The 70,546-nt window shown below is 44.8% G+C and overlaps 6 protein-coding genes and 1 long non-coding RNA gene across 7 annotated transcripts; 4 read left to right on the forward strand and 3 right to left on the reverse strand.

Annotated features, from left to right (window-relative positions):
• The first annotated feature begins 11,693 nt into the window (after positions 1-11,693).
• LOC120693278 lies at positions 11,694-12,262 on the forward strand. The gene has a single exon (XM_039976701.1). It carries the CDS (start codon positions 11,721-11,723, stop codon positions 12,240-12,242), a length of 522 nt encoding a protein of 173 aa, XP_039832635.1. The 5' UTR covers positions 11,694-11,720; the 3' UTR covers positions 12,243-12,262.
• An 876-nt stretch (positions 12,263-13,138) lies between these two features.
• Positions 13,139-14,712, forward strand: LOC120693277. The gene is made up of 4 exons (XM_039976699.1): positions 13,139-13,529; positions 13,629-13,701; positions 13,835-14,444; positions 14,573-14,712. Exons 1-4 carry the CDS (start codon positions 13,170-13,172, stop codon positions 14,595-14,597), a joined length of 1,068 nt encoding a protein of 355 aa, XP_039832633.1. The 5' UTR covers positions 13,139-13,169; the 3' UTR covers positions 14,598-14,712.
• Positions 14,713-16,967: 2,255 nt separating this feature from the next.
• On the reverse strand, positions 16,968-19,789 carry LOC120691725 (mitochondrial succinate-fumarate transporter 1-like). The gene is made up of 2 exons (XM_039974894.1): positions 19,226-19,789; positions 16,968-17,835 (listed from the first exon to the last, which is right to left on the reverse strand). Exons 1-2 carry the CDS (start codon positions 19,760-19,762, stop codon positions 17,302-17,304), a joined length of 1,071 nt encoding a protein of 356 aa, XP_039830828.1. The 5' UTR covers positions 19,763-19,789; the 3' UTR covers positions 16,968-17,301.
• Positions 19,790-22,540: 2,751 nt separating this feature from the next.
• On the forward strand, positions 22,541-23,484 carry LOC120693138. Its single transcript, XR_005682866.1, has 2 exons — positions 22,541-22,862; positions 23,028-23,484. It is a non-coding gene; the product is annotated as an uncharacterized LOC120693138 (long non-coding RNA).
• A 2,223-nt stretch (positions 23,485-25,707) lies between these two features.
• On the reverse strand, positions 25,708-27,725 carry LOC120692046 (probable protein phosphatase 2C 32). The gene is made up of 3 exons (XM_039975250.1): positions 27,116-27,725; positions 26,594-26,929; positions 25,708-26,391 (listed from the first exon to the last, which is right to left on the reverse strand). The coding sequence occupies exons 1-3, from the start codon at positions 27,599-27,601 to the stop codon at positions 26,044-26,046; spliced, it is 1,170 nt and encodes a 389-aa protein (XP_039831184.1). The 5' UTR covers positions 27,602-27,725; the 3' UTR covers positions 25,708-26,043.
• A 32,541-nt stretch (positions 27,726-60,266) lies between these two features.
• Positions 60,267-61,074, forward strand: LOC120693339 (pathogenesis-related protein 1-like). The gene has a single exon (XM_039976759.1). It carries the CDS (start codon positions 60,320-60,322, stop codon positions 60,827-60,829), a length of 510 nt encoding a protein of 169 aa, XP_039832693.1. The 5' UTR covers positions 60,267-60,319; the 3' UTR covers positions 60,830-61,074.
• A 5,031-nt stretch (positions 61,075-66,105) lies between these two features.
• On the reverse strand, positions 66,106-68,346 carry LOC120687544 (zinc finger MYM-type protein 1-like). The gene is made up of 3 exons (XM_039969556.1): positions 67,238-68,346; positions 67,008-67,155; positions 66,106-66,943 (listed from the first exon to the last, which is right to left on the reverse strand). The coding sequence occupies exons 1-3, from the start codon at positions 68,273-68,275 to the stop codon at positions 66,279-66,281; spliced, it is 1,851 nt and encodes a 616-aa protein (XP_039825490.1). The 5' UTR covers positions 68,276-68,346; the 3' UTR covers positions 66,106-66,278.
• Positions 68,347-70,546: the final 2,200 nt, after the last annotated feature.

The following is a 70,546-nucleotide window of genomic DNA, read 5'->3' on the forward strand; positions in this document are numbered from 1 at the left end:
TACTGAACCACCCCTCAATTTGAACAACAATGTGCAGTCAGCGACAATGATTGGAAGAAGGAACATTCTCTGTGTGGCAATCAGAGGGGGGCACAATTCTGCCGATCCATTCTGTAACGTGGGACGGCTGCATTGGTCCTCGCGATCATACATGAGTACCTTCTTGTGCCAATCCGCATAGCGTTGGTGTGCACACACTGGCACGATGCATGCCGGGGTACATGCCGGACATGAGGCCGGGGCTCATGTACATCGCCTTATACGCGGATCTCGAAGGCTCGGGCTCTGCTAGATAACGGTCGAGTTATTACGGGCATATCCACCCCGAATAGTATCCAAACACCGGGGCTAAGGGTGCCGAGAGAACCATTTGCTCCTGATCTAGACTTTTCTTCTCTTTTTCCCTTCAGCCACTTGCTGCAGGGGCTCTGTTGAAGCGTGCGATCAACCTCCCCATGCTCATCGTGTAGGATAAGACCCGCCATGATTCTCGTTGAATGGTGTGGCCGTCCAGCAAAAGCAGCACTGGATCGCCCGAGATTCAATCCCCATCCATGCCACTTGCAACATGGCCCCTGCATGACAGCATGAGGGAGGGAGAATTATGGCTGTAACAATTTTCGCCTCTTTATTAAATAAACAAATTCATTTAGTCTCTCAGCTTTGTTATCCTTGCACGCTATCGCGCGACCTACGCTCAAGCTTGTCAGGCTAGATACCGTCCTAATTCGGGGGTGGTGCTTCCTTCGTGATAACGTGGCCTTGTTTAGCTGTTTACGTGTAAAAATTTTGTAAAGGAATCTTGCTAATTTGAAGTACTAAATGAAGTCTACATACAAATTTTTTTGCACAGATGGGTTATAAATCGCGAGACGAATCTAATGATGCTAATTAATCTATGATTAATCCATAATTAGTGGATAATTACTATAGTATTACTATTACAAATCATAGATTAAGTATGCTCATTAGATTCGTCTCGCGATTTACAGCACATCCATGCAAAAATTTTTATAAATAGACTTTATTTACTACTCCATACATATGTCAAAACATTCGATTTGATATTTTTTTGCGTTTACAGGATTTACAAGTAAAAATCTAAATAGGGCCGTAATCTACTCCCTCCCCCGTCTTGCTAGGAACTGGGAAAGGTGCGGGGCCCATGAGCCGCAAACACTCCCCTGGTCAAGATCCTTTTCGGCATCGCTTTCTGGACGAGCTGCCTCCGTCCCAGGACAAGAAGCCGGAGCCGCGAAAAGGCGCTCCATTAATTACTACTCCTGGCTAACCCAGGGCAGCCAGGCACAGCTGGTTTGATTAAAGAAGCAGCCCTGGTGGTTTCCCCCGGTGTCCGGGCAAGTGAAGCGCATGGCGCGCGCCCACGACGCCGGGCCAGGTTCTCGGCACGACCCCGGCCGAGCCAGGATACGGTGAACTGGACGCCGCGGTGTCCAGGGCAGGCGGACCGCATGACGGCCGGTGCCAGCCAGTAGTCCTCTCCACGACGGAGGGAGAATTTCACGGTCCGGTCAGATTCCCTTCCCGGGAGTCGGCACGCACGCGGGGACACCACCCCTGCGCGGCGCCCCGCACGCACGCGGGACGCGCCGCGCCGACCGCTCCGGACATGCCTGCCGGCGCGGTGCGGGTGGACGAGGCCGGGCGGCGTCAGGGAGTTCCGCCGCTGGCCGAGTGGCTGGAGGCGTTGTCGCGGCGGGGTGTCGTGGGATGGCGCGACACCGGCGGGCAGGGCAACGTGGGGGTGGGGGGGACGAGGCAGCCCGACACACCGGGCCCCGGGTGCCGGCCGCGCGGCCGGAGCCGCGAGAGGAACCACCGGGGGCGGTGTCGCGAGACCACGCGGTCACGCCATGCGTTCCCACTGTGGTGGTGCCGTTGCGTTGCCCACGACGCCCGTCTCTATGGGCTGTGCCCCCGCGCCCGGGCCTCTTGTCTCGCGCCGCCCAGTCGCCGGCGCGCCAGTTTTGGCGCCGGCGCGCCGGTGCTGGCTGACTGGCGCCGTGGGACGGCATGTGCCGCCGCAAACGAAACGCAACGCCACCGCGCGCCGTGGCGAATCGACCGGGGCGACACCCGGACCACACACAACAAGCTTCCCCTTTGGGTGGATCCAGGGGCGTAGACAGGGGGCGGGCAAGGGCCTGGCCCGCCTATGGCTCCCAAATTTACATTGAAAATTTAAATTTTGATTAAATTTTTATATAAATTAGTATGATTGGCCTCATAATAATAAAAAAATAAATTCATGGCTCCGCCCCTGGGTGGATCGGAGCACCGGATTTTTTTAGTGGCTCCAGCACGGCTGGCTAGTGGCTACACATCCTGGCGTATAAAGGCGGATGCTGCCGTCACGTGCGCGGCTCGGGTTAAGCTGAAAGCAAGATCCCTCTCGTGCCGTGTTTGGGCGGCCTCGGCGGTCGGCGTTGCTGTGCTCCACCCATGTCCTGATCACGACGCGCAAATGTCACCATCAGCTTCGCCTAGCGCTGCACAGAAAATGCATTAGCTTGTCGAGTGCTTTACCGAGTGCGACCCTTGGAGGAGGGAGGGAGGGTACGGTGGCTGTGAGGCTGTGACTACTGACTAGTTGGTTCGTTGCTTTGCTTCCACTCGGCAGTAAGGTCACATGGCCCGCACAGTTTTACCAAAGGCGCCGTGACCACAGGTCCACGGCGCATCAGAAAATGGTATGCCGACCCGACCTCTATACAGGTTTTTTTCCTTCACTTGACGGCTGACTGGCCTCGACTCCAACACGGTCCTGGTTTCGTCCGCAAACGTTGAATGAGAACACGGTCCTGAATTGCTCCACGTAGGAAAACTGATCCTGAGCATGGGGGAACACAAATGCGTGCTCAGGGCGAGGTGTGCCGGAGCATGTAGGCCCGGAAACACCTTGGCAGGATCTAGGCAAGCACGGCCAGAGCGCCAGACAGCTCTCGCCGCCTCGCGCGCCGGCAGCCCGTCCCGGTCTCGAGAGAGCGCGCGGCATCCGTCGGCGCAAGTTGGGGCGACGCAGCCGGACTCGCGGTCCGCGATCCGCGAACCCTGTGACGGCCGACCTTTTTCCAGGGAGGGAGCTGCGCATACGCTGGCCGCCAAAAGGGCCGGGGCGTGGCCTGGGGTGGGCTACTTGGCGAACCAATCGAACGGGGGGCCGGTGCAAAGTGCAGGGCGGGCGAGATGCACGCACCCGGCCGGGGGCAGCCGCAAAGCCGCCTGGTCCAGCGCTGCCGGCCGGCCGGCCTGCTGCGCCTAGCCTTCACGCATCATCAGCCCGCAACCGCCGAGTTCTTTAATCGCCGGCCGTGGCGTCCGATTCGTCGCCGCCGCCGTCGCTTTGCCCGGTGATGAACCCCAGGTCACGTCACCACAATTTTTGTGGAGCGATTAGGCTAGGCCAGTGGCAGCGGGGCCCCTGCAACATGCGATTGGAGTACTCCAATTTCTTTCCTTTTTCTATTTCGTCCATGTGTGCTGCTCCAGCTCGAAATGGATTAGTGATTGGTCACTCAGTGTCAGTGGTGGTGGTGGTGGTACTGGCCCGTATGGCATCCGACGACGTACTAGGCCATGCCTGAGCCTGACTGAATGAATCCCGTCGTTGGGTTTAAAAGCCGGAGGTCGGCGGCGCCTTTTCCTGACGGCAACTGTCACGGTCACGGTCACGCTTAAAAGATATTTTTCTGTGCCATGAGATGTGCAGATAGAGATGCAGATATCGCATCAGCCATGCATGTTGTGATGTTGCGCGCATCAACTTGACAGTTTTTAAGTAATTCTCAGATCGATTGCAGAGTTCGCGCATCTATGTGCAAGTTCTAGCTAGCCGACTGTAATGAAGGGGTCGAGAAAGACTTAACTGCTCCAAGTTGACAAACCGCAGAGTCCACAATGGGAAGATTGGAAGGGAAAGGGTGACGCACTGACGCGGTCGCTGCTCTTTCCTCAACGTAACGGAAAAACGAACATAAGCTGAATGCTCGGACGCATCTGGACTCATGGGGCATCTGGTGCACCGGCCAACCAATGAGAAGCTGGTTTTCAGTTACGATGACCGGCGCTTCTCGATCGCCGTCTACTGCATATTCAGTGAACTAGCCAGGTTCAAACATCACATGCGCAAAGATTGGTTCCAAGGTCAACCTTGGGGATCGGATACGGAGTCCGGAAAAAAAGAGTTGTTGCAGCAGACGACTTCACTATTCGCTTTTAAGTTCCATCCAGGTAAAGAAGTAGTGCTCCGTATGAAGAAAGGTCTTATAGGAAAGAGTTACAAGGGAATAGGGTCTGACAAATTATTAGTAGCACCTTCAGTCATACATCGCTGAAGATGGACTCTTAGCACTTGATTGAGTTCAAGTTGAACCGCTCATGTTGAACTAGTGTACCGTAGTTAAGTACCAACCCGTTCTAAAATATACTCATCATGTTTCAAATTAGAGTTCACTCTAGTATAGTAAGTCAAAAATTTTAATCTTTGAGCGGCTTTGTAGGAAATTTAATAGCATCTCCAATACCAAATAAATGTACTATCTGGATATATTTCATGGTGAAATCAATAAAAACTAATTTATATTGTAGATATGAAGATTTTTTTTCTATAAACCTGGTCAAAAATAGAGAAGTTTGATTTAGCATAAATTAAGTTAGAGTGCGCTAAAATTTGGAATGGAGAATGGATGTCATTTTAGTCCGGTCCTAACTCAAACTTCTTCAACTTTCACTAAATTTGTCAAAAAAATGTTAACTCCTCTAATATTACCAAATAAACTAATGCACTAACAGGACATATTTCACGTTAGATATAACAAAACTAATTTCATATTATAGTTTTGGCGCATATTTCTAGAAATTTGGTCAAACTTAAAGCAGTTTTACTGATTGACAAAATAATCAAAATGACTTGCAATTAGGATACATGGAGTACAGAAGTATGGAACCAAGCCTGATTAGGATACCAGCTTAAATAACACACAACTACACAAAAGTGAAACCTTACTCGAGAAGTTTGTCGTGTTGTGCAGTTGTGGAAACAAAAAACATATTGAAAAGAACACATCCAGCCATCCAGGATCCAGCGCAGGCCGCACTCGAAGCAAGCAAGCTTACAAGGATGGGTTTCCGCATGCAATCAGTTTTAATACTTGATGACAAAAACATTAGGGTCGATTTAGGCATTGCTTTCGCCTAAAAACAGGTCACTAATTTGACTCTGTCTCGAACTCTCTCGTCCAGCTACAGTTGAGAGAGGCGAAAGGGAGGCGATTCGTGCTCCCGCCGGCGGGGTCGCCGTTCCCCTCTGCCTCCAGCGGCCGTTGGGCCCTCGGATGTGAGTGGGAACGGAGGCGCTCGTTCCGGCGGTGTAGATTAGGTACTAGTTTGTCTAGGGTTTGGTTTCCGGCGGCGGCGGCGGCATCAAGGAATAAGGTCCTCCTGTGCTCTTCCCCGTCTTGGTGGTGCTCCGCTCCGGTGCCACCAACGTGCGCGTGGAGGAGGGGCGCCCTGCGTGGATCCCCTGTTCAGGAGTCCGTTGCCGGCGACTCGTCGCGAGGTGAGTTCGCTGGCCTTTTGTTCCAAGGATGGAGAGGCAGCTTTGGGTGGTGCGGAGGGCAGGAGAGTGGAGTTCCCGGCTCGGTTGTTCCGCGGCGGCGTTTGTGGACGGCGAGTCGGCTTCCAAGGTCACAGGGGCTTGGGGTGCGTCCCTGGCCAATGGATCTTCAGCGTTTGCTACGTCTCGTCCAAGTTTGCGGGAGTCTACTGCGGTTCTTCTAAAGCCTGCTGGCGTTGGAGCTCTGGGCGACCTTTGGCTCGCGGTGAGCGGCTTCCGGCGATGGTCGGCGGCATCGGCTGTTGGGGGATTCGGCCTACACGGGTTCCAAGGACCGGTTTGCTTTTTCTTTGTTTTCTAGGGACCTTTGTGCTTTGGGTCGGTATGGCTATTCTCTGTATCCTTGCCTTTGTACCTGTATTTGTACGTGTTGATGTATTGTATCCTTAACTGAAATACAGGTATGTTCGATCACAAAAAAAACAGGTCACTAAGAAAGCATAGTAGCTCGTACTGTAGACATGGTGGTGTCCGTGTCACTTTTGCCGCACGACCAGTCGACCAGTGAGCATTAGTCTTTCCATTTCCAGTAGCGACACGCCCTGGTGGGTTTATCGTGTAAAGTACCATGTAAAATTACGCAACGTGCAAATCCTTTCCTGACAAAGTGCTGAGACAGCTTTAGACAAACACAAGTGTTCTTTCAGTCATCAACTCTGAAAGACTGCATCACCAGAAACAGACCCCCCTCCTTGACAAATGCTGAACATGTATATGAAACAAAAACAATGAAAATAGTGTAACACCCATAAAACTAATCTGAGCATAATCATGTCATCACATGCATCATCATATAAATTTGAAACTGCATTTGGGACGATTTCCGGAATGTCCAGATTTTAATCCGGAATATCCGAGTTAGAGCTGACCCGGAGTATCCGGGTTTACTGTACTGGACACGTGTCATCCTCACAATCACTTGTTTGCCACCTCACCTCCCCGGCCCCACATGTCATTCCCACCCCCTTACTCACCAGCACACCCCCTCCCTGCTCACTCTCTCATCCTCACTCTCTCCAACCCCCCCCCTCTCTCTCTCAAGCTCAAGCCATGGGAGAGCTCTCTCCCCTCTTCCACCATTGAAGCACCTCCCCCTCGTCAGAGCCTCGCCAGAGCACGACGTCGACGGGCTGCACCATCCCCACCTCATCTCCTTGGAGCTTGAAGCTTCCCCAAGCTCTTCCTCCATCTTCCTCAAGCTCCAAGCAAGAAGAGCAAGCTCGAGCTTCACCAAGCCTTCTCCTCAACCTAATTTTTTTTGCTGAGATAGTACTTGACCCAAGTAAGCTCATCCCCATCCCCGATCCATCTCCATTGCCCTAGGTTTGAGCCATTAGAGCACCTTCACCATTGATGACCTAGAGCTCTCAAACCTCAATGCATGTTGGTTTTAGCTATCAAAATAGACTCCCTACGTTCCTACGAACCTTTAGAAACAAACCTCACCCCAAACCGAGGTCGGAAACACCGGGAACAGACTTTTCAATGTTCGTACGTCGAGCTGCCGGAAAGTCCGGGGCTACTGTAGAAAAGTCTGGGCCCGGACTATCCGGTGCTGAAACGCGGACTATCCGGGGTTGCCTGTCCGGACTAAAGTCTGGAGTGTCCGGGAACCCCTATAAAATGGTTCTTTGATAGTTATTTAATCCCATTGCTTTTAGTTATACTTGATCCCCATATGTACTATATATTTAGCCTCTTTTATCATGGTTTTGCACTAATAAATCATACTTCCCATATCATATGCATCTCATAGCAATCATTCTTGGCATATTTACTTATCAAGTATCATTGCACTCATGTAGAGACCGTGACGCCGAATCAAGAGGAGTGTGAGCACGAGTTGGAGATCGTGGGTGATGACGCTTCCATTGAAACTCAAGGCAGGCACCTATGCATTCTTTACTCTCTATTTTGGATCAATCAATTATATGTGTCTTGTTTGTGCATGAGTTACCGTACATTATCTATATGTATCGATGCTTGCTTAGAACCTAATCGATGCATTACCAACCTTGCCTAGGATAACCCCTCCTAGTTGAGTATGCTTGTTAGGCATCACGAGTTATATACTTAGCCTTGCATAGTTACAGTAGAAGTCGAGAGATGGAAAGGTCACCACCACTCGCGAGTTATAGGATATAATGTTTTATTCTACTTAGTTAGTCAATGATGAATAAAATTGAGCAACTATGAATGGTGATTCGGACTTGGGCAAGTATGGTAGAGCCATGTTGAGAGTGGAACTCAAATGGTTAGATTTGCTTGAGTTGATTAAGGACCGATGCGTAATCGCTTTGATACTTGAGCACTTTTTCCGTACGAACCACATACTTAATTATGGGAAGGTAAACCAACTAGTATTAGTCACACCTTGCCTTGATCGGATTCGGTGCGAGTCATGATGGAGTGTGATCGGCGGTTCCAGTGCACTTGCCCTTCCCGACCGTTCGCTTATAGTCGGTTGTGTTTGTGTGAAAGGTTGAGGCATGAATCAACACTTATCCTTGGCCATGGGTATGGTCGTTGGTCTTGTCCTCATGTGGGTAAAGTTGTACACCCCTGTAGGGTTTTCGATCTATTGCAATAGCCGCGCTCTCGGACATTGAGCACGCTCTTGTACTTTGACTTTAACGTAGAGTTACCGATGAAGTTCATGAAAGATTGAGCTTATGATGCATAATCACTTTATTTATGCAATTTCATTGATGGATGCTTAGAGATCATAGATGGTATGTCTTTTGCTTCTTACAACTTGATCAAAGTAGATGCTTTTATGCAAAACTAAATACCATGACCTATCCTTGCTACTAACCAAATGCATTCTCCTTGAGGTCGGGCAAGTATATACCCATATCGGATAAGTCCTGCGAGTACCCTTTGTACTCATGGTGCTATCATTAAAGTTGTTGCAGGTGATACCCAGCCGGAGGCCGTGTTTGGCTACTTCTACCCCGCGGACGGAGGTGCGGGTGAGGAGTAGATGGCCGGTGGCTACGAGAAGGGCACTGTCAGCATATAGTGTTACCTTCTATTTTGCGTTATGTATGGAGTGCGCTTTGAGTAGACTTTCCGTTGCAAACTCTGAAAAACTTATGTAATGTACCTTGAACCTCTTTTGTAATATAACTTGTGTGTTGGACGTGGCTATATAATGGTATTATTGTTGTGCTGGTGGAGTGTGTTTAAATCCTGAGCGGTGCTCATGACACATTTCAAGAACTACCGGTGTTAGTTCTTTCTAATTGAGTTGATCAATGGATGATGACTCGATTAGACGGGATTAACTTGGGCTGCTTCCTCACAAATAGTCTTATTAAAATGCCATAGCATGAACTGCCCACGCAAATTCAGTGCGATTTGCAGTGAGCGGCACACCAACGAATCATGAATCGATCTTGTGAGATGCAAGGATCGGCTATCCAGCCAGGCACCACCCAACGAAAGTATTCCCCTGTTTTTTATTTCCATCTGTCTTGACCTAGACTATCAATCTCGTAGCGTGCACGCACTGTACGGTCACTGTTTCCCATGTGAGAGAGTCAGGGAGGACTTTGGCTCGGCATCGCAGTGGCATGCTAAAAGAAACACAAGGGGGGGGGGGGGGGGGGGGGCATGCAATGGTGGCCATGGAAAAGATCTTCCAGGGCAGCACACATTCATGCATGTTCTCAGCTCCATGGAAAAGATCTTCCAGGGCAGCACACATTCAAAACTTCAAGAGTGTATGTGTGGCGCAGAAGAAGACAGCAGCGTCGACGCTGTTCCAGATATCCTAAGCAAATACTTGTACACGATGTGCTGCCATTGCTCTAGCAGCGCTCGCTCTCGCTCTGGTAGACTCCTGCCATAGTGCCATGCCACTGCCAGAGCAAGCGCTGGTCCCGACCCGCGGCCGTCCTCTTCTGGCACGAGCTCGCCCAAAGGCAGCCATAGTCTCCGATCCGCCTCCAACCTGGAAAACCTTGCGCGCCTCCTCTCGTCACATGAAAAAACCGTTGCGAGGCCGGACCCGTCCGTGGCACGCATCGCTCTCACACGTGAGGCAGTTGCGATTCCAACAGAGATCATGTGTGTCCAAACGTGCGAACGCAATGGCAGGGCCGCCGTGGGGCGAGGAAAGGAACGCATGCACAACACATGGACGGACGGGCGTCTCACGAAGGGAATTGCACGGAGACAGCAACCGGCGGCGGCAGGGCACCACCAAAGCGTACGCGCGGCTGGTGTGGCGGCGAAGGCCGATGATGCTCGGGCTCGGGCCGGTCGCGGGGGAACCGGATCCTGGGGGCTTTCCGCCAGAGTACGCAGGTAAAAGAGAGCCACTGCGTCGCAGGCTCAAAGCTCGGAATTGGATGCCGCACTGCGGCAGCCTCCAGGGGTGAAGAGGTTTTGAGCTGAAAGCACGGCGCTGCGACGCTGGCCGTGCCGTGCATGAAGCCATGAACGCAACGTCGCTGCCAGAATCTTGTCTCGGATTTGGACGTCAGTTGCCCCCCCCCCCCCCCCAACAATATGCCATGTCCATTGGCGAATCCAGCAAACACATCTAGGCCTAGTTTGGAAGCCCGTTTCCCGGCCGGGATCCCCGTCATTTCCCTGGGCCGGCAGCCCACGCGGAATCCTTCCACGCGGAGCCCGACATGTGACTTTGGAAGCCTGCTACATTGGGATTTCCGGCCCGGGTGAGTCCGATATCCCCGTGGAATCAGGCCCGGCCTACGAACATCGGGGAGAAGTCCCCCCGTCCGGCCGTCCCTCGTCTCTCGCTCGACTCCGCGAGGCGCCGAAGCGGAAGTGCCGCCGCCGCCGGCTCCGTCGCCGGCGCTTGATCTCCTCCTCCAACCTTGCGACGACAGCTTCTCCTCCGCCGGTGTCCCTGCAGTCTCCTCCTTCGCATCAGGTGATTCCCCTCTCCCCGTTCCCTCGCATCTTCTTGCCCCCAAGCTAGGGTTCCTCCTCTCCTCACATCTTTTCTTGTACATCTTGTTGAAGAAAATTCGCGGCCAGGAGCAAGAGGAGATCCTGGCGTGGGTTCAACGGAGCAGGCGATCTGATACGCACGCTCCTCTCCATTCTCCCTGATCCCTCCCAGATCGATGCTTGTAATAGGTAAAGCAAACTCTGATGTGCCATATTTTGTTGATTTCCAGTGCCTCAGTGCTTCGCATGTACCATTTGCTTTGCATCTTGATCACAATTGTCACCGAAAAACACTGCTGATTTGCCTTTGTTCACCAACTGTCCCGATCCCCTATTATACAAGTCTAGGATCTCATTAATTCTAGGCGCCTCTTTCTGTTGCTTGTGCAAAAATAATTAGACAATCGCCTGCAAAAAGGAGGTGATAAATCCATGGCTCACTGCAGCTGACCCTGATCCCTCTTGTTGTAAAAATCTTTTATCTAGAACCATCAATAAAAGAAATAAGATCTTTACTGAAGGTGTAGTTACCACCCTAGATTCTTTGAGTCAAGTGTTATGGGGTCTCTTTTTCTGCCTCAAGTGCTTGACAGTGGTCTACAGCTTGTTATACTTGTAGTTACTAAAGGTAGTTTCTGCATCCTCTCTTAGTAGATTACATTTTAAAACAGCTTGTTAGTGTTAAGCATGAGAAGTACCTGCATCCTAATGGGCACTTTAGTACAAAAATGTTCAGATGGCTTCTCAGGCTAATACGATTTGTTGTTCCAGTATTTTTGACCTATCTTGTGGTTGATGCAATCATTTTATTTTATTTTCCACCTTGTTACCTATGGTGCATCTATTGCCAAGAACAGATAAATTGAGCCATCATTTGGGGGCAATGTTTTAACAGCTTTAAGTTTAACATGAACGCAAGTCATAATTATTCTAATGGATAATGCTTTTTTTTATCTGGAAGATATCATTTGATAGATGAATTATATATATTTTTTGATCTGGTCCAAAGTAGTAGGATTATTTATTTGATAATTAATATGTCCTTGCTACATGATCATACAAGTATTGATCTATTTTTTTTAGGCATTACCTTAGCTGTTGCTGCCTTGTACCATGTTAGTAAATAATAATTTACTAAATAATATTATCTATATACTAGATCATGGACTCTTGGGAAGAGGAAGTTAGGAGATTCATGTTAGAGGAAGAAGAAGAGGATGATGAATTATTTTTTGTTCTGGTCCCCGCACTTCAATTGGGCATGTATGATGAGAAAGAGCCAGAGCACACCTCAGTTTTGACCGGTCCAAAATATGTCAAAGAAGTCTTAGAAGGTCATGAGAGGTGGTGTAAAGTGGACTTTAGGATGGAATCTGAGATTTTTAGAGCTATAGTACACTTTCTTAGAGTGGAGAATCTATTACGTGACACGCGTGGTGTTATGATTGAAGAGCAGTTTGCAATGTTTATGTTCATGCTCTCTCATAATGCGAGCACCGAGAGGCTAAAAAAGAGATTCCAACATAGTGGTGAGACTATACATAGGAAAATTACAGAGTTCTTCGATATAATTCCAGCCCTTACTCATAAGTTTCTGAAGCTTCCAGATGTATACCAAACACATGTCAAGATTGCGTCCGACCCTCGATATATGCCTTTCTTCCAGGTTAGTTATAGGTACTAGATACTTGGCCCAATCATAACTGCACAGCACATGATTCCAACACTCATTCCTTGATTTAATTTTTTTTACTGCAGAAATGCATTGGTTCTATAGATGGAACCCACATCCCTATCACCATTGCAGAAGAAAAGGCACCTCCTTACAGAAACATGAAAGGAACATTATCACAAAATGTAATGTGTGCCTGTGATTTTGATCTGAAATTCACTTTCATATCATGTGGATGGGAGGGATCTGCATCTGATGCAGGAGTTCTACGGTCTGCTCGTAATAAGGGATTTAATGTGCCGGTGGGGAAGTTCTACCTTGTTGATGCTGGATATGCAAATACACCCTCATTCATTGCTCCGTATAGAGGAGTTAGATACCACCTTAGTGAGTTCAGGAGGCATAGGTCATATGCAAACTATAAAGAATTATTCAACCATCGGCATGCACAACTGCGTAATCACATTGAAAGGGCTTTTGGAGTGCTGAAAAAGCGATTTCCAATTCTGAAAGTGGGTACATTCCATCCCATTGAAAATCAAATTAAAATTCCAGCAGCAGCAGCATTTCACAATATTATTAGAGGGTATAATGGGGATGAAGGGTGGCTGGATCACCAACCAAACAATATCGACCCATCTGATTATGTTGAGCTACCAGAGGGTGATGATGAATACCCAAATGAAGTGGAATCAATCGATGGAAACACCCTGCGAGACCAAATTGCCCATCAGATGTGGGCTGCATACAATAATTAGTTGATCTTATGTGTGGTTCTTGTAATAATGTAATCTAGTACTATTATTTTATATGAAATGTAATGTACTCTATGTGTACTGTGTAAGACATATTATATATTGTAATAATGTAATTGGATATGTTTGTACTATTTTACTTCTGTTCCAGGGAGTGTTTAACTTCATCTTAACATCTTTGTATATGACTAATGCCATTGGATATGCTTTGGGACATGCAGCCATGTCAGGTGATGTTTCAAGGGCTGCTTGGAACTCCGCATACGAGAAAGGGCTTGTTGAAATATTACATGAGTATAAGGATAACCCAAAATATAAAGGTCAGAATGGTTGGTCATCAGAAGGGTGGAGGATTATCACTGCCAAGTTCAACGAGAGCTTTCCCATAGCTCACTTCACAAAGCAACAAATTCAAGAAAAGGAAAAGGAGCTTAAAGGTAACTACAAGACACTAAGAGATGCAAAAAAGGAAAGTGGTAATGGCTGGAATGAATCTTTGTGCATGATACTTGCCGAACCAAAAATCTGGGAGAAGTTAATTAAGGTAAGCTATTTGCTATATAAAATATAGTTAATGCTGCATCTATGTTACCTATATTGTCTAAGAAAATGTTGAGAACTAATTATACTTTTTATTCAATAGAACCATCCAAAAGTAGCAAAGTTTCGCAAAAAGCCATTTCCTCTCTTTTACCAATTGGAAGCACTATATGAAGGTGAAGTTCTCTCACCTAATCTGTTACTTTCAGCACTTAATTTGCTATTTGTAGGACCTAATATGATATTTTTAGCAATTATTCTATTACTCTCAGCAGCTAATATGATATGAATTATACTTTATTTGTACAGGAAGTATTGCCACAGGGAATCTTAACTTCACTTCAATTCAGCAAAAGGATCCTCTTGATGATGCTCCTATGGCTGCTCCAAGGGTTGCTCCTATGGCTGCTCCAAGGGTTGCCCCTATGGCTGCTCCAATGGTTGCTCCTATCGCTGCTCCAACTGTTGCTCCTATGGCTGCTCCTGCTGAGAGAAGTATCTCTGAACAAAGCCTCCACAGTGATCTTAGAGACTTTGGCAATAATCCGTATGTTTCAAGTTTTGATGGCCAAGGGACCTCAAGTGCACGCAATGAACAAAATGAAGCTCATTCTGCTCCAAGTGAAGGAGGAAGTGGGAGAAAGCGTAAGCAAAGTCACATTGGATCCGCTCTTGAGGATTATGTGGAGTTTAAAAAGAGTCAAACAAGCAAAACTTTGGAAGCTTTGAATGAAAAGAAAAAGCATGCTGAGGAATTTTGTTTTGAGAAGTGTGCTGATCAAGTGGATTCTATAAATGAATTAACAAATGAGGAGAAGTCATATGCTATAGAGCTCTTTGAATCTGATACAAACAGAGAAGTGTTCATGAAGACCAAAAATCCTGAAGTTCGTCTAATTTGGCTAAAGAGAAAAATCAGGTCTGTCTCTTTGAATATACTCAATATACTTAGTTAACTTGTCTGATCAGGTCTAACAAGAAAAACAAGTAGAGTTACTAAAGATGAATAGCTAAACTGATACATGTGCCAATTTGTGTTATCTGCAGAGTGCTCAGCGGACGTGCGATATAAAAACTGAAGAAAAATCAGGTATGTTTGGCTTGCACTTGAAATTAGACTGCTAATATGCTTTTTTAGAGTAGAACTGAATGTGCAGTGAGCAGTCATGGACTGCATCATTGTTTCTGAGCAGTAAGAGCATTTTGGCTGCATTTGACTATGTTATGTTGTGTCCTCCATGTGTCATGGCTTCCTGTAAAGAACCTACACGTTAGTCAATTTTCTATTGTAGATGTGTTTGACACCATCTTTGATTAACAAATCTACTAGTTGAGTAGCTATTTCTAGTAGCACAAAGCTTCAAAGATGTGTGTTAGATTAATGTTATTTTGTTTGATTAATGTGATTGCCAGTACCTGCTGGAGTTGTCAGGAAGGGTGGTACAATTTTGCTACTGACAGTGGCTCATACTGTTTAAATTTGATATCTTTTCACTCATGTCTTGGCGTTGCATTCATGACCTTTTTTGGACTACTGGTAGCTGAGGTAGAAAGTAGTAGTCCTAGTATGGTATGACACTGAACTTCATGTGTGAGGCTTCATGTGTTTAACTGCAAGAACATATGGTATGACATGAGCAGCCGCTAAGTAGTAGATTCAGAGTGTTATAATGCTCTAAATTTGTGTGTTGTTATAGGATCCTTGTTACAGATCCTGCCTACCATACATTTTGTATATCAGCAGTATTGTTCTGTTTTTTTTTTGAGGCATTACTTTAGCTATTGTTCCTTGTACCATGTTAGTACTAAATAATATTATCTATATACTAGATCATGGACTCTTGGGATGAGGAAGCTAGCATATGTATATATGTTACTGTTCATTTAATCAGTTGAATCAGTTCAGTTGCATTTAATCAGTTGAATCAGTTCAGTTGCATTTAATCAGTTGAATGCATAACTGTTATATTTTGTATTTAAAGAAGTAATATTGTTATGCATGGTGGTGGTTTGAAGCTGTGTCATTAGTTCTTCACCGGTGCTTTGGTAATTAAAGTAAACTTACTTTGTGTTGCTTTACAGAGCGCTTGCCGGAAATGGTGCTTAGAAGGTAGAAGTTATTTTGTGCAGGAGTGGAGCAAATGGAGATTGGTGAAAGTTTGTTATTGTGTTGCTAGTGACTTTGAAATGACAGATAGTTTTGCTTGAGTTCTTCCTACTGTCTTAATTTTGTTCTAGTTCGAAAATTGTCAAATAAATAGCTCGTGACTTCAATTCTGAAGGCCACATGATTATCATGTTGCTCTGTTTATCCTCTAAAATTTTCTTAATTTTCTGAAGGCCACATGATTATCTTGGTTGGACAGTATATCTTTGCATGAATTGGACTCTCAAAACATGTGAGCTGGTTTCTATCAACAGCAATGGTCTCGTATTATGAATTATATGGTGCTGTTTATCTAGTAAACCTTGTGTTTCATGCATTTTGTGACTTTTCAAAAACAAGCTATATGTCTTTTTTTTCAAAACATACGCATCATCTCTCTCTCGTTGTCCAAAACAGCAAAACAGCAAAACAGCAGAAACAGACAGTAGTTATCTCCCCGGGAAAAAGTGTTCCAAACTGCAGCAGGGAGATTCTCCCGCTCGGGGAAATATCCCTAGGATGGAGGCGTGGAATTGATTGATCCATGAATTTCCCCGTCGGGGCTTTTCTCCACCGGGTTAAACAGCTCGTGCTGCCAAACTAAGCCCTAGAGGGGGCTCATCTCCCTTCTCATCTTCTTCCTCCTCTTCTTTTCTTCTTCTTCTCCCCCTTCTTCTTCATAATTTCTTCCTAAAAATAAAGGGAGGGCTTAGAGGGGTATCCATTGATGTTGGGGAGGTAGGGGGGCTTGATCCCCCCTAGCCCCCCCCTTTGGATCCGCCCCTGGCCATGTCCCTCCCAGGTGAGGTCATCAGAAGATCAACTTCAGCAACGGGCATATGCCACCAATTACCACTTGACGTGATGCGATCTACGGGCTAGGGAAAAAAAAGTAATGTTATTAACTATTTTACCTTTTTTAAAATTAACTTTAACACGAACTTATGCCGCCAATTACCACTTGACGCGTGATGTATGTACATTTTGCAGTATTTTCAAGAAAATGCTGCGGAGTAGCACATATGGAATGGTAATGGATCATGACCTAGTCCAGTAGTCCTCTCTTCACATTCCAACTTGGTCTTTATGTAGTTTTAGCACAAAATTGTAAGAGTCCGACCTTTTTTAAATCCAACTCTTGTGTTATCTAGACTGACCTTTACCGCCCCTGCACGTAACGTTTTTTTTCTTCTTTTGAGAAGAATGTAAGTGCGGAACAAGAAGAAGCAAAGCCCATGTTTTTAGTTTTGCTCATGGGCTGCATTATAAATTCTGGCCCAGGTACAAACAGCAATGTTCTGACGACCCAGGTCTAAACAAGACCTTTAGCTTTTTCAGATGAGCATTAGCTAGTATGATACTAATGCTGCTGTAGTTTAACAGTCATGATGGTCACCAGAACAGCAATATTCTATCCCAGTCAAAATGGGAGTTTCACAATTATTGACTTTAAAATAGTACAAGAGTTCATTGCTTCCATCATTTCCCAGCTATTAGCAATGATCAAAGGAATTTCCAGTTACTGGAACAGCTTGCACTTTCAGTTGACGAATTCCATGTCTAACCACCAATTCAAAATTATGACGACTAACCCAAAAATTTTCAGTGTAGCACTGAAGTAGGATACTGATCAAACATGAGCTGGCTGCAGGTAACTTCGCTCATAGAGGCCCATCACCTGATCAGCCACTGCCCACATTATAGCCTGTCCAGGTGGAATCCTCATAAGCCGGGGGAGCAAGCCTTTCCACAGCGCTCGCAGTCCCTCTTCGGCGTATATTGTCCGTATCGCATGGACCATGCCCGTGTACTTGATGTCACCAGTTCTCCCTTGAGCCATCAACCTAGTCTTCACAACATCGAAGGGTCCGGTGCAGACAGGCCCTGCGGTTCCTGCAAGGAACCCTGAGATCATGGATTGCCATGGAAGGAGGACCTTACCGTCTCCCTCATGCTTCTTCCATAGAACAATGTCGAATGTGTTCTTGGCTGAGAACATTGCAGCTTGGTTTGTGCCATTGCGCATAACAGTTGGTAATGCTCCAGACCACAGACCAAGTAGGCCTTCTTCCCGAACTATAGTCCTTGCACAGTGTATGGGACCTTTATATCTAAGCATGTCTGGGCTCAATCCTTTTTGCTGTTGCAATCTAATCTTTACCACCTGCATCCATGGTAAAGAAACATTACAGGTTACAAAAATTCTCCCAAGAGAATTCAAGCTTGCAAGGAGCAGAATGTCACTAGCAAAAATGAAAATTACCTGCGTCACACAGTTACAACAAAGGATAAGCAATCAAAATTTATGAAATTTGTACTTGTTCTAGATCCTGACTTTACCTCAAAGAATATGGAAATACAAACCATGAATGGCACTGGGTAATGTTTTAAAGACCATCATATTTCCAGTCAACAATATGAAAACCATTTTTTGTACAAAATAAATAAAATTTGGTTTTGCAGTAATCCCTACTCATCAGGTACTTAACCTTCCACATGGAAATGAAGTATCAGTGTATCACTGTGCCTGAATATCTACTCTCTGAAGAGGGAAAAGCCGGACAATATTTGCAGCTACTTGGGCCAAAAGGCCCAAAACTCTGTATAAGAAGTTAAGAACTAAACAGCAGAAAGCATCAAACCATTCACAATGGCACAATGCAGTTGTGAAGTTCTTTTGACCAAATTAATTACAATTCCATTCCTTGACTGAGAATTTACAAAAGCTATAAACAGGGCATGTCTACTCAGATTTTACATAAAAAAATGACATCTAATACTATCATATTGCTCCCGTTCATATGCGGTCTTTATTCTTCTTATATGGTTGCCCTGTCTTTATCATGTTAAACGCTAGCATGTTAACATGTGCTAATTTAACAACTCTACTGTTTCCATTGAACACAAAAACAGTATGACTTTACTAAGAAAACGAATTACTTTATCTTGAGTCATAGAAAAATGAGTATCGAGCTAACAGCATGATTTTACTAAGAAAAAGAATTACTTTATTTTGAGTCATAGATAAATGAGTATCGAGTTAACATTAAGAAAGAAGCAGGTGGTTTACAGCAACTTCTTGGTCAAACGTGTTTGACTGCATCAGGGTTCTAGCATTTTTTTTGAAAAATTGGTTTTAACATATTCCTCAACTGCTCAATCACCCATCTTGGTCCTGGTACTAGCAAACTACAATTTGGCTGCAAAGTGCATAGCTGTCCTTTCTTTAATTGCACATCCCAAGCTGGCTAAGATGCGTCTCTCACCATTCTGACACGAGATTAAACAACTTGGACCTTTCTTTTTCTATACTATAGTGTTGGGGAATGTATCTAGTACAAACCAAAATCTTCGTGAAAACCCGTGCAAACATTGGTAATCTACAAGTAACCTCCCGAGAGTAGTTGTTTATTCCACAAGAAGCATCTAGAGTTTAATCGATTTCTGTCTATGCGGCAAACGGTTCTTGTGCGATCCGTGCCATGCGCAACGCAGCCAAGGTAAAGAAAGTTGAATAACGATTCAGGAACAGAGGCAGAGATGCGCGATCTTGCCTCAAAGGGGGTGACGATGAGGAGCGCCTCGATGACGCCGGCGCCGAACCCGGACGCGAGGCGCCCGTGCGCGGAGACCTTGCCGGTGGCGGGGTCCTTGAAGGCGGACTGCAGCACGGCGTTGGAGCCGAGGCGCAGCGCGTACTTAAGCGTGAGGTGGGTGGCGAAGGGCGTGAGCCCCTTCCAGAGCGCGCGCACGCCCTCGGCGCGGGCGACGGTGGCGCCGCAATGCGCGATGCCCCGGTAGGCCCCCGAGCGGTCGAGCTGCAGCCGCGTCTTGACGACGTCGATCGGCTGCAAGCAGCACGCCTCCATGACGCCGCCCAGGGACCCCGCCGCCGCCTTCACGTACGGCGGGACAGGTGGCCGGCCTCCCCCGCCCCCGCCCCCGCGGGGCTCCTCGACCGGGGACGCCGCCCCGGGAGGCGACGGCGATGGAGGCGAGGGCGAGGAGGAGGCGGCGGCGGCCATTCGGGAAGCGGCGGTGGCCTCGGGCGTGGCGGACACGCGGGGTCGGGCTCCCTCACTCCCACCCATTGTCACTCCCACCCATTGTCAGTCTGTCAGCAAGGCAGCGGATCCGAAAAGCAACGGCGGAGCGGAGCCGGAGGCTATCAGCCGTGTGTTTGGTTGGGGGTTGGTAGCAGCTAGGTTGGCTTGACCCGTCTCTATAGCTGTTTAGATGGAATTCGAAGTGGGTTGGGTTGGATCTAGAAGTGAATATTCAGTTGAGGTGCAAGTCGGCTCTGTCCACTGAAATTTGGCGGACGGAGTGAACCCCTTTTCTCCCGTCCGGAGCGCCGTGAGCGTCGTGGGCGTCGGTGGGCAGCAGGCCGCGGCGAGCACCGGCGGGCAGGAGGCAGCGCACGTGCTCGACTTGGGAGGCCGCGGTGGGCGAGCTCGAGCCTCCCTCGCTCTTCCATCGCGTCGGCGAGGCCGGATCCCGTCACTCTTCCTCCCGGCGCGGGCGAGGAGGTGGCGGCGGTGGCGGGGAGGTCCGGCGGGCCCTCGTCGGGGGCGGCGAGGGCGGAGCCGCGTCGGGTGCATCGCGAGGAGGTCTGGCAGCCGGGGCGCGCGTCGACGGCTGGGGGGCGGCGAGGGCGACGAGGTCCGGCAGCGGGGGCGGTGGCGGCGAGAGCGAGGCGCTGGGGGGCAGTCCGGCAGTAGGAAGAAGAAAGGAGATGGAGAGAAAGAAGACTGACATGTGGGGCCCACTAACGGAGTGAGTGTTGTCATCCAACTCGTATTTCCAATTCCCTCAATCAAATATGTGATGGGTTGACTCCATCCCCAAAATCAGAGCTACAACTAAACAATGAATAGGTTCGCTCCGTTCTCAAATTAAGAGTTGGATCCAATCCAACCCACTGATCCCGCGATCAAAAACACGGTACGAGTATATAGGAATCGGGATCAGGTGCGCCGAGCGTCATCCTGCGTTGGCGCGATGGAGGGGCCCGCACGGCAGTGGAAGTACGCTGAACGTGGCGGAGGGAGGCCGGACCATTCTCCGGGGCCACTTGCAAGTGGGACTGGAGCCGGAGGGACAGCTCTGGCGACCCTCTGCCATTCCTTGGGAGCAGCGCGCCACCAACCCCCGTATTGGTCGTAGGAGTCGGAGCCACTGTAACAGGCAGGAGCTTTTCGAAAAAAAAACGGTGGCTGTGGCACAATTTGGATCCATGGGATATTTTTTTATCTCTCCCACAAATAGCCTAAATAATTCTATAGGAGCCAAAAAGATGGGTTATTTTGTGGCTATTTGAAAATAACCCATCCCTAAAAACTATCCCCTCAGGAGGTGATATTTGGGTTATTTTGAGTGGGGTCCACTGCAACAAGACAGAAATAGTAGAGCTGTAATAATTGGAGAAGTACATTAAATGTCAAATAATCCTTGGATCCAAACAACTCAAGGATTATTTTGGTGGAGTGCTATTTCTATGGGCTAAAGAATAGCTCAAAAAATAACTCTTGAATAGTTCTCCAAACAAAGCCTGTATTTATAATATTTAGTTGGTGAAAAAAATTGGGTTTTGATATTGTAGCATATTTTTTTGTTGCTTGACAAATAATGCCCAATTATGAACTAATTAGGCTTAAAAGATGCATCTCGTGCTAATCAGTTAGACTATGTAATTAATTTTTTTTCAACTGTATTTAATGTCTCATGCATGTGTCCGAAGATTCGATGTGACGGACACTATAGAAAATTTTTTGAGAACTAAACACTCCTTATAAAACAATAGGAGCCGGGAGGCCATAATTTCTTCCGGCATCCAGAAAATTTTTTGAGAACTAAACACTCCTTATAAAACAATAGGAGCCGGGAGGCCATAATTTCTTCCGGCATCCGTAGTCATTTTGAGGTTTTTAGTTAGGGCGGTTCCATAAAAAAATTTAAATATATTAGTGAACGAATCAATTCGATTTTATAAACAATATAATTTCTAACTTTTCGTCTTCTCAATTCAATTATCAATTGTTGTATATAAAAAATAATTAATAGCTACTTTTATGTGGGTAACAAATAAGAACATATAAGATAAAATTTTAGGATAAAATTGCTTGAGCCAAATTTTAGAACCCCAGCCTACCCTTAGATACCGCCCTAGTGCTACAGTGCATATGTTACTAGGAGGTGAAGTTGGTGGAGCTACACGAAACGAGCTCTTAAGGCTGGTTTCAGTGGTAGTGTCATCGACACAGTTATCAAGACTGGAAACTTGAGAACTGTGCCGGTGGAGTGTCATGGTGATGACACTTCTCTCATATTTCATGACACTTCTCTCTCCTCTCTCTTTATATTATTGGTATATGTTAGCAAATTTAATGTCTATGACACTTCTATAATACTTCCACTGAGATTGGCCTACTTAAATGAGGACACCAATACACCATTTGTATTAGAAGTGAAGTGCCGCAAGAAACTTTGGCCAAAATTAATCGGAACACGGTAACTATATGGCATAAACGCGCGTCAAACACTACTAGAAAACAGGCTAAAGATCCGGGTCAAAAGTACCAATTGTTGCATGAACCGGTACTAATGTGAGGCATCTGTACCGGTTGTAACAATAGCCGGTACCTTAGGCCTGCGCCGAGTGCTGGCAAGGCGTAACACAGCACAAACCGGTGCCAATGCACAAACAAAGGCACCGGTTAATTCCATGAGCCGGTACCAAATTGGCTATGCATCAATGACACCGGGTGGTAGCACGACCCGGTGCTTATGGAGCAGACATTAGCACCGGGTCATGCCATGACCCGGTGCCTATGCTAGCCCTCGACATAGGCACCGGTGCAAACGATCACCCGGTACCAAAAGCCGGCCTCTTGCTTGTCGATATTTTCAAGTCTCTGACGACTCCTCACTATTATCTCTACCTCTCTCATTTCTCCACCTCTCATCTCTCTCTTCCTTATCCTCTCTCGCTGAAGAAGCCGGGCGTGGATAGGATTCCGAGCGGCAGGGCGCCACTGCCGCGGAGCGCGAGGAGCTGCCGGGCGTGCAGGCACCTAGCCGCTGGCCGCTGCCGCCGCCGGGCGCTGCCGTGGTGCGCCGGCTGCCACCGCGGCGCAGAGCGCGCGGGCTCCGCTTGCCGCCATGCAGAAGATCTTGGAGTTCGGCACCGACGTTTGTTCTTGCTTGCTTTCCTCACGCGGCCGTTGTTTTTCTTGTTTGCTTGCTTGCTTGGAGTTCGGCACCGCCGGCCGTTGTTCTTGCTTTCCTCACGCGGCCGTTGTTCTTGCTTGCTTTCCTCTTCGTGGCAACATTAATTGGTTTAATTTGTGACTGCAGCTCCGCGCGGGAGACGGCCGTGGGAGCTAGCCCCCGTGGGGCGAGCAACTCTACCCGGCGGCAAGCAGGTCCACTCGGCGGCGAGCAACGGCCAGCGGATCCGCGTGGCTGGCGCCGCGTGGCCGGCGAGAAGCTCCGCGCAGGAGCCGGCCGTGGGAGCTAGCCCCCGTGGGGCGAGCAGCTCTACCCAGCGGCGAGCGGGTCCACCCGGTGGCGCGGCCGGCAAGGAGCTCCGTGGCGGGCGAGCAACTCCTGTGAAGTGTGGGCGGCCGTCGAGGAGTCCCAGTGGGCGAGCGAGAAGCCGCCGCCGTGGGTGATTTTTTTTTCTTTTTTTTTCCTACTTTTCTGTAATAGAGATGCATGTGGAATTGTATGGATTAATTGTATCTATCTTGTGATCGATTCTTTGAATGATTTGCGAAATCTATGGATTGTATCTATATTTTGTGGTTGATTATTCGAATGACTGGTGGGGGTGTGAGGGGAACGGGAGAGGATGCTAGGAACGGAAGAGGACACGATGGAACGGATGTGGTGGATTTTGGTACCGGTTGCTATTTCCAACCGGTACCAAAGAAGAGCTTAGGCACCGGTTGAAAAACCCGGTGTCTTAGACCGACGCTTTTGGTCCCGGTTTCGGGGTACCGGTTCGAAATCCGGTATCTAAGGCCTTTTGGAACCGGTGACCATGGCTCTTTTTCTAGTAGTGAAAGGATCCAGTCCAGACGTGAAAGAAGTTCAGAAGAGAAATAATTTGTCTAAGGCCAAGGAACTCTAAAGGTACCGATCCTCAGAAACATTGACTAGAAATCTAGTGCGCTTCATCATAAGAAAATGACTTGACCGCTCTCTTCTTTGGTCCCAAAAAAAATGGCCACGCGCAAACCGACTGGAGGCTAAACACATACACACACACACACAAAAAAGACTAACTCGACTAGCATATTTTGGCATGTTAATTGACTTTGAGAGAGGGTAAGTTATCAGTAGCACTCATGTATTCTACGCGGTTTCCTCCGTTGTCGTGCCCCTAAAAGAGATGGCAAACCTAAACACGCGTTTCATGCTTAGCAAGAAAAAAAGAGGAAAAGAGAAGAAAATGTTGAATGAAAAGAAAAATGGGCATTGTTTTGGGTCTCTTTTTTGAAGTAAACATTGTCTCAGGCGACCATCCGCGACACTGATCGTCAGGCTCGTAGGCCCCAGGTCATGTTCAGTGCACTCGGTACATGTGCATCTAAAATGTAGCGAAAAACTAAGCATTGTGAGGAGGTTGGATGGAACTACTACCAGGCCATAAGCTTATTATCAGGCCATAAACAATAAAATATCATATATCTATTGGAACCTAGAATAAAAAACTACAGAACCCACCTTGTTGGAGCTCTGTCCCAGCCATCCTATCACGGGAGGTTGGAGAAGTAAGGTTTTTATCTCAATGGGATTCACCTTGTTTACCACTCCAAAACATAAGCATTGTGAAGTTTCACTTAGCTATTTACTCCTTGGTTGGGTCCCGGCCTTACTTACCACTTCAACAATATACATTGCTCATACCCTAAGGGTTTGTTAGTTTGAGCTGCAAATTTTTATGTTTTTTTCTAAAAAGCTGGTGCTGACCTTTCGCTTTTAAAAAGCTAATAATAGCATTTAAATGATGTTTTTAGCTTTCTTGACTTTAAATGTAAAAAAACTAAGAAAACCGAACTTTTCATCTTTTACATACAAACTCAGTTTTTCTAAATTTTTGACTTTCCGAAAGCTGCACAAGAAGTTCGTTTTTGTTTGAGCTGGCTTTTCATGCTGAAAAACTACCTAGAAGCTCAACAAGTAGAGCCTAAAATCTAAGCAAAATGGGAAGTGGTATCCCGCTCTTGCACCCTTTTAAGTGTGAACAGCGGGATTCTCCTGAAAATTAAATAGCTTGATACTACTAAATATTTAAAAATAGCCTAGGTATGGACTTTTCAAAAAAAAAACTAGGTATGGATGTGCAATGGGATTTGATTTCTTGCATGGATGCAAGTTGATGCAGAGGATAATAAAACATGTGGGAGCTTTCTTGGAGCGCTGGCAATTGCAGTCCTAAAGTAATTCAAAACATAGGTAATTAGATGTTTGAATGTAGCACATGAAAAACATAGGTATTCAAAGAGGAAAGGAGATTCAAACATAAGGTACTAGATTTCCTCAAGAACTTCTAAGGATTCAAGCATCCCATAGAAATTTATATGATCCATGCATCCCAATGTTTCAGAAATTTCACTAGCCCAATTGTTTGTACCTAGAAACCAATTGTGTTCGCTTGGCTTGTCAGCCAACCAGCCAACAGTACTGTTCTCTCATACTAAATCAGCACCAGCCACCAGGTACCAGCCAGCCAGCAATATTGTTCCCTCGTAACAAATCAGTGTCAGCCATCAGCCACAGCCAAGCGAACACAGTGACATAACTATGATTAAAGGAGAGGGGGGAGGGGGAGGGGGGGGGGAGTTCGCAATTCAAGTGAATTGATTTTGCCTTGCAATTAAACGCCAGCACTTTTAAAGACTTGTATTATAAACAGTAAAAAGAAGAGAGTACCGAACATTGGGATGCTAAGATGGTAGAGTTTGCAATATGACGTAGAACTTAAAATTCTTTCTTTTGGTTCGGACTGACAAAAATTTAAAAGAAAATATAAGAGAAACATGGAAAAAAGTTTAATTAATGAATAGAATGTAACAGTGTAGGTAGGCAAATTGCCTTTTTACAATATGAATCGAGGGATCACCCCACATTATTATGGTACTGTCAAAGAATGAATCAACTAGATCTAAGTACATAAAGAATTGTTATAAGAAAAAGAATGTTCTACGCCAAAGAATGAATGTTAAAATCCCCACAAAGTAGCGCAGGCTCATGAAAACTATGGCCTGCGAAGTAACATGTGTGATGTCTACCTACCCTGCCCCCCTTCCACCAGTCTGTTAGCACTACTGGCTAGAGTCTAATTCCAGTTTCTCTCAGAAAATAGTCAAGAACTTGTAAATTTCTGCAACTGTATGATCACGACGCTGATATCGTCAGTTGAGCCCCTGGAAATGGATGTTTCAGTGAGCATCCTGCAGGCAGCCATGCGAGAGGCCTTGTCATTATTGGTGCAGAGAGGCCTTGCTAGGTCTACGGCCTCCTGATTATCAATCTTATCCCACAGGCCATCAGAAGCAAGTATCAAGAACTCGCACTGCTGATCAACCAGGATGGTCCTGGTGTCAGGGTCAGCCACGATCCACTGCTTCAGGTGTGCATCCCCAATGCCTCTCGAAACTGCCAAGGAGCCCTGTACTCTCCATGTTCCGCGATAATTTACCACGAATCCACCCTGAAATAGAGAGGAGCAGCATTTAAGTAACATTGCAGGGTATATCGTCATGTTTTATTCCCTAGATCAGATGTTAACGAATTCCTCCATTTTCAAATAGCTATCAGTTCAAAATGTTCATTCATCAATAGTAGTTTGAGTGCTTTTGATGCATTATTCAAATTTTGCCGAAAAGGATAAGGCTTGGACGACCTCTACTTACCAAATTTTCAATTCTCTCCTTCTCATCCTCCCGTGAGGCCCTGTGGTCAGAGGTGAGCGCCTCCGCCTTCCCCGCTCGGCTGAGCACTGCGCGGCAGTCTCCGGCATTGGACACGACGAGGCCACCCTTTCGGAGGACAGCCGTGACGCAGCACGCTCCCCCGCTCTCGTCCCTCTTAAGGAACTCCTCGTCCGTCTTAAGGTAGCCCCTCTTCACCGCTCCTTCGACCTCTCCGCCGTTTACCTTCAACTCTTCAGCCATGAACTTGGGCATGTTCTCAGCAGCGAACTCCGCCGCGTTCTTCCCACCGTGACCATCGAATACACCAAACAGCGCCTGAGTAGATTAGACAAGTCGATTAAGTCTCCGTGCTTTGGACAATTTCAGAGGAAACAATTGAAAGTTTCAGCCCAAATGACCCGATTGGTCGCGTTTTAAGGAAAATTCGTAGTTCGTTTTTTTTAAATCACGGAGAAGTACACGGATCGAACCGGGAGACTTTCAAGTTGCAATCGAGCTTACCACTTGGGGATCTCCGCCGAGCGCGACCTTGGCCACATGCCGGTCCTCCATCTCCACCCTTCTCCTCCCCTTGCCCCTACGGCAGTACGCCGCGAACTCCTCCCCCTCCTCCTCCACCTCGTTCCTCGGATCCGCCTCCACCGCGGCCACCGCTGCCGCGGCAGCAGCAGCCGCCGCGGCGCCGGCCGCCGGCACCACGAGCGGCGCCGGTCGCCGCCTCTTCAGCACGGGCCCGGCCGGTGCCGAGGCCACCGCGGCGGTTGAGGCCGGTTGGGGCGAAGACGACGGGGAGGGCTCCTCCCGGAGCAGCGCGCGGAGGGCGAAGGGGCGGAGCGGCGAGCCGGCGGGGGCGGCGGCCGCGGGCGCCGGGGAGGCGGCGGAGACGGTGACGGCGGGCTCCGGCGAGGCCGATGCGGCCTTGCAGGAGAGCGGGCGGCGCGACGGCGAGAAGACCGGCGAGCTCGGGATGGCCACCGTGCAAGACATCGCGAGGCGGCGGCGGCGGGGCTAGGGTTTCCGGGTTCTAACCGCTGTGTTCGGCGCTGCTGCCCACGGCCTCCTGGCGAGTCCAACGCCTTTTCACTGGTCTCGGTTTGTTTGGATCGGTCTGCGGAAATGGCCGTTTGAAAGGGGTTTTATATACCGTGGGGGCACGGCACGCGTTGCCGGTGGACGCGCCTAACGGGACGGGAGGTGGACTAGGGATAAAGAATGGCTCTGAGATGCTCTTTTAAAATGTTTTATGATTCCTCCTCTCAAAAAAAAATGTTTTATGATTCCACTAGTGACTAGACGAACGTTTTTCCGATTCAATATTAGTTATTGTTCGATTTTAGGAATCAAATTTTTAAAAAATGGACAGAAGCTTCGATCTGTGCTGTTTTTCAATGGAACAATTGAGCAAATTCCCAGTACAACAAATATGCCCAGGGCACAAAGAAACAAATAGTTTCATACCACTAAAGAAGCTCTCTTCTCATTTACACGAACTGGAAAGCACTTACTGTCCAAATTAATATTTTTCTTTTTGTTCAACTCCTATCTTCTTCTCCTTTTTCACGAAAAGATAGGAGACTTTTGGCTCTCATTCAAGTCACATTAATTGTTTGAACATAGTTACATTTATCTTATGTATAAGTTCACCTAAATTCCAGTCCTCTAAATCTTCCTTAAGCACCACATGAAGGGCAAGTATGAATGTGTGCTTCGGTTGCAGCAGCGTTCAAACCTGAGTTACGCTGTTTGCGAGACGCCAGCAGCAGCATAGAAGAAATTACAATATGCGTAAAAGATAGCGAAAGCAAGTGATTTATAACAGTGAAAGGAAAACGATAGCGCCTGCCCCGGAGTGTTATACCCGGTCTCCGCCGCCCAGTTTTTCACACTGGCAAGTCCAAGGGAAACGGGGAAGGAAGCCATGAAGGAAGAAACGGGAGCGCGCGGCTGTGGCCTGTGGCCTGGCTGTTGCGGCGGAGCAGGAGCAGGTTTGGAGAGTGAAACGGCGCGCGAGTCAAACAAGCATTCGTTAATCCCGTGTGGAGACGACCACACAGATCACAGTCTCACGGTCACGGGGACGGGAAGGAAACAAGCCGGGCGATCTGATCTGGCTCTGGCCTCTTGCTTTGGCTGCCTTGTGAACGCCGCTCTCGGCCGGCTCCTGGTACTGGTAGTACGACGCGGTCATTAATCAACTTTTGGTTTCCTTCGAGCCTCCCATCCGCTGCACGAACGCGCGACGCGACCCCTTCGTCGTCCCGGGGCACGGGACACGGGCGCCGCCCAACCGCTGCCCGCCACGCAGGGGGCGGACGGGTTTCCTTGGATGGCCGACCGCCCCGCGTCCGTGTGCGGCGCGGCGGTGGTGTCCGGATGCCCCGGACGGGAGCTGGAGGAACGTGCCCGGAAGCTGCGGGCGGAGCTGTAGAACGCTGTGGTCTGGAAGACCGGGGATCGGGACGGTTGCGGCGAGGCGCTGACCGTCGGAGATTGGGCCGCACCCGGACGAACCAATGATCGCGTCGCGTCCCGTACGCGTACGCGTACGCTCGCGCGGTCACGCCATGGCGCACTCGGGTAAGCAACCTCGCCGTGGCTGTTTTGGGGACTGCTCATGCCAACGCGCAGCGCTGGCTCGATGTGCAGCGGTTTGCCATCTCGTTTCAGCTGGGCCATGGATATACTTTTCGCAAAAATGTATTTGGCACTGGGTGTCGCGCGGTAGGCTCGGGGCCATTGGCGACCTGGTTTCCGGTCCCACCTGTCAGCGTAAGGTGCTCCTCTGGGCGGCAGAGCGCGCGTGCCCGTAGCGGCGGCGAGAGTGCGTGGAGAGAGGAGGCGAGGGCCACGTCCACGCGCGCGCGTAGAAAATGTACTAGCCGTTGCACTTGGTCGCCACGGTGTGTGGGGGCGGCTGGACCACACTAGTAGCAGGGCAGGTGGAAGAAAACCTTCCGCCCCTCCCCCCCCCCCCCCGCCCCACCCCAAAGGCTCCTCAAAACATGCCAAAGTGGCCTGCGGCCTATTTTGCTTCAGCGTGGCAAGCCAAACAGCCTGTATCTGAGTTGACCCACTGATCCGATAATATGTTGACCGGCTACTAATTGGTCGCATCCCGAAGTTCACCCAGCCATGGATAGAGTAGGTCCAGCTCTGCTCGTGGTTAACAATGGATCAACGGTCAAAACTCCTAACGGCCGCCCAAGCAATCCAACCTGGCTGCTGATGCCAGCCACTGCTCCGGTGCTCCCTCGGCAAGCCGTTCGCATGCATTCAGGACCCAGGGAGGGACCGCGCGCCTGCGTAGCGCGTACGTAATCGCCGACGCACCCTCGCGCGACCAGGCAGGGACTGGGACGGGTTCTAGACGTTGGGTGGGCGTGTCAACGTTCAAGGTCAGGGCGTAGCTGCGGATTTGACTGCTTTACCTTTTGCTTAGTACTTTGATCTGTACGAAACAACTGCCCACGAGAATCATTATTCTTTTTTATTTTCTGTTCGTGGTCAATCGGTCATGCTCTGTCCAGTGTCCACTCGACCACGGCACCTCCTGCTTTTTCCGCCGGTCGTGGTGTCGGCGGTGAAGATGCTACCAGCTGAGGCGTGGCATCCGCCACCCACGTGTCCAGTTTTTTTTTATCCTTCTTCCCCTCGAGAAACGGACGATGTATGCAGGTTCTGATGATTGAGCCCATTCGTTTCCTCGCCGGCGCCACCATGGCAAGAGCATATCCCTCTTAGGACCAGTCTTAGACCCTGTTTAATTTTAAAAAAAAATTGCACAGTATCTGTCAGATCGAATCTTCGGACACATGAATAAAGTATTGAATACAGTTGAAAAAAATAACTAATGATACAGTTTAACTGATTAGCACGAGCTGAATTTTTAAGTCTAATTAGTCTATAATTGGACATTATTTGTCAAGTAACAACGAAATGTGCTACAGTATCAAAATCCAAACTTTTTCACCAACTAAACACACCCTTAATGCACACTATTTCGACATACTCCCTCCATACTTGAAAAGAATGTCGTTTTGGACAGCGACACGGTCTCCAAATTTTAACTTTGACTTCTTATTTTTATAAAAATGTTTATCACAAATTGATATATTTATACTTTTATGAAAGTATTTTTCAAGATAAACCTATTCATATGATTTTTGTATTTTGAAACTCAACAACTTAAAAGTTATTCATGATTCATATTCTCAATGTTTGACCCAAATCTTGTCCAAAATGACATTCTTTTTTAGTATGGAGGGAGTATTTACCAAGGCTGATAAGTAGTTAATTGTACCAGCTAAATTTTATGGAGATGAAACTCCTCTTAACATTCCATTTTTCTCGCTGTATCAGTGAAACTCCACCGAGACTGACATAAGTTCAAAGAACAGTGAAACCCCGTATCTTGAAGGCAGCGGTAGACCTTGCCATTGAGGTGGTTTTGTTTAGTTCGTGATTTTTTTTTGGGTTTTGGTACTGTAGCACTTTTATTATTATTTAACAATTAATGTCTAATTATAGATTAATTAGTCTTAAAAGATTTATCTCGTCATTTATAGTTAAACTGTGTAAATTATTATTGTTTAACTATATTTAGTGCTCCATGCATGTATCCGAGGATGCTGTAGAAAATTTTTTGGGAACTAAACATGGCTCGAGTTCTCATGCCAAAGTTACCCAAAAAAAAAGATGGGGTGGTACCATCAATTTGATTGTAGCAAGTTCAGGCAGGGTTGCCGTAGTTTTCGTCAGCAACGCGCTCAGCTCATCAGCGTGCACACGAGCTGCGGAGATCCAGGCGTCGCGGCTGCGCTGTTCGACAGCGGAGCGCACGGGGACGCCGTAGCAATGTAGCATGGTCGATGATCGTCGCCAGCTGCGCGAGGAGAGGGAACATTGGTGCCGCCCAAGAGCTGTTAGAGCAAGTACAATAATTTAGACAGCTGCTAGTTTAGATAGCTGTTGACCAGTGGCGGAATTGAAAAGAAATTTTAAAGAGGCCGAGACTGAATAAACTTTGATTTTATTAATAAAAAACTTAATAATTTGCATTAATTTTTTATTAACTGTGCGAATATACGCTAGTTAGTCACGGTATATATTATTTAATCATGCAATTACAATTCATAAAGCAAAATAGGAACCGGAGTCAATATATCTTGTTCATTATTTTAGTTTTGCTTTGGTTTCCTACAAAGATTAGGCTTAGTTTTAAAAAATCATTCTATTATGCAATACGAAATCAACAATGCTTAAAGAGCATACCGTATCAACAATAATAAATTTATATTGCTTTAAATTGAAGAAGTATAGACATAAGTCGTAGATTTGATGCTAATGCGATAGTATTTGCGGGGCAGGTGGGTTTGTTATTGCTGTCCATCTCGGCTGTGGCTACCTGCCTACTTGCCATTGGCGCTTTGGCGTGCATTCGCGCGATGTCAATCGTGAGACATGAGTCTGTTGGCACTCTCCACTTGACACCGACGATGAGCTGTGACTTCCGAGCAGCCGCACACAGAGAACGAAAAGAACTTCCAAGGCTAGAGATCATGGTGGATTTTGTGAATTTCCAAGGAACCGAATAATATTGTGGGCTTTTGTTGTGAACTAAAGTGGGTTAAGATTAAGATGTACTTAAAAACTTGAGCTAAGATTAAGCTGAAATTAAAGAGTACTTGGAAACTTGAGCCAAAATTAACTAAGATTAAAGAATACTTAAAAGGCAACGTATGCTATGCAAACCACTTCCTATGCAAACTATGAAAACTCCAATCTGGGACATCAGATCAACATCCAAAGGGCATAGGGGATGGGATAATTTTATAATATGAACCTGCCCTTGAATTGGGCAATCACACTTTTGCAAATCTCCCCTCCCACGCCCCTGTGCCCCTCCCCTTTAATGTTGATCCGATGGCCCAGATTGAAATTTTCATAGTTTGCATAAGAAAATGGTTTGCATAGCATACATTGCCTACTTAAAAACTTAACTAGGATTGAGATACTATTAGATAGTACTTAACAAAAAGTATTTTGTTATGGGGGGGCATGGCCCCTGCCAGCCCCCCTCAGCTCCGCCACTGCCGTTGACTATTTGCCATACACGGAAAGCTAAGTAGTTTGTACAATGAGTCGTCTATTTAGCTATCGACGAGATATTTAATTCACCTTTGACTCATGAATCATAGTGTTCTAAGTACATAATTTGATCTTTGTAGCCATTCTTGTTGCATACACGAGACAGTGCAAGATATATTCAAATAATTTCCATGACACAAGTACCCAAGTTCACACATGTGTGTATCAGCTATCTGTGACACCTCTAGTGTCTGTGTACTAAAATCTAGATGAATTCACTCAAATCAAATATAAGGAAGGGTTGGAAATTTAATTCAACAAGAAAAGGTCAAATAAAAGTCAAAGCATACAATTGGAAATATAATGTGGGAGTAAAAGGGTTAAAAACCTACTTAAAATCCTATTAAAAATATGCACCAAAATAAATTTGGGTATTTAATGGTACCATAAATAACATGTGCTGAATTCAACTTTCAGCCAAATCCTATAAAAAACCAAATAAAAATCAAAACCCTTTTATGTAAGTTTGAAATTTTAAAATAGTTCAAAATGTGGACTTCAAATGAAAATTTACCTAACACAAAAGTTGTATATCTTGAAAAGTTACACAAGATTGGTATTCAACACTTTTTTATTTGAGCCCCGAAAATTAGAGAAAATTTTAGATTACCGAGAGATCCCTGAGATTTCAGAAATCACAACTAGGTCCCTGCCTCCATCTCCCTCTCTGTTTCCGCTCCTCCACTCGCCACGCGCCCCTGGTCCCTTTGCTAAGCGCCACGCCGCCCGCCATGCATCGCGCCGCCTCCTTCGGTCGCCACCTCGCCGTCGAGCGCGCCTGGGTCGGTTCGACCTTCCCAGGAGCCTCACTCCTTCACCCTTAAGCGTCCTCGCCTATAAATCGAACCCCCAGGCCGAGCCGCGCGCGTTCTCCCCCTCCTTCCCTTTCCGCCTCCGCCATTAGCTCCGGCGAGCTAGAGCTCACCGTGGAGCCGCCTCCACCAACCCGCATTGGCCCCTCTGACCACACCAGCAGCCTCACCAGACCCCCCGTGAAGCTCACACGCGCGCCGAATCCCACTAGAACCCACTCAATAGCCGCCGCCCAATCGCGCCGCCGTCGGCGAGCTCAAGGCTCACCGTGGACCGGCCGATTCCAGCGAAGACCGAGCACGACATCTACCCCAGGAGCTTCCTCACTCTCTCGCGGTGCTCGTACCCTTGATGTTCGACCACCCCGAGCTCTTCTTTATCCACACCGCCGGTCACCCGAGCTCCGCCGCCGCCTTCGACGCTGGCAACCTCGATTCCGGCCACCACCGACCCGAACACCGGCATTGGTAGGTAGCTCTCGAACTCCTCTACCCAACGTGCCTCTCCGTTGCAGTCCTGGTAAGCCCTGCCTAGTAGAACACCACCGGCAAGATGCAACGGCGAAGAAGGCCGCGAAGGACCCGGTTGTAATTTTTCTTTTTCGAATAAGGGTCTGGGTGCAAGTTTTTCAGAGTTTGGCAGTGAACTTCAAAAATGCATAAAAAATAACAAAAAAATCTTAAAAATGCAAACTCAACTAATCTGGAATCCTTATAACAAAATCTACAAGTTTTGTTACTCCCAAATCTGCAGAAACTCTACCCATTTTAATCTATGAAAAAAAAGAAAACAACATAATGTTTGTTCTGAAAGTTCTGCTCACTGAATAACCTTGATATTTGGATATGTTAATTCTGGTAGAATGTTAGGATTATGGTAAAAATATGACACCTAGCTAAATCTGTTAACCTATTTGAACAATCAAGATTCTCAAATCTGTTAAAACACTTCATGATTTAATACTGGAAAACATATACCTGATCTAGCTCTGAAATTTTTCCTAGATGCATATATAACTGAAATCTTGCTGATTTTTAAGTTTTAGACATGTTAGAGTTAGTTAGCTATATACCATGTTTAATGCTTGTTTAACCAACTTAATTCATCATATATAGTTATTCTATCTAGAAAAATCTAGATTTATTTCTGGAGTCTCATTTTAGCTCTGTAATCATGCCTGCAAAGTTTGAGCCACAGTTACTAAGTTTTGTTTCAGTTAAAAATCATGCTTAGAATATCATGGCTAGGTTTGATATTTTTTTGCTCTGAGTAAAATAGACCCATTCTAATCATGAATTTTGGACATGTTCTTATTTAGAGTAGATTATTACTAGAATAAAAAGTTCACATGCAGTACTGGCTATTTGGAACTTTGAATTAATATGCTAGCTCATGTAGAGTTAAATGCATAATAAAATTTTCTGGTAGAAATAATGCTTGATAATTTTTCTAGAACATGTTTAGGACATATCTAGGTTTTGGTAAAATTTTGAGATGCATATACCTGGTATAACTCTCTGTGGAATTAATCTTGGTCAAAAGCTTGATGATTTTGTTAATTTTATAACCCCTGATTCTTAAGGAAATAAAATCTTCAAATTTTATAGTACTGAGTAGATGACATTTAGATGCTCTTGTAAATTTTATAGCACCATAACCCATGTCAATCCTTCTATGCCAATTTGTGAAGTAATTAGAGTAATCTGTTTGCATACATTTTTATGATTAAATGCTCTATGGTTAGATACTGAAATTTGCACAGTAGATGATAGATTATCTGTACTGTTCTACATAAAATTTTCATCACTAGATCATGGCTAGATTTCTTGTTAGGAAATTGTGAAAAAATGCTATGTTTTAATGTTGAAAATGAAAACTAACCCACACACTCACTCATGAAGAAACATAGTGATAAATACTACTCCATAAATGATTGCCCTGTAAATGAGTTCACAAAGATCATCTTTAAGTTATTTTGTTGGACTACAACTTTATCGTGAAGAAAAGAAATCATTTATCATGTTGTAACTCATAATCTTGCATTGCATAAAGAAGCGGTTAATCTTGCTGACGGAGAGTACGAGCTGGTTCCCGCGGACTCTTGTGTTGCTCAGGAGGTTAACTTGAATTGCACTAACATAACTCAAGACCTGGGCCAAGCTCCAGAGGTTTCTCCGCCTGACAGTGGCCAAAAAGGCAAGCCCCGGTGCATAATCCCATTATTTTCAGAGTTATTATTCATCTAACTATTCATATGTGTTGTAATAATTTTATTTTTGCATTTATGTTTCTAGGAGTTGATCGAAAACCTTAGATGCATGATTCCTAGGTACCTATGTTTGATCTCCAGATCTTTTTATCGACTAGTTGCCCCGCTAACTAGGTACGGTAGAAGTCGAGTGGTTTGCTGCCTCTCGCGAGCATATAGGATTTGATTGACTTTAAATTCTTGCTGAAATATAAGGACAACGGGCGGGGTTGTGTAGTTGTGATACCCCGCTGGTATAGTCAAAAATGGTTAAGGTCGCGGTGTGTGGCTCATCTCGTTAAGCGTTTGAAAGTACTAGCCACATAGCGAGAAATATGGTAATCGGTAAGCTTAAGTACCTGATTGGACTAGCGAGTGGAACGATCTCGCACCCCCTTGGTAGAAGTAGGTTTATTTTTGTCTGGACGTATGTGTGCAGAGTGGTCGGACTCTGTAGTCGGGGGGGGGGGTGTCCCGGATCCACGACTTGGAAAGAAAGGGGAAAAGTAGCGTGAGCGGGAGCGGGAGCGAAGTCGATCCCCATGCGTGTGGTCTAGGTACCCCTGGCCAGGTTGAAATTCAATTTAGAATTGTCTGCCTCTCACGGCATGAGATTGCTTAATATTTTCGGCCACATAGAGTAACAAGTGGAACAAATTTTGATAATAATGCTGTATGATTAAATGTTTGCTCTACCATGTTTGAGTAGAGATAGTTGCAAACTTAGAATGGTTAAATCCTACTAGAAAATGGCTAAATTAAAATCTAAAAATAAGGATCAACTCTTAGTGGCATTTTTTTTGCAAAATAAACCCCACAAACCAAAAAGCCTTGCATGTCTAGTTATCGGACTATGGTATATCCGGTGACGGGTAAGTCTTGCTGAGTATTAGTTTACTCAGCCTTGCTTGTGGCACTGTTTTTAGGTACTAACTTTAACGATACGATTGCGAGTCTGACTTGGCCTTGTACTCTGCCTCCGGGCTGGTCTGTTGAGTGGGATGGTGTAACACCCGAGTGTTAAACCTGGGAATTAACCAGCTAATGAGTGACCTAATTCTTCGGTTATGAATCGAGTCAGAAATCGATCCAAGCTCAGTTTTCGAACTCGGGGGTCGGGGAAAAAGCGGAACCTCCGGATTTGGACCCGGAACTTCCGGAAATATCCGAATACTCCGGTATTTCACCCGGATACTCCGGACCTGGAAGTCTATATCACACGTTTTGATCCGTTTTGCTATTAACAAACGTTACAAACCATTATTCACTCTCCTTTCTCGCCCTCCCCGTGCTCTCTCTCTCTTCCCAAGCCCTAAACACCAAATCCACCATCCCAAATCCATCTCAAGACCGCGAAAGCTGCAAATCGGCGTGGAGGATCATCCCTTCCACTCATTCCTCCCAGGGGTGGCTTCAGTTTTAACGGGGTGGCTTCAGTTTCAACTTGAGAAGGTACTCAAGCTAGGGCTAAATGGATTGATCATGCTAGGATGTTTTAAACGATTTCTTTTGGGTCAATCATCTTCTTATAAATCACTCTACTAGGGTCTAGGAGGGTTTCGATTTTTGTGGGTTGGTTTTGCCAGAAATCAAGATTTTAGTTTTTAGGGGCGAAAATGGTAGGAAACCCGGAGACTCCGAGTATAAGCCCGGATACTCCGGATTTGGAACACTCCGGGGAAAAACTCCGGGTATTAATCCGAATACTCCGGAAATTCCGGAAATTCTGGATGTTCCGGATTGAAGTCCGGATATTTTGGGTTTTGCAGAAGTGTGGGCGTCGGGTTGTCTCGGGTAGTGGTGCGTGTATACGGTTTAGCCTTGTTTCAAAGTTACAAATCATACTGCATGCATTCTCATGTCATATGCATACGTGTAGACGCCGCCACCGAAGGAGCCGTGTACGAGGTGATCGCCGGGCCACAGGAGCAGCGGGGGCAAGTTCAGCAGGAGAATTGTGAGCACCCGGCCCAAGGCCCAGCTGAGCCCAGTGTCGAGCAGCAGCCCGAAGGCAAGGCCCGGTGCACATCCTATTATTTGAAGTTATGACACCTATATATGTATTTATTACTTGTGCATTATGTTTCAGGAGTTGATTGGAACCCTAGTTGCATGATTCCTAGGTTTCCCTGAGTTATACTAGCATGTATAGGACGATAGAAATGCTATGCTTAATAGTTCTCAATAGAAGTTGAGTGACTTCTTGCACTCGCGAGACATAGAATATTTAGAAGTCGAGTAATTTCCGGTTACTCGCGAGATATAGGTTATATACTTATCTACAGTACCTGAGTTGTTGAGATTGACATGGAAGCTTGAGACCGGACGGGAAGTGGTGATGATATATAGGTATGGCAGCAGGACAGGGTTCCTGGGTGTCTTAGTCCCGTCTGTGTCGATTAAGGACCGTACCATTGTAGGCTCTGCTGATCATGTTTGAATTGTACTAACCGCATACCGGGAGTAGGAGGTAGTCGAAACCGGTAAGCCGAGTACTGCCTTGCTTCGAAAGTACAGGAACCCGCACCCAACTCCTGGGGTAGTCAAGTAGTCGCGGAGAAATGTGGATGCATTGTTTACTTTTGGTGGTCTCACGTTGAGCTCGGCTGACCATATGTTGTTGGGCTGGTTCCTGTAGTTCGAGGCGGAGAGGGGAATGGTTGGCATGTATAGTTCGACGGGGCAAATACGTGCCGTGTTGGTTAGGTCCACCTTGCAAGGTTAAATCGAATCGATTCGCCGTCAGTCGCTCTCGGACATGAGCACCTTGATCTTCGAGTCACATCGTAGTAAGGAAGTGAAACAAAATGATATGATAAATGTTAATATTTCTTAATCAATTGTGTTTTCACGTTGGTTGTCATATACATGCAAACCATAGATATTTAGCAAATCTATTGCTTTAACTTGGAGCTAAAATCTTGAAATCAAGGATCTAATTTTAGATGCTTTTCCGTAAAACAAACTACCATCCAGAAAGCCTTGCATGTCTAGATATGTGGGCTATGTATACCCATTATACGGGTAAGTCCTGCTGAGTATTAGTATATTCAGGGTTTTATTGGAAAAATGATTTCAGGACCCGCACACGTAGACATCTGTCCGTGTTGCGCCAAGTTCGTTCGACTGGACGCGGATGGGTGGAACGTTGAGGACCCAGGCGTGTAGCTTTGGAGTGTATGGAATTGCACACTCATGGTCTGAGTGTGTAATTCATTTCCGTTCTTATATATTGTAGGGGCAGATTCCATGTTTATCAAACTTTGTATAAAAGTCAGAAACACTTGTATATTATTATGTATTTCAAACTCGGTTTGTAATCTAAATGTTTCAGAGCATCTGATGTTTGTATTTTTAAGTATTGTCATGTCGTACCATCTGCGCCCACCTTCGTGTGGGACTACCGGTGTTGTTTCGATCGGACTGTGGGTTGAGAAAGGATCCCCAAATTAAGCCGTTAAGCTAATGCGCCCGATGTGTTCAAATGACGGCCATTACTCTTAATTAGAGTTTTAATTTGGCGGTTCCGTCACAGATAGTCCTTCAGCAGGTGCTAACCACCCTCCCGCTGAGTGACGCTTTCGTACGGGCTTTATCGATGCGTCACATTCTTTCGCTAGTTGTCTTTTACTGCTTCCGCTGAACAATAAGACTTGAATAATTTGAGTAGTTGAACTCTGTAGTACTTTACTACTCTGAACTTCGTTTGTAATAAATTTATCTTCCGCTGCAATCACTCTGAGATGTATGAGATATTCTGTGTTGTAATATCTGGACTCACCATCGTGTGAGTGTTGTTTGCGCGATCCTGGAATAGCGTGACTTTTATCGAGGCTTCACTCGACGAACTACCGGTGCGTGCCGATTTGGGTCCGAGTTGCTTAGCAACAAAGACCAGTGCACCCGGGCACAGTCTTTTGGGTGGTTCCGCCACACTATCAGATTGAGTTTCTTCGGTCCTTCGGTGCAATCAGCTATCAGATTGAATTCCTTCAGTCCTTCGGTGCAAATAGCTATCAGAATGAGTTCCTTCAGTTCAACACCTCAAATGGAGATCATGCAATCTAAAGCAATATACTTGACATAAATGAATAACAGAAATATAAATTGAGCAACATCTGTTTTTAGTGCAATTGAATGACATAAATCACTTTGACAGTGTCACTTGACACTATGATGCAAAAACATAGCAGCAACATCTGTTTCAGCCTAGTTCTTATATGAAGTAATAAGACTTGACATAAATGAATGACAAATATAAATTGAGCAACATCTGTTTTGAGCTGCATGATCACTTGACAGCTTGCATTAAGTAAATTCAGAACTTAATAACACTATCACTTGACAGCTTACCTCAAGTAAATTCAGGAAACAATTTCTTCTTGTAAAACCTTTTGAAAGATGTCATTTCAAAGCTTAACTGTGAAAGATGTCATTTCTTCTTGTATTGTAAAAACTTTACTGATCAGTATGATTCTTGTATCAGTGTCAAACAATATGCAGATTTCAAAATGTTCTGTACACCACTCATGTTATAGAACTAGGCGTGGTCTATACACATATAGACTCAGAACTAATAATCAGATATTCTGTACAAACTATATAATGATCAGAAACTATGGCATTTAGCAAATGGCAGTCCAAAAAAGAGAGAAATATACTGAGCAGGTTTTTAAGCACTAATATATAAACATAACATACCACTTTGCTTAACAGGGATACATTTACTCGCTAATTTTTAACGATTGTAGTATGTCTAGTATCGACAACTGAGAGAGCAAAACAACTGCAGCAAGCAATCCAAGTGCATAATAAAAAACAAATTCATAAATGTATGCTGGTGAAGGAGCTGCGCCAGGCCCACCTGTGCTCTTCACTTCAGCTCCAGCACAGCTGCCGTGCAGGGAGAGCTTGTGTGCTCTGGCGCTGCCGCATCTCCCTTCCCCATCTGTGCCGCCACCTTCCCTTTGCGCCATGCCGCCGATGCGTGCAACCGACGCGGACTCTTTTGCTTGCGTCGCGAGATGGCCCTTCCCTCCCACACTGTTGCTGCCTTCAGCAAGTCCCACGCCGCTGCCACCTGCTTCTCCTCCTCCCTCGCCTGCACCGCCGCCGCCTTCCTCATGGAGCTCGATCTGGATGGAGGAGGTCACGATTGGGAACGATGAGAGGTACCTGCGCCTGCTGGTTTGCCGCCAAAAAAGAAATTGCGCGCGCAAGCTGCGTAGCGGATTCGCGGACTGCAGCGCCTTCGACTTGCCGCCGCATCTCATACAACGCGAGGGAGGAGTCATTTGTTCGCCTGGGAGCGCTCGCCCGCGCCGTAGACGAATAAGGCGACAACCTGATTCTCTTTCTTCAGTTAATGAGGACCACGTTGGCACTTTTTGCTGATGTGTACACATAAAGAAAGCTGATGTCTCACCATTGTACCCTTAGATGAGAGCCCTGTGAAGGACCTCGTGTCCTGGAACGTGATGATCACAGCTTACGCCAAGAGGGTAGAGATCAGGAAACAAAAAAAAATGGATATCTTAGATATCTGAATCCATTTCCATGCGTATCCGATCTGTTTCCATCCTAGGGGATGGAAACTAGAAGGAAATAAGATGGATATCCGAATCCATTTCCATGCATATCTGATCCATTTCCATCCTTAAGAGAGATGGCCCTGGCGAGGGAATTTTTCGACCGTGTTCCTGATTGTGATGTCGTGTCATGGAATGCCATGATTTCTGGGTATGTGAGAAGTGGCTCATACATGCATGAGATGGAGCTCAGCTTGTGCTGACTCTAGTGATCTCGATGTCGGCCAGAGGCCCCATTCCTATCCGTCAGAGAGGTTTTCAAGAACTGGTCTTTCCACAGTTCTTGGAAATGCGCTGATTGACATGTATGCAAAGTGCGGGAGCTTGAAGTCTGCACATGAGGTGTTCTGGTCGATGCGAGATAAAGAGGTCTCAACTTTGAACTCCATCAGAGGAGGAAGAACATACTGTTATATCAAGCAAACGGTGGTCTGACCCTGAGATCCGTCCACACCAAACTATTTTTATTAAATATGACGACATATACGAGTCCAGATCACCCCATAGCATAGCATGTGAAAACCAAAATCACACCACCCCATCAAAGATAAAGAGAAAGATGGAGACCCACAAGTAGTGCATGAGAGTGGTGGTACTTTTAATTGCTATAGGCTACTGATGGCTAAGAGTAAGATGATGAGCACGACTAGTCAAGCAAGTAGGAGGATGTGCACGGTAGCCGCTCGGCGTTATTAGTATCCAAGTCAAACTGTTTTTTCTGTTGTGAAACCAAATCAAATTGGATTGATTGCTTACCCGCAAAAAAAATTGAATTGATTGCTAGAGCAACTATTTTCCACCCAATTGAGGTAGTACCAATGGAAAATCCAAACGGTTGCAACCAGTTTCCACCCAAACCATTAGTAGCTTGACTGTTATATAAAAATTCTACTGACATATCTGAATAGCAAAAAAAAATCGAGGAGGTTTACTCTTACTTGCCACCAGGCAACATGTACCGTGTCCATGTACGACCTTAGATGCTTTATAACTGTATTTTCATAAGTCAATCAACCTGTAAGGAACGTGGCCCCATTTAGGCCATTGTTTGTGATTTTGGTGATTGAGTGACAACATAATTAATGAAACTAACAAGTTTGTGAGATCACATTTGTAAGAGTTTTTAGGTCCCATGGATATGAGTCAACATGTCTAATTCATCGTCAAGACGCAATGTCTAATCTATCGTCGAGACGCCAAGTCCAATCCACCATCAAAATGACAAGTTGTAAGGATCGATGGACCAAGAGGGGGGGTGAATTGAGCCTTTTTCAAATTTCTAAAACAATTAAAGTAACCTTAACCTATGCAATGCTAGTAAGGCTCAATTCACCAACCGGCTAACTAAGCAAACTACACAAGCTATCAAAGATACAACAAGATATGAAACTAAGCAAGGTAGAGCTAAGTTATGATCTCTAAGGTCAAGCACATGAATAATTGCATGAAAGTAAGTGCTTGAAAAGGAAGAGTGGGCAAGAGACAACCAGATTTTTTCCTGTGGTGTCGATGTGTTGGCACACACCCCTAATCCATGTTGTGACACTCACTAAGAGTCTTGTCACCTCCCATGTCACCGAGACTTGGGCGCTCACTAAGAGTCTCCGTTCACCATCCCGGCGTGGTGGAGCTCAAGCCACGTACAAACTTCTTCGGGCTCCCACAATCCTTGGCAAGCTCCGGAAAAAACACCTTCAATCACCAAAATCGCCTAGGTGCTGCCAATCACCAAGAGTAACAAGTTAGGGCCTTCACTTGAGCAAGAACCGATCACAAAGAACGGATGCACACAAGCTTCTCTCTACTCAAGTCTTTAGTCTTGCTTCTTGAATGATTGAATGAACAAATGTGTGGAAGATGAAGCTCAAGGTGGCTCTCAACAATAGTATAGTGTATGAATGTTTTCTGGTGTCAAGAGAGTGCAAAATGACCCATTGGAGGGGTATATATAGGCAGCTCACACGAATAGAGCGTTGGAGAAAAGCTGCCAGAAAAGTACTTAACGCCGGTTAATCCGACGAACCTCCAATAGCCAGCGTCGGTTTAACCGATGAATGTAAAACTGCCACTTATAGAAACTAGCCGTTACAACTTGGGCAGATTAACCGACGTATCATCGGTTTAACTGGTGAGTGTAGTTGTCAACTGATCAACTGAAAAACCAACCCTCTGGACAACTGCACCGATGTTAACTCAAAACCATCGTCGGTTTAACAGGTGAGTATAACCTTGAAACACCATGGAAAACCAACCTTCTGAACAACTGCACCGACGTTAATTTCAAACATCGTCGGTTTAACCGGTGTATGTACTTGTCCAGACTCTGCTAACTGCATTTAATCGACGTATAGAAAAATGGAGTCGTCAGTTAAACCGGTGTATAGACTTTTTCTGATTTTGCCTTTTCTGATTTGAGTCTTGAATGAAATCCAAATATTCTTGAGATATAAGTTAAAAACCACTTATTTGAACTTCTTAGAACCTGAGTGACCATAGTGTGCATCCATTTTTAATTGACCATGTCCATGCTCAAGTTACTTGGCCTTAACCCCTCTTAATAGTGCAATCACTACAAAACTATAAAACCTATACTAACCTAAGTGTCATTCTCAACCTTACGACACTTAGGACTAGAAAGATCCTTAGTCTTGATATATATTTGAGTTGAATACCGAGATCGCCTTTTTGAATAATGAAATTGAGGGGCCTCTTTAACAAAATGACCAAATGAGCTATAATGTTTCATTAAGCTGCACAAACTCATTAGTCACAATAATGGTTGTCATTAATCACCGAAACATACCTAGAGGGCCTAGATGCTTACAATCTCCCCCTTTTTGGTGATTGATGAGAACACAAACATAAATATAACGAGAGAGCGAGAAAGGTAATACAAGATAAACTCAAGCAAACTCGAAAGAGAACCAAGGAGCTCAACGGCTCAAACGAAATCCATAGATATGTCTCAAAGCACAGCATACTCAAGAGTCAAATATATATATCCATGAACTAACATCAAATGAGATATAAAACATCAAGGTCCTGTAACTACGAGCTCTCTCTAACTCTACTCTCCCCCTGACTCCAACTCCCCCTAACTCTCTCCCCCTTTGGCATCAAAGTACCAAAAAGGCGAGCTACTGATCCGGCTGTCGTGGCACGGCGAGGAAGCGGTCCGGGTCATCGTCGTCGGACGGAGAGCCCTCGGTGACGGACATGAGCTGCTGGTCTGAACTGACTGGGGGTGTAGCTGTCGTAGAGACTCTCGTACTAGCACTGCCTGTGAGAGGGTCCGTAGACGTGGTAACCGGGTCAGCTCTGAAGTCGTGACTGCTGAACCTGCCGGCTGTGTCGACTGTTGAAGTATAGACTCATCTCCTCCTCCCCCTGAAGGTAGTGTTTGTGGTACGACGGAGAGGGCGACTGACTGAACTGCCGACGGTGAGTCCTGGAAGAGTGTAGTCGCTGGCAGTGGTGAGAAGAGCGGATGACCGACAGACCCAAAGAGTGCGGACATCGAGAACGTGAGTCTCGCTGCCGTGCTGGTGTGAATTGGGGGATCTGGAGCTGCCGTGACGACGGCGAGACGAGGTGTGCGGCCGGAGAGAGTGAAGGGGCTGAGGCTGCAAATGGGCCCAGAAGAACGAATTCTTGATTTCTTCTTTTCGGCCCGAACGTACCAATGGGCCGAGATTGCGTGAGCCCAGAGAGGAGGTAAGTGTGGCCCAATTACTTCCATTACGAACGACCAGAAAAAAGAAGATACCAGCAGCCCAATGTTTTTTGCTGACCTTCTGCCGGTGAAGGCCTATAGATGTCTACTCGTGGCCCACTAAAATGAATGAGATCCCCCTCACCTCCCAAAACAAACAAAGCTTAATTACCCCTAAAACCCTAAAAAAACAAAGCTTAATTACGCGGGTAAGGTTCTCAATGTCCAAGGATGCGCAATTAGCCTAATCGATTGATGTCACATACGTAAGCAACGCAGTATACCCTGACAAAGTGACAATCGAGTTTTATTGCCTTGTCACTTTCAACTATTTTTAGTTCAAAATTTTATACTAATTTTTTCAAAATAAAATCTGATTTTAAAGAAGTAGTACAAAATTTTAAACTAAAAAGTTTGGAGGTGCATTTAAGGATCACTAATTGACATTCCTAACCTTGTCCAAGTTGCACCTGCATTATTTTTCTTTTGCACAATTTTTTTGAACAATATCTAGATCCTCACCTATTATTCATTAATTGAAACTTGTGGGTTTTGTTACAAGTAGGGGTCTTGGAATTCTGAGGTAGAGAGAGTACATGAGAGGTCGGAGAGAAGGGATACAAATTAGGAAATATAGTTTGCAAGCCATCCACGTCACGTCAGGTTTGCACTTCCGCTCGTAGCTTCTTGTACCGGCAGCTCCAAGCATGAATATCTTTGAGAATCCTACGTAGGATGTCTTCACGGAGGCAGCTCTACAGCCCTCCTTTGCTTAATTTTTTGCCTCTCTATGTTCCATTGGTGCCAGCGAAGGCACTTGAAAAATATCAGCTCCTATAGTACTCATCCTAACGAATATGCTCCATTACATGGTTCGAAACCACGTAGCTTCTGCCTGGTGCACTGGCATCGGGATAAAAAAATATTTTACCACTAACTAAGCTTAGAATTACCATGTAATCATAAGAAGTTATACAAGTCTCTCAACTGGTGCACCATGGTCAATGTGGAACTGGCTTCACCCTTGCTCCGTTACAATATTAAAATTATAGACACAATAGTTGCGCCGATGAGAGGACATCGCCTCATATAGTCATATGTTGAAGTTGAATGAGTGTATTTTAGGACAAACCTAACGTAACATATAAAAAAATAGAGGGAGTAACGTTACTTCTATTCCCAGTTTACTGACAAGTTTACCAGGCGATTCGCCGCAACTCATGGTGGCACATTTTAACTGCTTGCCAGAATAAGTCTTTTCTGGCTTTGTTCTTTTTTTTTACTGAAGTGCTATTCCACATACAAGTTTACCCATTTAGGAGACATTTACGGTTCGATCTTTTTATCTGTATCTTATTGGTACACATCCGCTTTTTAGACATAAGTTGATTTGGAAGTTAAAGATTCATCTTAAAATTAAGATTTTCTTCTGGTTTTTACAAAGGGGAGTGGTTCTAACTAAAGACAACCTCGCTAAAAAAAACTGGACAGGAAGCCAAAAATGTTGTGGATGTAATAGTAATGAGACTATCAAACACCTTTTCTTGGACTGCCATTATGCGAGAATGGTTTGGAGAATTATCTTTTATACTACAGGTTTGACGTCACCTAGATCGATTGGCCATATGTTTGACTCTTGGCTTTCTAATCAATCTAAAAAGATTAGGGACTTGATTTGGGTCGGGGTTGCTGCTGTTTGCTGGGCCATTTGGAGATGTCGAAATGATATTATTTTTAACAAAAGCAAAGTTAATTCGATTTTGCAGGTTATCTTTAAGGGAACGTACTGGTTACGGTTTTGGGCGCAGTTGCAGCGTGACGAGCATGCTAAGAACGCACTCTCCGAGATAAGGAGAAACATAGAGATCATTGCTATAGAGCTAGTCAAGGGAGGGTGGAAGCAAAACTATCATTTGCAGTAGTTCTTTGTCTGTTTTAGAGACTAGTTGTGCTTTTTTTCTTAAACTTTGTACTCCCTCCTTCCCCGTTTATAAGGCATGGTGGAACATGACACGGTCTTCTAAACAACACTTTGACCATTTATTTATCATATATTATATCACTTTTGATTATAAACTTATAATCATTGTAAACTATATTTGATTATGAATCCAATCATATGAAATTTGCATTATAAAAACAAAAATTTAATAGTCAAATTATTGGTCAAAGATGAGAAGGTTTGAATCTTGATATACGTGTATGCCTTATAAACGGGGAAGGAGGGAGTAATAATTAGCTGTGTACGTCTATAGATGTAGAGGCCGGATTGGTAATCCTTTTTCTAAAAAAAATATGAAGAAGAAGATGAAGCAGCACACCATGCCGAGGATGAACCTGGATCTATCGTCTTCCCGTCGTGGCCGGAGGAACAGCATACAAACCACCTGGGTCCACATGAACCAGAAGCAAAAACGCCGCCATGAAGCAGAGCTCGCCTCCGTGGACGGAGACGCGGCTATTCGCTTCACCGACACTACTACAAAACAGGCCTTTGTTCCTGGCCATTTGTCCCGGCAGCCTTTGGGCCCGGGACAATAGGTGGCTTTTGTCCCGGGTCCAACGGCTAGCCGGGCCAGCGGGGGGGGGACGGGGGCCTTTTGTCCCGGTTGGAGACACCAACCGGGACAAAATGGGAGCCTTTTGTCCCGGTTGGTGGTTCCAACCGGGACAAAAGGCCCGCGTAGCCTTTTGTCCCGGTTGGAACCACCAACCGGGACAAAAGTCCCCCATTTTGTCCTGGTTCGTGCCTCCAACCGGGACAAAAGGCCTTGCGCCCCTTATCCCCTTCCCTCTCCCCCCGCCCGAGCCATTCAGCTCACTTGTTTTCTTGCTGTTCTTGGCTCGGGATAGAGGAGTTCTTGCTCATTTCTTCACCACATTTGTGAAGATCTTTGATTCCCCGTCCATCCATCTGCTCTAAAGGTTTGGGGCTTGTTTTTCTCTTCTTCCTTGGCTTGTATAGCTCATTTCATACTTTAGAAATAGAGAAAATGTGTAGCTAGCTCATTTCTTGGACATTTAGCTAGCTAGATTGCATATGTAGGTGTAATTTTCTTTTAGATTTAGATGAGTATATGGATAGTAGAAATTTTTAGAATGAGTGTAGATACTTCATGTGATGTACTTGTATATATGACCATATTGTGGATAGTTGATTTTTTTATTCGTGAATGAATTAATGAAATGAGTATATTATAGAATTTTTTGTATTATGAATGGATTATTTTGACACTCTAGTGATGTATTTAATCAGGCTCACATTGAAACCATCTAGAAGCTAAAAAAATCTTTATTTCGAAACAAGTATACGTCGTTAATCTCCATCCAACGGTGATGGCACTACCTTTCAGGGATACACGATGCGCTATAAGGACGTCGCAAATCGGTTGGTCGCATCACCAGCACTTCCGATTGATAAGAAGACAGCATTTGACGCAGTCAGCATGCCGTTGTTGTACTGAGAGCATATGAACGAGCATGCTGCCTGTGCCAAGTGCTGTGCCTATTAATCGTAAATGTTGGTGCTGCGACTAGCCGATTGGTGACATCCTTGTACCGCACCGTGTCCCCCCGAAAGGCAGTGTCATCACCGCAGGGTTGAGGTTACTGACATATACATTTTCAGAAATAAAGGTTTATTTTTCTTCTAGAGGGTTTCTGGATATTGAAAAGAGTGTACTCCTGGAACTGAAGGGTGTCAAAGTAATTAGAAGTTATAGAGATTTCTTTCAATTAATTAGAGATTTCTTGAGGATTAATGATACATTTCGTCTTTTTTTATATAATTTCATTGTTATTTGCAAGAGTTATTAATCTGATCATTGTAATTGTAATAGTAAATAATTTTTGCTTTGTAATGGTAAGAATTTATAATTTTGTGGAAAATAAAGGTATTTTTCAGTAAAATATGGCTTCAGCAGCTGGAGGGAGTGGCGCCGGTGGGGGTGATCGTTGTCCTTCTGGAGAGAAGGGCACAACTCGAGTAGGTCGTCGGTCCAAAAAACCTAGTTCTTTTCATAGGGCAGCGCTCCGTTATTTGCTAAAAGAATATAGAGAATGCATGGCAAGGGGCGAGGAACCTCCGTTTGATCTTGAGGATTTATTGCGGCGTTACGGTTCGTCACCACCAAACTCGGAGGTTTCAGCTCCGCCATCTTATTCTGCGCCAGCAAGAAATCCGTTAGAACATTCTGCGTTCCAACGCAAGGACGGTTGAAAACCTATGTGTTGTTGACCGAATTTTTAAATTTCATGTATAGTACTCCTTTGTTAAGTTCTGTAATGGATTAAGTACCCCTTTTAATTAATCAAGATGTATGATAGATATTGCATATCTTTTAATTATTCATGTTATGTTATATTTAGTTTAATTTAGGTTTGATATATTTTATTTATTCGATACGTGTAAAGAATTCAAATCGATTTATTTAAAATGCAGATGGACCGGCAATTGATGTACAATGCTGACCGACGTTCGAAAGAATTCATTGATGGCCTGCATTATTTTTTATCTGTGGCTGAGGCAAACAAGCAGAATGGTTTTATGTGCTGCCCGTGTGTTCATTGCAACAATAACAAGGATTACTCATCTTCAAGAATCCTACACAGCCACATTTTCGCAAATAGTTTCATGAAAAAGTATGTTTGTTGGACGAAGCACGGAGAACAGGGGGTTACCATGGAAGACAATGAAGAAGAAGATTTTGACGACCACTTTCCCGGGAATGTTGGAATCAGTGCATTCGATGACGATATTCCCATGGAAGAGCCCGAAGTAGATGTAGCAGAAAATGATCCCAGCGATGATCTGGGGCAAGCATTGCACAATGTGCAGTCAGACTGTGAGAGTGAAACGGAGAGGTTGAAGTTTCAGAAGTTGTTAGAGGACCACCATAAGTTGTTGTACCCAGATTGTCAAAATGGATTTAAGAAACTTGGCACCACCTTGGAGTTGCTGCAATGGAAGGCGACAAATGGTGTATCCGACAAGGGATTTGGTGAATTACTCAAACTTGTTAAAAAAATGCTTCCTAAGGACAATGAATTGCCTGCCACAACGTATGAAGCCAAACAACTTGTTTGCCCTTTGGGACTGGAAGTGCAAAAGATACATGCATGCCCCAACGACTGCATCCTCTACCGAGGCGAGTACGAGAATTTGGACGCATGTCCCGTATGCAGTGCATTGCGTTACAAGATTAGAAAAGATGATCCTGGAGATGTCGAGGGGGAGCCTCCCCGGAAGAGAGTTCCTGCGAAGGTCATGTTGTATTTGCCTATAATACCACGTTTGAAGCGTCTGTTTAGAAATAAAGATAATGCTAAGTTGATGCGATGGCACAAAGAGGAACGCAAGAAAGACTCGATGTTGAGACACCCCGCTGATGGGTCGCAGTGGAGAAAAATAGATAGAACGTACCCTAAATTTGATTTGGATGCGAGAAACATAAGGTTCGGTTTGAGTACGGATGGCATGAATCCTTTTGGTGAGATGAGCAGTGGTCATAGCACTTGGCCTGTGACTCTTTGTCTGTACTATCTTCCACCATGGCTCTGCATGAAACGAAAGTTCATCATGATGCCAGTGCTTATCCCGGGTCCAAAGCAGCCCGGAAATGACATTGATGTGTACCTAAGACCATTGGTCGAAGAACTCTTATTGCTCTGGGGCGATGAAGGTGTACGGATGTGGGATGAATACAAACAGGAAAACTTCAACCTACGAGCATTGCTGTTCGTAACGATCAATGACTGGCCTGCTCTTAGTAACTTGTCAGGACATTCGAACAAGGGATACAAAGCATGCACACACTGTTTAGATGATACTGATAATATATGGTTGACTCACTGTAAGAAGGTTGTATACATGGGTCATCGTCGGTTTCTTCCCATCAGGCATGCGGTACGAAAGAAGGGCAAGCATTTCAAAGGCCAAGCGGACCACCGAACAAAACCGATGCACCGTAGTGGTAAAGACGTCTTCAACATGGTAAAAGATCTAGAAGTTATTTTTGGAAAGGGATCTGGTAGCCAACCTGTTTCGAACGAAAACGGAATGGCGCCCATGTGGAAGAAGAAATCTATATTTTGGGAGCTACCATATTGGGAAGTCTTAGATGTTCGTCATGCAATTGATGTGATGCACCTCACGAAGAATTTTTGCGTCAACCTGATAGCATTCTTGGGAGTGTACGGAAAGACAAAAGATACAGTAGAAGCACGTCAAGAATTGCAACGTATGGAAGAACGAGATGCCTTACATCCACAACAGCGAGATAATGGACGACAATACTTAAGTCCTGCCAGCTATACTCTTAGCAAGGAAGAGAAAGAAACCATGTTTGACTGCTTGAGCAGTATAAAGGTTCCATCTGGATACTCATCCAATATAAAAGGAATCTTAAATTTGGCAGAGAAGAAAATTACAAATCTCAAGTCCCATGACTGCCATGTGCTTATGACCGAACTTCTTCCGGTTGTGCTGCGGGGGATTCTGCCTGATAACGTCCAGTTAACCATCGTGAAGATATGTGCCTTCCTCAACGCAGTTTCTCAGAAGATAATTGACCCGGAGAATTTGATAAAGCTGCAAAACGATGTGGTGCAATGTCTTGTTGGCTTTGAGCTGATATTTCCACCATCTTTCTTCAACATCATGACACATCTTCTAGTGCATCTTGTCAAAGAGATTGATATTCTCGGACCAGTATTTCTACACAACATGTTCCCATTCGAAAGGTTCATGGGGGTACTCAAGAAATGTGTTCGTAATAGAGCTCGTCCAGAAGGAAGCATCGCCAGTGCCTACGGAACTGAGGAGGTCATTGACTTTTGTGTTGACTTTATTGATGACCTTAAACCGATTGGAGTCCCTGAATCGCGATATGAGGGGAGACTAACTGGAAAGGGTATATTAGGAAAGAAATCTTATGTCTGCACAGATGATTTCTCATTCAAGAAAGCGCATTATACGGTTCTTCAACAATCATCTTTGGTTGACCCATATATCGAGGAACACAAGAAAATTCTGCTCTCCAATTTCCCGGAAAAGTCTGAGGCATGGATTACACGTGAGCACATGAACACTTTCTGCAGCTGGTTGCGGAAGCATCTAATGCATAACATGGATATAAGTGAACAACTGTTCTTATTGGCTAGGGGACCATCTTGGAATATCTTAATATACCAAGGGTACGAGATAAATGGAAACACATTTTATACGATAGCCCAAGATAAAAAGAGTACCAACCAAAACAGCGGTGTTCGTATGGATGCCACGGACAATAATGGAAAAAAGACACATATTACGGCTACATTGAAGAGATATGGGAGCTGGATTACGGTCCCAATTTCAAGGTGCCTCTATTTCGTTGCCAATGGGTTAAGCTATCTGGAGGAGGGGTAACAAAAGATGAGTATGGGATGACAATAGTTGATCTCAACAATCTTGGGTATAGAGACGAGCCATTTGTCCTAGCCCAGGATGTCGCTCAGGTTTTCTACATTAAGGACATGTCCAGCAAGCCAAAGAAGGGGATCAACAAGCAAAAGGATGAGCCTAAGCGACACATAGTTCTATCAGGAAAGAGAAACATCGTTGGAGTGGAGGACAAGACAGACTTTTCAGAAGAATATAATAATTTTGTTGCCATTCCACCTTTCGAAGTAAATGCTGATCCATGCATCCGGCTAGCCAATGATGATGCTCCATACTTGCGCCGTGATCATAATCAAGGGACATTTGTGAAGAGAAAGTCTGTTACCGCTAATCCTTCATGTACTTGAATCATTTTATATTATTGTATAAAAACATAATCGCAATTTGAATACTTTTATTATATATGTACTGTACAATTATACTTTATGTGTTATTTATATTATTTTATATATTTTTCACTTAATTACTAGACTCAATTATAATTTTCATTCAATAATGGATTACTCAACTAATATATTTTTATCTAAAATTCACTTTTTAAACGTTAATATCGTGATAGAATCCACTTTCTATCGAAAAGCAACAGTTTGAAAAAAAAATTCACCTAATATATTTTTGCATGGTCAAAATAACAAATATGATTTCAAAAAAGTTAGATATTTCATTGACCCAATCACTTGAATGAAAATTAATTATTTTTGTTGCGTGTATCAAGTTTATATAGAGATAAGAAATTTTGTTCCATAATTTTTGGAATCATAATTTTATTAACTGAATTAACAAATGAAAGCCAATTTTAAAAGAGAAGTAAAAAGAAACAAAAACAAACATAACATCAGGCGGGAACGAGGGAAAACGGGCCCCTTTTGTCCCGGGTGGTAGATCCACCCGGGACTAAAGGTGGGCCGCGGGCGGGGAATTTTCCCGGCCCGCCCAAAAACCCCTTTTGTCCCGGGTGAAGCCACGACCCGGGACAAAAGGTCCTTTTGTCCCGGGTGGTGGTTTCGCCCGGGACAAAAGGGGGGCCTTTTGTCCCGGGTGAAGCCACCACCCGGGACAAAATGACCTTTTGTCCCGGGTCGTGGCTTCACCCGGGACAAAAGGCCCCCCCTATATTTCCTTCCTCCTTCGCCCTTCTCCTAACACTTGGTTTCTCATCTACTGCGCCCGTCCTGCTCCCCCCACCGCGCGAGCCGAGCACCGCCGCCATCGACGTCGCCGCCGCCCAGAGCCACCGCCGCCACCGTCCTGCTCCCCCCCCACCGCGCGAGCCGAGCACCGCCGCCATCGACGTCGCCGCCGCCCAGAGCCGGCCCCGACCTCACGCGTGCCGCCGCCCAGAGCCGCCGCCGCCGCCGTAACGCCCTCGCCACCATCCCCTGCTCGCCGTCGACAGTATTTAAGCTTCAACAGTATTTCAGTTGTTTTCTTTGCTTGTTGGCAAATAGATCTTGCTATTAATTCTGAGTTTGTCTCTGTTAGAAATGCGATAGAAGTGTGTTCAATCAGGGCACATTAAATTTCAGAGGCTTTCAGTTTGGATTTATATGCATATATCACTGTCATTATTTAGAAACGGATGTTCAATCAATGCCTTCTGATACAAAATTTGCCAGTGAATAGTAGATGCACATGTTTTGTCACAGTGATAAGTGAGAAACAGCCTCTTCTTTGTAGCTAATCGTTAGATCATAAAGCCCACGCCGCGTACCCAAAGGTAGAGCTCGATCTCGTCCCCTCCAACACAGAAAAATTATGATCTGCATGAGAGAAAAATTATTGATAAGTAATTGACATGAATCTATGAATTTACTATAATAACAATATTCAGGGTCCAACTTAATTGACGTAAATTGCTGACTTCGATTTACTAGAAAGAAAACTCTTGGCAAGTAAGTAACATGGATCCATAAATTTTCTATAACATTTACTAATAAAAAAACTTTTAGTTTCGTGCTACTTAGACCTAAGTCCATAAAATCAACCACAACAAAAGAACCTGATGAAATCGGCACAATTCAAAGAAAGTAGCAAATTATATGGTTAATTTAGCATTGTACACAATCAATGAAGGATCAATGAAGGTCTAGAAAATAGATGGAATCATACTGGAGAAAGGCCGAATCCCACTGCATTTGACACCGATGTTTCATCTCCTAAAAGATCGTCCTACTACGAGAGTCCCCTCAACACCTTCTCCATTCCATTGAACCCCAGAACCTCTCGCTACGTTGGGAAGCTCCTGCCTCTGTATATATAGTTCCCCAATGTTCTTTAATTTTTAGTTCTCAGAGTGTGTCGAGTACTGTTTGCAGCACTGAGATCGACATCGTCGACCAATTATGGCTCATTTTCAGTAGCTAGGAAGCTACACTCATGTAACTTTGGGACATGCTCATAATTTGAAATCATAATTTAGAGTTCATGTTATTTAGAGTGAAATCATAATTTGTTGTTAAGAGTGAAATCATAATTTGTTGTGTAAATAAAGGTATATTTACAAATTTTTAAATGTATGAATGTATGTATGTATGTATGTGTAAAGTGAGTTTAAATTTCTTTTAAATATTTCATGTATATTTCTTGAATTACTTAGTGAAATATTTCTCGACCTCATCCATCGATCGGTACTTAGTGAAATTATCGATAGAATATTTCAAGTTCATTTCTTGAATTACTTAGAGAATATTACTCGACCTCGTCCATCGATCGGTACTTAGTCAAATGCTCGCAAATATGTGGATTATTTAGATAATTTTTTAAGGGTTTTATTTGTATTCATATTTTAGTTACGATGGACCCGCGACACACAGACGCGGAAGACAAACAGTTCTTGTTGAATATGATTGGCGAAGGTCAAGGAGATGTCGCTGAACAAGCTGATGATGGCAGCAATACCGACATATATTTGAATATGTCCGGTGATGGAATTGAGGCACCATCTATTCAGGATGACGCTGCTGCTGAACAAAGTGCTAATGTACATATCACAACTATAATTATTTGTAGTGACAATCATATTTTCATCTGAATCTATATGAATACTATGAATGTTTTTTTATAGCCGTCTGGATCATCGTCGCAGCAGAAAAAGACGAAGCGAGGCCCAACAAAAAAACTGGAAGGGCGGTTCATTATAACGGAAGTTGGTCCAGATGGCGAACCGATCGCTCCAGAAGCTGCCGCCAAAAAATTCATAAGACAATCCGGATGTATTGTCAGGGACCACATCCCGATCAGCTTCAAGCTCTGGAAAGCTTCCAATCCAAGCGAGGAACGGGATGCGGTACCCGAAAGAGAAAAAGAATGGTGCTGGCGGGAGCTTAAGAAAAACTTCACGGTTCCAGCTGAATCCGAAGAGATATGCAAGCACTGGACCCTGAGTAAGATGGCCGAACAGCTGCGATCATTCAAGAAAATTTTGACGAAGAAATATATCAAGACCGGGACCACACCCGTATTTACCGGCGAGCTCGAAAAGCTCAGGAGTCACTGGGATGCATTTGTAGAATACAAGTCTTCAGAGCTTGGGCTTCAGAAGGTGCAGAAGGCCAAAGACAACGCCTCGAAGAAAGTGTACCATCACACTCTAGGCCAAGGAGGCTACAAGCTTGCAGTACCCAAATGGGAGAAGATGGAGCAGGATATGCTTGACAGAGGCATCCAACCTGCGACCATGAACTGGCCTGAAAGGTCAAGGACCTGGTTTTATGGTCACGGGGGAAGCTTGGACCCATTGACTGGTGACTGCGTCTATGGGCCAAACATCCAGCGAGCAGCCCAGAGACTACAGGAGGCCATACAAGCAGCGGCCGAGGGAACATTCAAGCCGGATAGAGAGAGGGACGAGCTGACTTACGCCCTTGGGAATCCAGAGCATCCGGGCCGCACAAGAGGCAAAGGCGTGGTTCCGTGGAAGTATGGTTCAGGGATTACATTGAGTCATATAGAAGCCGGCAAAGAAGAAAGAATGATGAGCGGGAGCACTTGCGAAGGCTAGAGGAACGGCTCATGTCACACGATCAAAGACTGGAGGAAGAGGTTCAACGCCAAGTGGCCGTAGCAATGAGCCAGCAACAGCAAGCGCAAACGTTGCCTCCAGAGCCTAGTGTCGCAGCCGATCACCTGTCTCAGCGGAAAAGCAGCTGCGCTTCCACAGACGTCGCCGCCGCCGAGCCCACGGGGATCCAGGCCGCAGTTGAAGCGTCGGCCCCGCAGCGATTTCCAGTGGATGAGATCACCCACCGGACACCTTGTGACCTGCAGACTGCCGTTAAGAACTTAATGTTCACTGTTGCGAACCACGGGCAGCAAATTCCGCCTAGATACACAAGAGTTGGCGTGGAGCAGGTGTGCCAGGGTTGGGAGACGCTCGAGCTTGATATTCCTGGAGGCGATGGGGAGAGGACACTAGCAGAAGCCATTCATGGCTACATCCTATGGGATAAGCGCTACATTGTCCTAAAGTCGGATGATCAAACACCAAGACCGGCATCTCAGCATGCCTCTCCAAGACCGGCATCTCCGCAAAACTCCCCAAGGGCAGCACTGTCTCGGCAAGGTTCACCGGCACATTCTCCATCACCATCATCTCATGTGCCGATGAACACTCAAGCGTCACCGTCGCCTCCATGGTCACCCCCTCCGCCGCCGGCAAAGAAGCAGAAACGGCCGCCGGCAAAGAAGGTAGCTGCACCGGCTAAGGAGCCTCCAAAGAAGAAGGAAAAGAAGAAGAAAACCAAGGAGGCTCCTATTAAACCCTGGGACATGAGCCTTGAAGAATGCGATCGGATAACTCAACAAAGAGTTAAAGAGCACTTCAAGCCGAAGCCGAAGCCGGAGCCCGAGAAAGTGATAAATCCGATAGATTTGAAATTTTTTAAGGGAATGTGCGAAGCAAATAAGAGAAAATTCATTCCGAGAGACCCCCCCTTCAGACTACGAACGCACAATTATCAAAACTACTGAGAAAAAGAAGAGACAATCAAAGTCGTCGTCGTCCGACGTTCCACAGCTCGGAGCCCAAAAGAAACAATCAATAGAGCCTCTCGTAGTGGGACAGACGACGCAAGAACAAGACTTTGTTACATTTTTGAAAGAATCAAACCTGACGGCCGCTCAGATTGCAGGGGGAGAAGATATTCCAAAGGCCGATGTGGTCGTCAAATGGACGTTTGAGATCGGCAAAACTCTTGTACCCCCCGAAGTAGTGTCTGTGCTTCCAACGCAAATGTATAAGCTGCACCAGCACTACATGCGTGCGATGGCCGATTGCATCTTCATGCAGGGCACAAAGATTAAAGATGACGATTTCTTACGGGGGGAGGCCATTCTATGGATAAACTGGGAAGAAATTTACCAACTATTCCATCAGGAGGCCCTCGACATCTCTATGGTCGCCTTGTGGGTTCTGTAAGTATTTTACTCTCCTTACGTATTGTTTTGCATGATCTCAACATACTGATCTCTTGATTTATTCGGTATCATGTAGAATGGAGATACATACTTGCAGAAGAAAGGGGTACTCTCACCTCGGCTTCATCGACCCAATTACTTGTAATTGGAGGCTTCTACGCGACAATACCGATGAGATATTCCAAATGTTGTTCAAGTACATAAGCGTTTATCACAACAAGCAAATGATATTGTTTCCTTACAACTTTGCGTGAGTGATTCCTTCCGTCTAACTCTTTCTATTCTGTAATCGAATTGTTTAAACCTTAACTACCAAGAACTGCCTCCGTATAATCTTGCAGTGAACACTGGATCCTAATTGTCATAATTCCCGAGAAGAGCCTACTCGTGGTTATGGACTCATTGAGGAGACCTCCAGAACAATACGAAAATCTTCTTAACATGATGAAAAAGTAAATCTACCACTACTCCGTCGGTGACTGATAATTTGAATCACTTTGTTACTTGACTATAATTGTTCTAATCATGCACAGGGTTTGGAAAGAATTCGCTAAAAATCATCCAGGCAAATTTGACAAGGAATTGAAGATCAAGACAGATTTTCCGGTACGCGCTTGGATGATTCATTGCACGATTCATTAGTTTTATTATATATTCATGTAAATACCTGATAATTTCTTCTCTCTTAAAGTGTATGAGGCAGAAACCAGGCACTGTATTGTGCGCATACTATGTATGCGAGAACATCCATGGTCTGGTAGGTCCTCCAAAGGGCTGGACAGATTGATAGGAGGAAGTAAGTAAAAAATTTGTTAATATTTGAACTCGTATTTTAATTAGTCGAAATTAATTATCCCCTTTTTCCATAGGTCGGGGAGATGCGCGATAAACTCATACCGGAGGAAAAGATTATGGCGATTCAAGAACAATTCTTCGGATTTATTGTTGAGCAAGTCCTCGATCCAAAAGGCGAATTCTACTACGATGGAATATCTAATATTGACAATCACAGCAAATATGACAATATACGCGTATATATGTAATTAAGAACGAATATAACTATGTAAATATATATGTGTGTCTATGTATTAAATTTCTATTTATGAGTATGTATGTATGTATTAAATTTCCAAAAGGCGAATTCTACTATGTAATTAAGAACGAATATACCTATGCAAATATGATGGAGTATGTATGTATTATATATATAAGCACTCCAATAATATATATGAGTATATATATATTTATATAATATTGGTCCTAGACATTTTCATATGTAAAGGAATTCACATGTATAGATATGTGTATACATATATATATATATATATAAGTGAATTAATTTATATATGAAAACTATCTAGGACAAATATTATATAAGTAACTATATATATATGTATATATTAGTGGAGATCATACACACTGAATTCCAATACATAAGTTTAATTGAAATGCAAAAGTATAATTGAAATAGAAAAAGAATTGAGAAAAGAAAAACATGAAAAAAAATAGACCTTTTGTCCCGGTTGGTAACACCAACCGGGACAAAAGGGTGCGCCAGCCACGTGGGCGCTGGCTGCACCTTTTGTCCCGGTTAGTGTTACCAACCGGGACAAAAGGTTCTCTTTTGTCCCGGTTGCCACACCCGGGACAAAAGGGCGCCCCCTTTTGTCCCGGACAGGCGTTCCCGGTTGGGAAACCGGGACAACAGCGGTTTCCCAACCGGGACAAATCAACGTTTTTGTAGTAGTGCGACAAACCTAGCTAGCTAGCACTAAACTACCCTAATACTAGTAGTAATATGTACGCCAGACGCCAATCGGGTGGCAGAGGCGAGAGGAATCGGGCGGATCCACGGCGTAAGCGAAGAGACGGCGGAAGCGAAGAGCCTCGTATTTGCCTTTCTCAGGTACTGTGCGGAAGAAGCGAGAAGCAGCGAGGGGAAAGTTTGCTCACCACTTCTATACGAAAGAACACCTCTATATCCCAAAAGAAAAATTAGTCGTAAAATCATAATACGTGCCAAACCAGACAATCTGAGAAGCAAAAGATACCCATCCATGCATCATGCCGGTCCTATCGGCGACGGCGTTGGCGTCCATGGAATTCTCGGCTATCGTGGAAAATTTTAGCTAGGTGTCACTATTGACTGACCAAACGACCATTTCTTTTACCAGTTTACTACTACAAGTAGTATTATTATTCCAAAGGAAAAAGGAAGTATACTACCGAGCCCGCTATCGTTCGCTACGCTATAAATATACCCTCGCCACTCGAGAAATTTCTAAAATTGACACACACACACACACGACATACAATACAAGTGCAAATCACTCATCTAGCAATGGCCGAGAAGGTTGCGCGCTTCGCTCTGGCGCTCGCCATGGTGGCGGCCGCCGGCGTTCTCATCACGCCGTGCGCGGCGCAGAACTCGCCGCAGGACTTCGTGGACCTGCACAACGCGGCGCGGTCCGACGTCGGCGTCGGCCCGGTGTCGTGGGACGACAATGTGGCCGCCTTCGCGCAGAGCTACGCGGCGCAGCGCGCCGGCGACTGCGCTCTCCAGCACTCCAGCGGCAGCGGCTACGGCGAGAACATCTTCGTGGGCGGCGCCGGCGCTGACTGGTCGGCGTCGGACGCCGTCGGCCTGTGGGTGGCGGAGAAGCAGTGGTACGACCACGACAGCAACTCCTGCTCGGCGCCGCCGGACCAGTCGTGCGGCCACTACACGCAGGTGGTGTGGCGTGACTCCACCACCATCGGCTGCGCCCGCGTCGTCTGCGACAACGGCGGAGTCTTCATCACCTGCAACTACAACCCGCCGGGCAACTTCGAGGGACAGAGCCCGTACTAGATTAATCTCGATCGGAGTCGCACTGCATGCATAGCTAGTTCCAAATTTCAGTTCATCGTACGCGTACATGCATATGCAGGTGCATTGTGACATGATATTAAATAAATTAAGTAAAATAATGAATGTCATAAGCAATAAATAAATAATGTGATTTCACAGTTTGATTCAGGTTTGCATGTGGATCATGTTCTGTCATCAGAGATAATTTGGATTTGGGTTTGCTAAACAATCCCCAGATATCTTTTCTTCATATTCCAATTAGAGTTTAATTAATTGTCCAGATCTCCTTTAGATTTTTCTTTATAACAAATGATAAGCCTTAGACAATTAGGTAATTTTGGGTCCATTTTAATTCCACAATTAAACATACTTTTGAACAATATTTTCATAATTGTAACGAGTAAAACAAAGCATATGCACGTGTTCAGGATTAACACACAATTTTATCTAAAAGCATAACGAAACACAAGAGTCTCAGTTTGTACACTAAGACGGAACTAGTGCGGGTGGTTGCGCCGTTACCGGTTGGAATAGACACGCTATTCTACTGGCCTTGTTCGATGTAGTCGTATCGATGCACGAAGATGTTCGCAGTGCAGTCCCGCAAACAGTCACCAGAAAGTAAACGAAGTTGTTCTCGTGAAGGCCACCAGGAAGTAGAGAATGTAGTCAATCAAGAGTGAGCGGTACTAGGCTTAGGCAAAAGTTGTGCAAAATATCACTTCATTTACTGTGGCTTGCTTTATTAATAAAAATTCTTCAAGTATAATTTAAATTTCACTATGTTTGCACAAATTTTTTGAATAAGATGAGTGGTCAAACTTAGTATTAAAAAAGTCAAATGATTTATAATTTGGAATAGAGTGAGTAATATGCTTAGGTAAATGTTGTGTATCTCACCTTTTAGGAAATAGGAATGGATGGTAAGCTGTACATGTCCACGTGTGCACGAGAATCAGCAGCTTGTCAAAACTTATGAACTAAGGTGAAGTGTGCGCGCGCGCTTACTTTCAACTTTTCTGAAGAAAAAAAAAACTTACTTTGAGGAAGAGAAGCATGTCTCCATCACTTGCTTGTCGACGTTATCTATCACACGTAACGTTCAATCGATCCTTCTGTAAATTAAATCCACACACGCCAATCGTAACTATCACGAGACTTGGAATTATTCAGAAGAGGCTCCCGTTGCATTGAAGGTTGACAAATGAAAGGAAACCCAAACTGAGCTTAACAATGCAGACAAACGAAACTTGACAGGCTTACTTGCCCTCTTCTAACATTTAATATTTTTGCCTCAAGTTTCACGGACGTATGGTGCTGTTCATATGTCGTATATATTGTCCACGGGATAAGCAATTTGCCGCGAGTTGCTTGCTGCTACGAAACTCGAACGGCCGGGTAGTAGGTATCCACAGACTTTCAGTTCTATGAGCACGCAAGTTTCGTAGCAAAACCGAGAATTTAACACGTACTATCACATTCACATGACGGTTCAAGCTAAACGTAAGCAACTGCCAGATCATTCACCTTCGTTATCAAAACAAGCAAAGCAATCGTGATTATTTTTTCCTTTTTTTAAGTTGCATCAGCATTTTTTTTTAAAGTTGCATCAGCGATTATGGATGGATCGACCACACGCCTAAACGACCGTCCAGCATTTCCCATTGGTACACGAGAGTAACTTCGCTCGTCAGATCGTATGGGTAGTTGGAAATGTCATCTCCCAGTCATGGATCCGATCCTAGCACGAGCCACGAGCTTTCTTTACAAAAGTTTGGTTAGACTTATGCATTACCATTATTGCTTTGAAAAAATGCCAATATATTGCTTGTTCTCGAGCAGCATCATCAACCTTTCTTGAAGTTCAGACCCAATGTATTTGTACCGCGCCCGCTAATTTCTAGCATCCATGCATTGTATATTCCGCGATTGGCGGCAAATCGACGTAACGGCCGGGCCGGTCGTGATTTCCATTGTCATTAGTGGTGACTTTTGCACACCACATGCTATATTGACATATTGTACGTGGAAGTTCTACAAATACGCCATCACCTTTTTTTTCGTACGTAACGAATTGATTTCAACCTTCAAAGCAGTATAGAATTTTAGACGAGCAAGTGTAGAATTATGATACGGGTCCATATAAGCTCTGGGCTAAGGTGAAAGGGCGACGGCCTAGAGCCCAGCCTAGTAGGAGCCCATACCGCGACCGTGTGTGTGAACGTATAGCTTCCACGGTATGAACTATATGGCCACATGCGAATGCGGTAGGCATGCCTGCGAAAACTTCAAACAAACAATCTTCTATAAATTTCCATGCTAATTGGATGACTAATTACGGTTAGTCGATGATTAGTAGGATGACTACACTTCTAATCGAGATAATTGCCTCGGTGGACATGATCTATGCTGGCAGACCGATAGACGTGATTAATCGTGACTAATCATAATTAGCCGGATGACTTAAAAACACTCTCTGGAACCCTAATAATCTTTCAAGCTACTACGTGCCAAGCGCCAAGCGAAGTTAGGGAGACCAGTCTTGGCTGGCCGAGACCAGAGTACGAAGTAAACGAAGTCTTCTCTAAACAAAGTTTATCCAAATTAATCCCGCTGATCTTATCGGAAAGGCGATCGATCTCATCCATGGTCCATGGAATTCCTGCCCCTCTTGGAAATCTTTTAATCTTATAGGTGCCATCATTGACCGACCAAGTGACCAAGTGTAATCGATCGCTATTTCTTTTACCAATCGATGGTGCACTCACGGAAATCCAATTCGGCACGCGAGCGTCAGCAAGCGTCCGAGCGCTCGGTTCCGACCGTCCGAGTTGCCCTCCCACGTGCGTGGGTCCTACCATGTAGCTTATCCGGTTTTCCTACCATCCGAATATCAACTGTTTTTAATTTACTCTTTATTTCCCCTTCTTTATCTCCTCTTACTGCTTGACTTGTCTCATCAGTTTCTATCCTATTTTTTTCTTTTTATATCCTTCACATTAGGTAGCTGCTGCGCCACCTAATTGCTACGAGCCATACACCACAGGCACGGCGAGCAGCGCGTAGGAGCCGGAGTGCTCATTATTTTCTTTCCTTTTTCCTTTTATTTTTCCTTCCAAAATGTTGGCGCAACGGATACATAACTTTGTTATTACTTTTGGCCTCTTTTCCACATAAGTTATATATATATATTTTTATATAATTATTTTTCTTCTTTTGCATAAGTTATATCAATATTTCTTTCATTCCGAGAATTATCTGTTTTCACAGTTTTTTCTCTTCAAATTTGTTTTGCAACAAAGTTTGATGGACATGTTAATTATACTATTCTTCCGATAAAAGTTATACATATAAATTTTTATATAATTATTTTGTTTCTTTTGCATAAGTTATATAAATATTTCTTTCCTTTTGAGAATTATCTGTTTTCACATTTTTTTTCTCATCAATTTTTTTTTGCAACAAAGTTTGATGGACATATTAATTATATGATTCTTCTGATAAGTTATATATATAATTTTATCATATAAACATATGCAGTTATGTATATAAGCTTGCTATATAAATGTTTCAGTATTATTATTTATGTAACTTTATTGTATAAAGTTACATAAATCAATATGTCCCCGCAAAACTTTGTCACAAACAAATCTGAAGGAAAAAAAGTTGTGCAAATGATAATTCTCAGAAAGAAGTAACATTGATATAACTTTGCAAAAGAAACAAAAAATTATATAAAAAGCTATGTATATAACTTGTGCAAAGTAAAAGAAGCCAAAACTTATACAGAAGAAAAATTGTATACATAACTTCTCCAACAATAAAGTTATGTATCTGCTGCAGTAACTCTTTGAGAAAAAAAAGAAAAGAAAAGGAAAAAAATAAAAGAGCACTCTACCTCACAGCGCATGAATTTATGTATAAGTAATATGTTCATAAGTTATGCATGAAAAGCACAAAAATATTTGCATAAATTGTATGATACAAAAATTATATGCATAAATTTCACTGCAAATATTATGCACAAAAATTCTTGTTCATAAGTTATGCAAAAAATGTATAAATTGTATGCACACATTGTATGGAAACAAAAATTGTGTTCATAAGTTGTTTAAAAATATTTATGAAAAAGTTACTAGGTAAAAATATTAACCACACAAATTCTAATAAAAAAAGAGGAGAAAAACCGGACTCTCTGATTACCAGGTCACCGCATAAGGTTTCTACTTTCGTACAACATCATGGCTCGGACTGGCGCTACTCTTTTTGTGTTCACGCGGAGAAGGGAAATGGAAAAAATAAAATATAGGCCTCCGCATGTGGCGTGCGAGGTGGACACCGCGGTCCGAAATCGAGCGCCCATTAGCCAGCCAACCTCGCGCGTCGTGCATCGGCTGGTGTGCCGAAGCACAGCTGTGTGGGGGCTGAAAAAATCTGAGAAGCCGGAAAGGGAATATCATTGGTTGCTAAAAAGGGAAAGTATGGCTGTCTGAAATCGATTGTTGGTTTCCCTTCCGGCGCGCGCGCGAATTAGCAGTTGCCACTCACTCAGGCGGGCCCTATGGCAAGAACATCTTCTAGGGTTCCACTGGCGCCGACTGCTGGTCGGCGGCGGACGCCGTGGGATCGTGGTGCGGCTGTCGGACAAGCAGTGGTCTATTTTTCACGCGCTGTGCACCGATGTATCGCATATAAGGGTGGAGCGGCCGTTGGTGCCGCTCCATCCCGTGACGCCGCTCGTGTGTGTGTCGGCTGGAGGAGTGCCAGCCAGGAGAAGAGGAGGGGGTGGAGTGACCACCAATGAGGGGTGGGAGGAGGGTGGAGTGACTGATGATGAGGGGTGGGAAGTGGGGGGAGCGGCTGCGGCCGAGATCTTTAATGCTGGGGTAGTGGGCGAGATGGCGGAGCTTAGAGTTTGGATTTCCGAAGTTTCAACATTGACCGGTACTAGAGGAGAAGGCCGGTGGGGAAGGTGAGACGCGGGGCTCGCGTGTGGCCAAATGTCCCTACCTAGCGCGTACATAATCGCCGATGCACGCGCGCGACCGGGGACGAGTCTAGACGTTTATTTCTATCTTTCGAATCGGACGGGTCTGGATGTTGGGTGCGTGTATCAACGTTCAAGGTAGCTATGAGTTTGATTGCTTTACCTTTGCTTACTTTGATCTGTACGAAAAAACTGCGGACCCGGACTAAAGACAACGAGAATCATTATCTTTTTTTCCCTGTTCATGGTCGATCGGTCAAGCTCTATCCACTCGACCACGACACCTGCTGCTTCTTCCGCCGGTCGTGGTGTCGGCGACAGGGGCGTCCCGATCAAATCGGGGGCCAGTGCGAAATGCTAAGATGAGGCTCTAATGGTCTAGTAAAATCAAACAACAGTAATAAGTAACATATAAATAAGATATTTCAAGAATTTTCGTACCTATTTTTCACTTGAAGAACTTCATTCTTTGGGCATTTTTTGAAATATAATCTTCAATGATGCTATCATAGCCAAATCGTTGAGCCTTTCTTGTGTCATTGTAGAATGCAAGTAGGACTTTAATAGCTTCAATTTTGAAAAGCTTCGTTCCGCTGATGCAACAGTTACATGAATAGTCAACAAAACTCTATATGCAATACTTGCATTTGGAAAGCAATCATGTCGCTTCAAAAATTTCAGAACTTCAACTGGCCCCATATTATCTTTAGGAATGAAATCTTGAAGGAACATCAACTCCACATACAGTTCACTAGCATCAATATCAGATTTTCCATCTTTTGTAAGGGCATCCTCAAGATTCTGACAAGATGATTTCAAGCTCTTAGTATCCAATGATTTCAATGCTTCAAAAGTAAATAAGAAACCAAATTTTTTCTGGTAACTTTGATATTGTTCAAATCTTCTTGTAAGTGAGGCAATAGCCTGATCAACTATAGGAATAAAATAGCTGATTCTAAATGATTCTTTAGCAGACTGTCTAGCCAAATTTGTATCATCCGAGCTCTCATCAAATTGTTCTTTTCTTTTAATTACTCGTTTCTTACGAAATGTTGTACCAATAACCATCTCAAGTGCAATTCCTTTGGCTGTCTCTAATGCCTCAAAGAAACCAATTTCCCTGTACTCTCTGAAAAAAGAGATAAACCCTTCCACTTTCTCAATAGCAACATCAATAACCATATCCTTTGCTTGCAAATGTTTGCTCACAAAAATTAACAGCATACAATACTTCATACCAAATGACTATTGCCACTATAAATTCAAACTCTCCAAGTTCATTATTTGCCAAACCTTTAGCCTCGCTACTTGATCCAGGATCATTATCAATATTGGATACCTGAAATTGGAATAAAGAAATGTGTATTCATATTTGTGTTAGCCAAAGTGATATTCATTGTCAATATAAAAATATCAATTACCTGAAGTAGAGCCTCTCGAATGTCTGCGCATTGAAATCTAATAGCTTTAACACTTTCAATACGACTATCGCAACGTGTAGCTGACACTGACTTGAGAGTCAATCCTGATATGTTATCCTTCAAAATCTGCCATTTCTTAGTTGACTTAGCAAAAGTTGTGTAGATGTGTTGGATTATTCCAAAGAAGTCTTTAGCACAAGCCTTGGCCATATCACAAAGTGTTAAATTAAGGCTATGGCAACCACAAGCAGAATAGAAAGCTCTAGGATTTATATCCAAGAGTTTCTTTTGTATTTCTTGATTTTTCCCTTTCATATTTGACCCATTATCATAGCCTTGTCCTCTTACATCATCTATATCAAGACCAAGACTCTTTACTTCACTTACTAGGACATCAAAAAGACCTTGCTCAGTTGTATCATTTACATCCAAAAATCCCATAAATGATTCTTCAATTTTGACATCATTTGAAGATAAATCCATATATCTTATGATCAAAGAAATTTGTTCTTGGTGGCTTGCATCGGGGGTACAAACAAGAATGATAGAGCAATACTTTGCACTCTTTATTTTCTTAATAGTTTCAGACTTAATAGCAGAAGCAAGTAGGTGTATCAACTCATTCTGAATTCTAGGTCCCAGATAATGGACATGAGTTTCTTCATTTGTAATACGACGAACATGCTCTTGAATAACTGGATCAAATTCAGCCAACATTTCAATCAAACTCAAGAAATTTCCATTGCTATCATCATACAGTTTGCTATTATGGCCACGAAATGCTATACTATGCTTGGTTAGAAATTTTACAATAGCCACTATTCTAAAGAGAACTTTTCTCCAGTGCTCTTTTTCTTTCTCAAGTTGTCGTTGAGCAGCCTTATCAATACCTCTACCCTTTTCCAAGTTATTACAGAGATCATACCAGGTAGTCATATTCAAAACATGATCAGAACTTGTTTCATGCTCTAAGTCTTCCATAAAGATGTGTGCAATCATTAAACCCATCATTTGCCAACTGACCTTTCCGATGCCCATTTGTAAACAATTTACAGCTGAAGCAAAAAACTCTATCCAGTTCTTTTGAATAAACAAGCCAATCTCTATAGCACTCCTCTATAGGATCAAGAACACCGACTAGAGGGGGGTGAATAAGCGGTTTAAAATCTAAAACCAACAACACTAGAGAAATTTAATTAGTAACAAAGAAAAGCCCTATGTCATGCTACTAATATCTCTAGATGGGTTTGCAACCTAGGGTGACAAGATACAAATCAAGCTCTAGTAAAGTAAATTGCTCAAAGTAAAAACAAGAATTAAAGTGAGCAAGAGAGGTAACCAAGCTTGACACACGAATTTATCCCGTGATGTCGATGACTTGCCGATCACCCTTAATCCACGTTGAGGTGGATTCCAAGAATCAACCGCTCCTCTATCAAGAACCTCTCGATCTTGAGCCGGCTTGAATCAAGGAACCGCTCCATACCTCGATCCACTAGAGTTGTTCTTCACCACTCCGGTGAGGTGAGCACAAGACCTCTCACAACCGATATCGGGGCTCCTCAACAATCTCCTTGGAGGAGCTCCACAAAATCCTCTTCTCCAAGCCGTCTAGGAGCGGCAACTCCCAAGAGTAACAAGTCGGTGACGCTTGCTTGAAGTTTCCCTAGTGCCACAAAGCTCAAACTCTTGATGCAATGCACTAGGAAGCCCTCACACTCTCAAGAATGCAATCTCTAAGCAAGTGTGTGTGAGAGAGGGATGTCTTAGCTCTATAGTGTCAAGTATGCAGTCCAAAAGGCCAAGAGAGAGACCCAATGGCCGGACATTGGGTATATATAGATATCCCCTCAAAAACTAGCCGTTACACTCTTTTCTGCGAAGTCGCGGACCGTCCGCTGTTCAAAAACCGGACCGTCCGCCGTTATAAGCCAGTGAGTCAGAGTGCATTTAATGCGTGTCAAAACTAGCCGTTACAGCCCTGGCGGACTGTCCGCGCCCCAGGGGCGGACCGTCCGCAGTTAAGTGTTCCACACCACCAGAGACGAACATCGTCTCTAGTATAACTTTGAAATTAGCCGGCGGACCGTCCGCGCCCCAGGAGCGGGCCATCCGCCGTTCATCCTTGAAATCCACCAGAGACAACAATGTCTCTGGTACAAATTATCAAATAGTCGGCGGACCGTCCGCGCCCCAGGGGCGGACCGTCCGCAGCACAGATCATAAGCCCAACCAGAGAAAATATCCTCTTTGGTACATTTTGAGTTAGAGCGGCGGACCGTCCGCCCACCTGGGCCGGACTGTCCCCCAGTCACATCTAATTTCCACCAGAGCCAAACATGCTCTCTGGTACGGGTGCGGACCATCCGCGCTCCAGGGAGCGGACTGTCTGCGCTTGTGCAGTCAGCTCTCAAACTTGTTCTTTTTCAAAACTTGTCAAAGCGGCGTTAGCCCTCATGCATGCACCTAGACATTTTGAGCAAAATGGCACTAAAGACCCGTCAAGCACGAGTACACAACCCCTCTTGATAGTACAGCTATTAATCCAACAAATCCGGTCACTTTTCATCCACTAAATGCCTTGTGACCGGTAAAATACAAAAGCCCTATTTTATACCTTTGTCTTGAGCCCGAGCTTTGCATATCATCTCCAAACTTCACACGTTTACAACCAAATCCCTTTCATCCGTGGATCAACCTATGCTCATTATCTCGAATGAAATTGTTAATCCACAAATTATTGTCATTAATTACCAAAACTCAAATTAGGGGCCTAAATGCTTTCATCCTCCCCATTTGGTAGGAGTCTAATATAGGATAGTGCAGAAAATTGAAAGGCTAAATTGGAAGGCTACCGATCCGTTCAGGTTCTGTCAATTTGGGCCTTGTTTTCTACATAATGCGCTGCAAACTCATGGAATTGAAGTCTCCTATACTACTAATATACTAATAAGATGTACTTTATATTTTAAGGACCCTTCAAATTTGGGGCCTGTGCGGTCGCACAGCCCGCATGGGTACAAGAAAACCCCTGTCGGCAGTGAACCCGCTGAGGCATGGCATCCGCCACCCACATGTCCAGTTTTTTTTTAATCCTTCTTACCCTGATTAAGAAACGGACGACATATGGTTCTGGAGAAGGCGCGAAAGATACCGCACGTAATACACCCTTCTTTGCAAGGGCCTGCTCTGGTGATTGAATTCAGCCCATTCGTTTCCCGTCAAAGGCTACCGGCGCCACCATGGCATCTGGAAGTTCCAAAAACAGAGAACCCCCACATCTCGAAGTAGATTTTACCATTCAGTTCT

The sequence above is a fragment of the Panicum virgatum genome, chromosome 9N (genome assembly GCF_016808335.1).
Source record: "Panicum virgatum strain AP13 chromosome 9N, P.virgatum_v5, whole genome shotgun sequence".
Lineage (NCBI taxonomy): Eukaryota > Viridiplantae > Streptophyta > Magnoliopsida > Poales > Poaceae > Panicum > Panicum virgatum.

What these genes read in the sequence shown, in the direction of transcription:
- LOC120687544 (XM_039969556.1), bottom strand. Translation starts at nt 68,275, where the DNA reads ATGGGCATCGGAAAGGTCAGTTGGCAAATGATGGGTTTAATGATTGCA. An exon ending in TTCGAGAGGCTCTACTTCAG is followed by an intron (nt 67,156 to 67,237) that starts GTAATTGATATT and finishes TTCCAATTTCAG; the next exon opens with GTATCCAATATTGATAATGA. An exon ending in TTGTGAGCAAACATTTGCAA is followed by an intron (nt 66,944 to 67,007) that starts GCAAAGGATATG and finishes CTTTTTTCAGAG; the next exon opens with AGTACAGGGAAATTGGTTTC.
- LOC120692046 (XM_039975250.1), bottom strand. Translation starts at nt 27,601, where the DNA reads ATGTCTTGCACGGTGGCCATCCCGAGCTCGCCGGTCTTCTCGCCGTCG. An exon ending in TCGGCGGAGATCCCCAAGTG is followed by an intron (nt 26,930 to 27,115) that starts GTAAGCTCGATT and finishes TAATCTACTCAG; the next exon opens with GCGCTGTTTGGTGTATTCGA. An exon ending in AGGAGAGAATTGAAAATTTG is followed by an intron (nt 26,392 to 26,593) that starts GTAAGTAGAGGT and finishes TCTCTATTTCAG; the next exon opens with GGTGGATTCGTGGTAAATTA.
- LOC120693339 (XM_039976759.1), top strand. Translation starts at nt 60,320, where the DNA reads ATGGCCGAGAAGGTTGCGCGCTTCGCTCTGGCGCTCGCCATGGTGGCG.
- LOC120693278 (XM_039976701.1), top strand. Translation starts at nt 11,721, where the DNA reads ATGGACTCTTGGGAAGAGGAAGTTAGGAGATTCATGTTAGAGGAAGAA.
- LOC120693277 (XM_039976699.1), top strand. Translation starts at nt 13,170, where the DNA reads ATGACTAATGCCATTGGATATGCTTTGGGACATGCAGCCATGTCAGGT. An exon ending in TCTGGGAGAAGTTAATTAAG is followed by an intron (nt 13,530 to 13,628) that starts GTAAGCTATTTG and finishes TTTATTCAATAG; the next exon opens with AACCATCCAAAAGTAGCAAA. An exon ending in ATTGGAAGCACTATATGAAG is followed by an intron (nt 13,702 to 13,834) that starts GTGAAGTTCTCT and finishes TTATTTGTACAG; the next exon opens with GAAGTATTGCCACAGGGAAT.
- LOC120691725 (XM_039974894.1), bottom strand. Translation starts at nt 19,762, where the DNA reads ATGGGTGGGAGTGAGGGAGCCCGACCCCGCGTGTCCGCCACGCCCGAG. An exon ending in TCATCGTCACCCCCTTTGAG is followed by an intron (nt 17,836 to 19,225) that starts GCAAGATCGCGC and finishes CCATGGATGCAG; the next exon opens with GTGGTAAAGATTAGATTGCA.